Source organism: Uloborus diversus, chromosome 6 (assembly GCF_026930045.1).
Source record: "Uloborus diversus isolate 005 chromosome 6, Udiv.v.3.1, whole genome shotgun sequence".
Classification (NCBI taxonomy): Eukaryota; Metazoa; Arthropoda; class Arachnida; order Araneae; family Uloboridae; genus Uloborus; species Uloborus diversus.
The window spans coordinates 104,937,144-105,009,232 of NC_072736.1; the positions used below are offsets into that span (position 1 = coordinate 104,937,144).

Consider the following 72,089-nt stretch of genomic DNA (forward strand, 5'->3'; position numbering starts at 1 on the left):
AACAAAAAGCAACCTTACCCATGTTTTCGACCATGTTCTTTCAGAAAAAAAATATTTTAAAAAAGGGAAGCGACCCAATAAAGATAAATAAATCTGCACGTTTATTGGATCGACATACAAATGCAAATAGCTTTGCTCACAAAAGCATGAGCACGGACTCGATAAAAGTGAGTGCAAATGAAAAATTGTTTGTCATTAACCAATTAGTACTCCAACTTCCGTTCAGACTTTCTTTAAAGGTCATATTTACTGACAGCAATAGATTTTGTTTGAATGAGTCATATAGATTGCAGACCTATTGGGCATGGATATGAACATTTTTATGTATAATACGTCGGTAGCGATTTCATGTGGGGGGGGGGATGTTTTACTCAGAGGGAATAAGAAGAAGTCCAGTTCAGAACAAAACAAGCCCTTTTTCCCGCATACCAACATCGACTTTCTAGTATCTAATCAATATTCTCTTTATTTGCTGAAACAGCAAATTATGTCAAAAGTACTTTTCTCAACATTTCAAGCTGACTTCTAGAATCAAAATATGCCTCGCTCATCTGATGAAACAGATGCGTAAAAAATAAACGAACACATAAAGAAGTAACACCTTTTAAACAATGCAGCTAATATATTCATTTCGATATATTAGATATATTTCGATAAAATATCTTTAATAGCTTTGAAAAAGAAAAAAAGAATAATTAAAAATAAAAAGCCTATGAAAAGGACATAGCCAAACTTCGCCTGCTCGGTCAAAGTTTAAAAATTTAAGTATCCGCAATATTTTAACAAATTTTTGTGTTATAAAGCAAAAGTTTTCGATACATTTGCAACGAAATACGAAGGACCGTTCAGTTGCAGAGAGCAGATTTTGCTTTAGTGCAAAGCGAGAAAGAAGAAAAATGTGAATATTTAAATGTACACGAGACATTTAGACTCCATAAAGCTTTCAAACAATTGTAGTGAGTTAATTAATTATAACTTCTGATTCCATCCTAGACTCACTCCGAAAACTAATCGATGTATTTATTGAATATCAAGAATATATATTTTCGAGTTTTTAAACAAAATTATTTGAAATTTTTTTGAATTTAAAATTTAGCGGAAAAACATGTTTTGCTACTCTACCCATAAACGGTGCGCCATATGGTGCATTTTAAATCGGTTTGATTATTTTTTACTTTTTTTATTGCCTCCATCATTTTTCCATAGATGCTATATATATATATATATATATATATATATATATATATATATATATATATATATATATATATATATATATATATATATGTATATATATATATATATATATATATATATATATATATATATATATATATATATATATATATATATATATATATATATGTATATATATATATATATATATATATATATATATATATATATATATATATATGTGTGTTGTGTAGATAATTTAAAGCACAACCAGGAATAAAATGCTTTCCATTAAAATCTGCTATAATCTCATTTAAATCACAATCATTTAGTTGAATATGCGTTGGATATAACCATAAACTTTCTGCTTTTAATCATGCAAAGTGTTTTACTTGAGATATTGTAATGAAACGGTCCTCGTATGCAAATGGTTTAAGCTCACAATTTCAGATAAATCTCGCATAATTCAGTTCTATGTTGTTGTTTTTTTAACTTGAACTGTTAGAAAAACAATCATTTAACCTTTTTAACTTTTTCAGGAAGTACATTTATTTTATAAAAAAGTAATAGAAAGGGAAGTATTTTCGCATTTTCTAGTCAAAATATAATGCAAATTGGGACTGCACGCTTGCTTATGAAGCACGCTACTTTCCCATTATTTCTAATCAAAATGTTCGTTCAATGTTTAATCATTGCACTTGGCAAAAATGCAAAAATTAATGCCATTATTATATTAAAATTAAAATTTGATTATAGCTAATAACTTGAATGATAAAAGTATAAAAACGTCAATGACTTTCATCAACGACAACTTCGGATACACAAACAAGTACAAATGTTAACGCTGAATAATTAAAACAAAACTCAATAAAGGATTTAACGAATGAATTAAACCAAAGTTGTTTCAGTCAACATCTGGTTTATGATTCCAAACATTTTCCCGAAAACGCACTGTTAGACGGCTGCTATCAATGTTTTCAGGAGACGAAATGCCACAGCTAAAGAATGCCTGATTTACGTTGTCAATTTTGATGTCATATAGTATTTCTCAGTTAATGCTGTTTCTGTAATCTCCATCTGCACTCAAACCACTCAAACGGATGCGATTTTGAACGAAGGAGAAACAATTAAGTTTAAGTGGATATAATCAGGGATCGAGAAAAAGTGCATCAGTATTTTTTAACTAATAATGTAAGCGAAAATAGGTTAACGTTCTCTTGAAAATGAGAAATATTTTTAAATACTTACTTTGAAATTCTGGCTCATGAATAGATATTTGACTTTCATCTGGCATTGTTCCACCAGATTACTTTTCTTGAATCTCGTAAAATTGACGAAAGATTGGTAGTGGGTGATGCATTACAGACATTAGTACTTTCCTTCTCTTGTGTTGTTATGAAAATTCAAGAAAATTTGGATTTTGAGTCGCTTATAAGAAATATTCTCAAAACGCATGCAAAAACTTACTGCATGCAGTTAAGACACTTTTCAAGTAAAAAAAAAAATAAATAAACATTACACCATCTCAAAATGCAAATCATATTTATAAGGGAGACAATGGAGTGATAAAATTTATAAGAAAATGATTTGTCCTTGAAGTTTCATTTCAGTTTTTTCCTGAATAATAAAATCAACTTCAATGCTTTTATAAAGAAAATGATCTTGAAAAGAAAACTTTTTTCGAGAAAAATAGTATCGCTAAATCGTAAAGACGGCTATGACAAAACCATTTTTCTTAAGAATTTCATGCGTAAATCTCGATTTCTAAAGATGTTGGTCTATTCCTAAGAAATACCACTAATACACCAGTCTCTGCATTTTGATTAAAACAATGCTTTGCAGAAATGATATGTAAAATACATCTCTAGTTTAGATGCTACGCATCACTGTTTACTTGCTAAATTGGAGTTAATTCAGGTGAATCTTTAAAACATTATCATTGAGAAGTTTGTACTAAAAGTATAGTAATTCGTGCTTTCCATCAATCACTCTGATGATTTGCAATAAGTTTTTGCGTTTAGCCATACACCCGTCAAAACACGGACTGCAGTTTAACCAGACTAATTCAGAAGAAGTACTAGGAGGATTTCAAGGAGACTTCGTAAATATAATCCTCAGATATTTTGCACCGCGACATAAAATACTCGTTCGGAATGGTCATGAATGGGGTAGACTGTTGAAAACCGGGACTTGGACAGGTCTTATTGGAATGCTACAACGAAATGAGGCTGATTTTGCCATTTCTACTCTTTCTATAACTGAGGAAAGGTATCGCGTCGTTGATTTTACTGTTTCTTATGACATAGAAACAAATATTTTTATTACAAAGGCAGCAGCAGCGCTTCCAAGAGTCATTTCCTTACTTTCACCTTTTTCAGCGACCGTATGGATATCCATACTTTTAACAATTTTATTTACTGTAGTCATAGTTCTTACGTTTTTTAATAAAGATTTTTCTTTCAGGAAAATGTTAAAAATGAAATTCTCAGATATAAACTTATTCGTATATGATAGCATAAGTAAAAGATGTTTATATGGTTCGATGTTAATTGCTTGCATTGTTTTAACTTTTGCGTATAAGGCAGTTTTACTTACTATGCTTACAATACCAAAGCGAGAAACTGGAATTCATACCATTGCTCAACTTGCCAAAGCAGTGCAAATGAAATCTTATAAATGTTACGCAGCAGAAGGAACGTCTTTGTTTGAAATGTTCAAAAGAACTGACGATGTCTCAGTACAAAACCTCGGGAAAACTATTCAAGAAAACAGATGGTTCGTTCCAACTGGAACGACAGGAATGCGAAATGAAATATTCATTGAAAAAGCGGCTGTAATTATTACAAATAAATTGATACACTTTTTTCCTCCTCAGAGCATACTAATATCGGATGAAAGTTTTAGTATGAATCCTATTAGTGTAGCCATGGCGAAAAAATTTCCATGTGTCAGACAACTAAACCAAATTATTTATAGACTAATTGAAAGCGGAATTTATCAAAAATCTTTTGCAAATTACTTTTTTAAGAATGCAAAAAAAGCCACTGGTTATCAGACAAATATCAATTTCTCATTAACCACAACCGACTTCTATGAAGTTTTCCTAATATTATGTTATGGCTACATTTTGTCAATTGCAGTATTTTTCTGGGAAATAATGCAGAGAAATCTTGGAATATTTACTGTACAAAAAATCAAAAAATTTGCCGCAACATTGTTATATATCGTATGAAACATATTAATAAAAGATAAAGAACGTCAGATTAAAAATTGACATTCCTTTTTAGTACCTTTTACATAGCAAAGTGAGTAGTGTGATCTCGAAAAAAAATCACTCAAATTTCGTTCAAAATTTCCATTTTACTCACACCCGAATTAATAATTGGCAGATTTTTTGGATCATCTGCCTGTGCAAATATGCCTGCTAATAAACAGATGGTTGAATTATCATTTTTAAGGATCCACGAGTTTATTATTGCTAGTTTTCTCCTGACGTGGTAGTGTAGGTATATATCTTGCAAAACTCAAAAACGGTATGCTGTAGATTGTAGAAGGTTGAATTTTCTTTTGCAGGGTGTATCGGATATGATTCAAAAAACTTAGAGGGAACAATTTTGTTCGTAAGTAAATGGTTTTTGAGATATGAGACGAAAACTGGAAAAACACACACACACACGCACACACACACACACACATATATATATATATATATATATATATATATATATATATATATATATATATATATATATATATATATATATATATATATATATATATATATATTCTAGGTAGCGCTGCGAGCTCCCCCCCCCCCACCACAGGGACTTTTGTTATGTTCATCAGGGGCTCTTCCTGTACGTGTGTGCCAATTTGCAAAACTTCATGTTTTTTTTTTCTTTTTTTTCTTTTTGGTTTTTGTTTTTGTTTTTTCCACCCTTATTTTGGCTTTTTCTTACTAGACTATTTGTGTAACCTTACTCCATAAAATCGGTGGCAGCATAACTGCCTTTGCTCTCTGCTCTGAAGAAACTTAACGCATTTTAACGGCGTAAAATTGCACATCGCTTGTGGAAGGTTATATCATGGTGATCATGGTGTGGTAATGTAACTATAGCGTAACGTCTCGCTCTTTTGTGCGTAAGGTTACACCAGAATGATCTGTAAGCTTACAGAAACTTTGCTTGATAGGTTACACATTAGCAAAATTTAAGTTTTCATCTACTTTTCTTGGTCGGGTTCTCATTTTTAATTGTACTCGTAAAAAGACTTATATTTTAAGCTAACTAGTTGATGGTTTAAATTATCTAGAAATATCAAACGGTCAAATAATAATTTCTTTTTAATCATTTTCTTTTGAATTTACGAAAATAAATTAGTATCTTACAAAACTTGAAACTTTGTTATAACAGTATTAAAACGAGCTGATGTGTGCCTCACATGACTTCCTTTTACTCCAATTTAATGTCATTTTTCCATTATTGGTCATTTTAATGTGATTCAATAGTTTACTCTCTAAACATGAATAAGTTATGATTAGATGAGCCATGTGGATTGAGGAGCAATTGAAATTTGCTTTCGATAAGAAAACTTCAATCATCGATGGATAATATGGAAAGTACCGGTGTCTTGGTACTGGGAGCGTTTTATTGAGGGAACAAAACATAGAATTAAGGGGCTTAGGTGCTCTCCGAACTTGAACATTGTTAGAAATCTGTGGCGTTTCGTAGTTGTTATTCATAAAATTAATAGGAAAATTCAATCGCAGCTCAAAATTGATATTTCCGAAGAAAGGAAAAATATTAATTTTGAGTAGTTTAATATTTCAGATAAAAATCCCAATTTCTTTGAGCAATTACGATTGCTTATTGCTTTTATTTGACTGTTTTGATATGCTATCATTTTATTTTCCCGCCAGCCCCCTCTGCAGCATCACCGTCGACCGGCTCCTCACGTGCTGCTCCTATAGCGAAAACCGTCTCCAGGTTGCGCCAATATCCTACACTTACACGCATACATATACGCACGTACACATACACAAACACATACACACACATACATACATGCACACACATACACAAACACATACACACACACACGCATACATCCAGACACCTACACACACACACACCTACCCACGCACTTTTGTCTGCACACAGACACAAACACATATGCCTACACACACATACACCCCCCCCCACACACAAACACTCATACACACAACTACCCACACACACACACACACATACACCCCTACACACAAACACACATACCCTTCCACACACACAAAAACACACACGCCTACATACACACACACACACTCGTGATTGCGAAAAACATAATTTGAATTCAAGAAGTCAAAATTCATTTTTTTTTTTTTTTTTGAGCAATCACAATTGCTAATTGTTTTCACTTGATCGTCCTTGATGTTTGGTTCCTTTTTCAACCTCACCGTCCTCTGCAGGCACGACTCCTCTCGGTAGCCGCTTCTCCTTGTCTGTGGCGTCCATGTCCTACACACACACATGCTGATACACTCACTCACACGCACGCCAACATGCATACACAGAGATCAACACACACACAAGCCTACACATACACAACTGTACACACGTAACCGCCTAAAAGAAGGGACAGGAACCGTTTTTAGAAACAAGTGAGTAGGGAAGTAACCAATAAGTAGGGTTTTTTTTTTCTTGCCACTAATATCTTATTTAAAAAAAACAGATAATCTTACGTATATAAGTTGAACCAATACAAAGGATGAAATGCTTTCAAAAAAAGTTGCATCAATCAAATTTAAATCACAAATATTAAGTTGAGGTAAAGATTGTGCATACTCAATGCAAATTGTATCAAAAAATAACAAAAACCACACCCCCGTCCTTCTAAATACATCAATTTCTGAAGGCTACGAGGGCATTTGATCCACCTAAATAACGGGGCCTGGTTCGATGTTCTGATTTAATTGCATCGACGCCCTACGCCTAGTTTTCATTTTCATTAATACTTAGTTAATTAATTTTGTTATGATTTTTTATGTTTAGTTTTAATTATTTTTATTTTTTAAGTATGAAATATACTCAAATACTCATGCAATATAAAAATGAAAGCAATAATCGATGAAAACCTTGTGTGGCCCGAGAAATACGAAAGAATAAGAGAAGGAACATTAATTATTTTTTTTATTTTGAGAAAGTTAAATTTATCTTAATACATAAATGGCTACTTCTGTATGGATGTATGTCAGGGTTATCTTTAAAACTACTGGACCGATTTTAACCATTTTTTCACCATAGATATCTACATCATCCGGGAGCAACATACGCTACACTTCATTACTAAAAACTTAGTTTAAAAACGTTATGATGGAAAACAGTAAATGTCATGTAATTACCCCATTAAATGATTACATATAAAACCCATTGTTACGAAAATACGTTATCAAACAACAGCAATATTAAAAGTAATCATAATGAAAATTTTGAATCAAGGCTTCTCTGGAGCAAGTATGACATTTATTGCTTTCTTAGGATTTGTATCCTTATCTTTATACATAAATGGCTACTTCTGTCTGTATGTATGTATGTCCGGGGTAATCTTTAAAACTACTGGAGCGATTTTAACCATTTTTTCACCATAGATAACTACTTTATCAGGGAGCAACTTGGGCTATACTTTATTACTAAAAACTTAGTTCAAAAAAGTTATGATGGAAAACAGTGAATGTCATGTAATTACCCCACTAAATGATTAAACATAAAACACATTGTTATATACAAAAATTCGTTGCCTAGCAACATAGTAGAGAGTTTTTTTTTTTTCTTTTCGTGTGTGTGTACTATTTAATTAAATAAAGCGCACGGTTTTTTTTAGTGATCTTTGTTTTTGTTATTTCATATTTTGGAAATTATTCAAAGATTTATATTGCTCAATTCGTGCTTTCGTATCTAAATGAATACTCGTTCGTTCTTTCTACTTACTGCTATTTTACTTTTATGGGTAAGGAAGAAGCTTGATTTTTAATCACGTCAAAGCGGTGTGTTTTAAGTTCTTTCAGTTAAAACAGAAAACGAAGGAAAATAGCAATTGTTTCTCACAATTACTACTGGCCCATTCAACGCCAGGTATTTTTGCTAGTTAATTTAATAAATTCAAACTTTTTATAGTAAAAGATTATTTAAATACGTGAGTCACACATAATCTGAAACGCAAAGATTATTCATAAGAGGAGACATTGAGCACACCAGCGTTCTTATAGCATTAGTTGCTCAAAACATTGTATTTACAAAATAATAAAAAAAATGTGCATGCCAAAATGTAGAGTATAAGACACACGGGAAGAATGCAAATGGTATTCGCAAATACTTGCTAATATACTAGCGAATATGCACACTGTAAAAATCAAACTCACAATGGAGTTGTTTCCTTCAGTCAAAAGTAGTACTTTTAGTGACTGAAATTGATAAAATAAGCTAAAAAAAATAACATGGACCCAGAAAATACTTTCGTTTTTAACCGACTTCAAAAAAGGAGGTTTTGATTTCGTCATGCAGCTTTTTATGTATGTTTTCGGATTCTTTCAAGCCTACTGGTCCGATTTGAAAAAATTCTTTTTAGCCTACTTTCCCAGTAAAAGTCAGAAAAAGAAGAAAAAAGCATGAAAGAAGGCTTAATGCATCTTAAAAATATCGTGAAAAACAAAAAAAAGTCAAAAATAAATAAAATAATTAAATAAATATTGAAAAATTAAAAATTGGAAAGTAGGGTATTGAGATGGGGAAAAATGTCTGTCGGTCTGTCTGTCTGTCGGTCTGTCTGTCTGTCGGTCTGTCTGTCTGTCGGTCTGTCTGTCTGTCTGTCGGTCTGTCTGTCTGTCCCCCCCTAATAACTTTTGAATGAATAGTCCGATTCGAGCAAACTTTTTTTTGTTCGAAAGATCTCGGCGAGGACACCTCATTCCCATATTTCACTTTTTGATTTGAACTATTTTTTGTTCAATTTTGAACAGTTCAAAAAAACTTAACATTAGCGCCTACGGGGAAATTCAAAGCAATTCCGAACTGTGACGCGAATTTGCTTCAAACAAACTTTGTAGGAAAAAGCTTTTGATAAAAAACTTGTATATAAGATATCTTTTTGATTTGAACAATTTTCCGTTCAATTTTGAACAGTTCAAATCCCTTAGCATTAGCGCCTACGGGGAAACTGAAAGTCGATGTAGATTCCGTACTTGAAGGCGGATTTACTTCAAACAAACTTTGTTGGAAATAGCTCTTGACGACCTACTCCCGACTCCGACTCCGAGAATTTAGGGGGACCTGACACCGACTCTGACTCCTGTTCCCGACAATTAATCGGACTCCGACTCCCCGACTTCAACTCTGACTTCGTAGCTTTGGCAAACATTTATACACGGAGGACAAATGACTGACTCCGATTCTTGGATATTCGACTCCGACTCTTTTATCCCAAAATGAGATTGACTCCGACTCCGACTCCGCTGCTGTGGTTTTAACTGTGAAATAATTATTGTTGATATGATTTGTTTTTATTTTCACGCTAAAGTTTTAATTTAGGTATTTAGTTTTCGGTGAATAAACTCGAAAAATATGCGCAGACGATTTTTTTTTTTTTGACAATGAAAATTATTTCTTTAAGTTGACATTTTATTGTTTTTTTTTTATTTTGGTAAGTGCATTAATTCGTTTAAAAAATTATTTTCGGCAACAGGGGAAAAAGAAACGATTTTTTTTATATGATGTATTTATTTTAATGAACTTATTATTATTTTTCGCTTTGAAAGCTGTTAAAAAAATTTTTTAATGGAAAGAAGTGTATTAGCTGCTTTGTTTAAAAGGTGCTGCTATTTTATTTGTTCGTTTTTTTGAAGAAAAGTAAGGAATATTTTATTCCTAGAAATCAGCTTAAAATATTTAAAAAAATATGTTTGAAAAAATTTGCGATTTTAGCTATTTTTGAGAATATTGATCAGGTACTAGAAAGTAGTATGGGTATACGGAAAAGTAGGCTCGTCTAGTTCTAGACGGAACTTCTTGTTTTGTTTGCAAGGGTATACTTCCCAGATGGTCCCATAGTGATTTGGTCTAGATCTGATAAAGGGTCTCGGAGAAATCCAAGAATTTCACACGTTGTGGATACGTAATCCAGGATTACGTCAGCGTGCGGAATACGTCACAGGTCACGTGGATTGTCCGTGACCGGTGTATTTTCACAGCAAAGGCTTTGTCTTGAGCGAGAATTCTCGCGGCATATGGATGATTAATTTTCGCCGGCTGTTAGTTTTTACTTATAGATGTTGCCATTGTTTTACTACGTAGCAAAGCAGTAAATTAAATATATTTTGCTACTTTAATAGCCGAATCAATTACCTTAGTATTATTTTTAACTAAAATAACTTAATTTATTCACTAAAATATCTTTTTTTTTTTTCTTTTTTTTTAGAATTCATTTTTTAAACATATTTAGTGTTCAATCCATGATAAATTGAATACAGAACACCACTCTTCCGATGATTTTACTTATATTCTTTAACAATAAGTTGTAACTGGTGTATAATTTCTGAAGTTTGACCAGGGGCCTGGGCCTGAGAATAAAGGGGGTCCAATATTTTTAAAACTAGGGGTAAACAATATGAAGTGGGGCCCGGAAAAGTCATTTGTGGCAGGCCCCAAAATTTCTGTGTGCGACCCTGCCTGGTACCGGTTACGAAAATTCCTTTTATTTTTTTTGGTTAAAACGGTATGCTTCCCCGGCGGTCTAGAAATTGAAGGAACTCATGAATTATCGTACTCAGATTTAAAGCGATTTGTACTTTATTAACTTTGTACATCGTCTCAATTAGTGAACCGGTTTTTATTATTCTTTTTTGTTTAATGGATAGGTGATGGTCTAATTTTACTCTAAGGTTCCAAATCCTTGATTTGCCCTATTTGATCTTTAAAAAAAGTTATGGGTAAAAAACAATAAACTTCATGTAATTTCCCTCTATAACGATTAAATATAAAACCCATTGTTAAATAAATGTCATAAAACAAAGGTTTGTGTTTTCCTTACCCACAGTTAAAGAAAGTTCTAAAAAACATTATTATTAAGGGTAATAATAATGAAAGTTTTGAATCAAGGATTCTCTGAAGCAAACATAAAATTCATTTTGTTGGAATTTTTTATCTTCATTTATAATGGGAGAATTTGAAGAACCATGCGACTTTTATCACGAGTATTACATGACACGTATTCTTGTGCAACATAAATTACAATTTACAATTTTACGACTTGTAACTTACAGTTTATTTGTAGTTTGGGAAACCGTAAACATTTAAATATTTCTAACTAAATACTGAATCCTGTCTATACGTTTCATCTCAAAAATGAGATGTATCAATTATTGCATTTCTGCTAATGCTCGTTCATCGTAAGATTTAGTTAAAAGTTTAAAGGGTTCAAAATCGATTGAGCTATTACTTCCAGTCTTGACTATGCTGAGAGCTATGTATACTCGTCCTTCCGCGACTTCGAAGTTCTATTTTATTAAATCAATGACAGCTTTGTCGAGGGTTGTGTGATACAGTATTGTTGTGAAGTATTATTTACAATTTACAAATTTACATTTTACAATTTTAAATTTAAAGCGATTTTTGTTGTTGTTTTAGTGACTTGTGCATTTGCTTTCGGAAAGCAAACTTTGATAAAGTCGAACTAATAATGAAGACAAAAAAGTTTTGTAGATAGTTACACATTTGAAAAAGCCTTTCTGCACAGTCGTAACTCTCCGAAAAATTGTGGTCTATTTCTTTTACTATCGTGATCATCTTAGTTGTTTTCAGTCTCATGTGCTAGACGTTTTCTTACTCGACATGAGTGTAAGAAAGGTCTCAACATCATGTACCACACACTCTACCCTACAAACTTATTTTATATTTACAGCACTAAAAAGCAAAAAAAAAAAATTACTTTTAAATTTAAAAATAAACGCCTTCAGAAAACACCAAGGAACTAAAAAGCAAAAAATAACCGATTACACTTACATACTATTTCCTGCTCAAAACTAAAAATGGAATTTATTTTACGATTCCAGTACAAAAATCAATTAAACTAAACACCCAATTATGAAATAAACACTGATTTTAATTACTATACGATGAATTATTTTAAATATATAACTAATTATACACGATATCTTAATTTTTAATAACCTTTTGAAGTCGGGGCCTCCTATAAACTACTGCCTAACGTAACTGAATAGGTTTAGTTTTAAAGACTAATTTCGTGTTTAGTTAAATTAATTCAGGATTCGGTTAGTTGTCAGTTACGTTAGCTAGTAGTTTATAGGAGGCCCTGACTTCAAAAGGTTATTAAAAATTAAGAGATCGTATATAATTAGTTAGATATTTAAAATATAGTCGAACCTCCATATATCGAACTTCCACATATCGAAATTTTCTATACATCGAAATCCCAGCAAATTTCTATGTTCATTACATAGAAAAATTGTTTCTATACATCGAAAAAGTCTCTATATATCGAAATTTTTTTCGAGACATTCGTAGATTTTTTTTCCACTTTTAACTGTTTGTCTCATGAAAACTGAAGGTTACGGGAAAAAATTATGTTCAAAGGTTGCTACGAAACTCAGAAGGAATCTGGGGTTGAGGGGTGTGTATATTGGTCGTTGTTCCGTTCTGGAGTTCTTAAATTTCCTTAACTTTATTTCAAATCTTATTTTTAACCAGTAGCACTGTAATATCGGTTTCAAGTTATCCCTTTTCTCTGTTGATTATCATTCCTAGTCTTTCTAGTTTCAGTAAAAATCATTCAAGTTAGGTAGAATGATTTTTTTACTTTTCTCTCGATTACATTGTCAAAATGAAAATCTCCTTTATGTAGCGGATCAAGCTAAATTGCCGAAGAATGAAAATGTATGAAAGCCAAAAATGTAATTTCTGTTAATTTTTTAAATATTAATTTTCATTTAATCCGAAGCTCGTATAAATTAGAAATAGGGTTTCATACACAAACATTAGCTTTAATTTTAATGTTTTAGGAGATTTTTATGATAAAATAAGATAATTTCCATATATCGAAATTTCTATATATCGAATTTTTTTCCAGCAATTTTCTACTTCGATATATAGAGGTCCGACTGTAATTCATCGTATAGTAATTAAAATCAGCGTTTATTTCATAATTGGGTGTTTAGTTTAGTTGATTTTTGTACTGGAATTGTAAAATAAATTGCATTTTTAGTTTTGGGCATGAAATAGTATGTAAGTGTATTTTATTTTTTGCTTTTTTTCCTTGGTGTTTTTTGAAGGCGTTTTTTTTAATTTAAAAGTAATCCCAATAGTTATTTTCTAATTTTTTTTTTTTAAATGTCCGATTTTTCAAACAAGGCGTGGTCTTGAAGACGTCACAATTCATGCTCTTTGGCGCATCTTTCTATCGCGTTTCCACGTTATGATAACCAAGAAGCGAATTAAAATTGCGCTCTACGCTTGCTATCAACCATATTGTTGCCAATACGCGTCAGAAGAAATGCGAATTAAATATTTTGCTTTCTGAATGCAACACTGAATGGAATTTCATCATTTGTGACGTAAGCGGACAGAAGCGTAAACGATGAAAGCGCATCGATTTAATTTTTTTTTCTAAATATTAAACTTAAACAAATTATTTAAAAAATGGTCAGGTCCTTTGTCTTTAAACATGCTCTTTTAGAAAAAAATACTTTTAAAGTTCTGGAAAACGACCCCATTTCCGTTTGTATATAAATCTAATAAAGGACGGAAAAATTGTTTAAAAAAAAGAGCAGAACATCTTTACTAACAATAAAGCTAATAATCTGGATCTCTAGATGTCTGTTACGCGCATAGGACCTAGACCGTTCGGCCGATTTTCATGAAATTTGGCACAAAATTAGATCGTAGCATAGGGGCTGAGCATCTCGAAGCGATTTTTCGAAAATTCGATTTTGTTGTCTTTTAATTCCAATTTTAAGAACATTCTAACGAGCAAATCATCATAACGTGGACCAGCAAATTACCATAACGCGGACGAGTAAACTACCTTAACATGGGCGAGAAAATTAACATTGCCATATTGGTTCGTATCAGACGCTGAAATTCATTATCCATTATTTGTAAATATACAAGAGAACCACATGACCTTCTAATTTTCTACTACGGGCAAAGCCGTGCGGGCACCACTAGTATGACATAAATGTGCAGTTAAAGATCGTAAGATGTGCTTCAATTAATAATGCATGAACTGAAAAATTATCAGAAAGAAATATCTTGGTTTTTCTTGAAAAGCAAGCAAAAATGAGGTTTTCATATTGGAAATACATACAAAGCGACCCTAGAAGGTCGCTTGCGAGATTTCAATGTTTTTGTAAGTTATGCGATTTTTACCCTGTAATAGTCCGTGGTGTTTGTCTTGATGCGTAATTATCATCCATCTTACTACTATTATATATGTGGAAGTTTGTATGGAGGTATGGATGTATGGATGTTTGTTACTCTTTCACGCAAAAACTATTGAACAGATTTTGATGAAACTTTACAATAATATAGTTTATGCATCAGAATAACACATAGGGTAGTAAACCCCCCTAGGAGGGCGATAAAACCCAATTTTCGTATAAATTCTCTAACATGAGGATGAAAAAATACTTGCACATATTAACATTATATGTCCATCGAAAGCTCTGATTTTCTGCTGAAGATGGCGCCTGTTCGAAATTTCTAAGTAGAACAAAAAACGAGTTATGATCTTTTTAGTTCCATGTTCGAAATCTTTCCTCAACACAATATAGTATTTAGGGTATCATCTCATCTCCCTGTCGATAGCGACAATTGTTGTATTGTTGACTATTTTTGCTTTTCGTCTGACTGTTTAAGGCTTTTCTCAAGTCAAATTTTAAAGTAAGATTTTCTGCAAGATAGGCAAATAATACATGGATTTGGCTGATTATTTTCCAGTTTTACGCAACTTTGAGGAAATTAATGTTTTTTTTTTTTTTTTTTTTTTTTTTAATTTTTTGTGCTGACTGGGTGCTTGATCGACTAGCAGGAATCTCGCCAAACTTTTTTTGCGGAATCATTTCAATAGTTAAGGCAGGTGGCAATTTTTTCAATTGTCGCTGTTTTTGAAGCTAAAAACTACGCAAATACTGTTTCTCGGTTTTCCCCATGTAACCAAAATATCGCCATTTCTTTTAATATTTCTTTCTTTATATCATTTGTTAACATGTAAAATGATCCGCCAACTAAATTAATCAAATCCATAAACAGCACAAGTTTGCGCACAATTTCAAACACAATTGCCAAACTTTACTTATTTTGGAAACTTTTTGGATGGCATCATTTCATGGTCACTGGAAGTTAATCAGTATTTGGGCACACTATCTCTTCGATAAAATTAGTAACACACGGTTTTACAAAGTAGGGAGGGGAAGACTTATCCAAGATATCCCAAAACGATTACCGCAAATTCCGTAACATTTTAAATCGCATTAAGGGATTACGGACGGCTACATTTTTTTAAAAGTTTGTACTTCAATAGCAATATAGAGACGATTTTAGAATATGTAAAAAAAAAAGGCAAATCGTTTTAAACAAGTGAAATTTAAATTTACATTTTGGAAATTCCTCAAATTTGTATATACTTAAATGTCGTTTTTTCATTTCTAAAAGAGTTCTATTTTGTCCTTCGTATTTATTGCCATTTTACTTCTATGGGTATGGAAAAAGCTCAATTTTTATTCACGTCAAAGCAGCGTGTTTTGAGTTATTTCAGTTACAGAAGAAAACGAATAAACATAACTATATATATTGTTTCTCACAATTATTACACACCCAGGCAACGTTTTAAAGCATTTTAAAGGTTTGATGTTCTCATTCTAAAGGGACATTATTAGAATCTGGATTTGTAGTGACTATTAATCCTATTTTGGGACGATTTCTCCGGTAAGAAGCTATACAATAATTTAGATGGCAGGTGTAGCGCTGGACACCATTTGATGGGGATGGGGGTTATAAGGGAAATGGTTGACTTTATTTAAGAATTGTTGACCTCACTCGAATTGGAATTTTTGAGAAATACCCAAACTAACTTCTTTACAACTCCTGAATGTTTTCCTGATTTATGTTGTGTGATTTTTTGGGTTCTTCCCAGTTTCGCCGACATTTCATACCCCCCCCCCCCTTGATTTTCAGTTTTCATCACATCTTTTGATATATTAAAGGGGGGAGGCCATTTTAAATGGAGGCGAAACAGGAGAGAAACCATTTTTTTTTGTAACTATTTTGGTATATCCCTATGTTGACCATTTACTTGAATCGATTGAAAAAAACTACATCAAAGTGAGCGAAGCCGCGGGTAAAAGCTAGTTGGTCATATCTCGTCAAATCGCTTGAGGCCATGTGCCATCATGCCTCAGATTTTGTCTATTATTTTTTTAAATATCTGTAAGACAAGCTTTTTTTTTCAGCAATCACGATTGTTTATTGTTCTCATTTGACCGAATTTTTTTCCGGTTCTTTTTTTAACTGGGACCAGGGGCCTCTGCAGCACCACCGTCTCCGGTTTCTGCAGGCGCGGCTCCTCCGGTCCTGAGCAATCGCCTTCTCCTAGTCCATGTCCTACACAAGCACGCTCACACACTCACACACTCACACACATACACACACACACACACACACACGCCTTCACACACATACACTCACTCACGCCTACGTGCATACACACAGGTCTAGGCACACACACAACTATAAACACATAACCGCCCACGAGAAGGAGCAGGCTTGAGGGGGGTGACAGGAGCCGTCTCTAGAAACAATAACTCCAATCAGTAGGGGTCTGTCGCAGCTTGTGATTGCGAAAAAACATAATTTAAATTCAAAATTTCAGAATTCAAATTTTTTTTTTTTTTTTCTGAATGAAAATAAGGTAAACATTGGAGATTTTTTTTTTCAAAAATTCAATTTTTGGTCACTTTTTGGAGTTACCTTTTTAGTAAGAATGTAGAAAAATCTCTTGAATTTCTTTATTTTTCAATCAGTTAAATGGAACAAGGTATCAATTTTAAGCTAATATTTTTTTCTTTCAGTACAATTAACAGAAAGTACTCTATTAATAGTAGAGTAGCTAGAGTCAGTTTTTATGCTTTTTCAACTGCAAAATTTAATTAGTTATATCTCCAGAGTAAAACTAATATCTGCATTTTTTTTTTTTTTTTTTTGGTATGATTAAATCATTACCTTGCTACGTCAAAAAATTATGAGACTGTTTCTCGTTGTTTTTAAATAAAATAATAAAGTTTGTTTTGCAGAAAGTTTACTTCAAACACACGCTTTCTATAACTTTAAAGCCCTTTCGAGCTTAAAAAGGCCAAAAAACTTTTTAAAACAGTTAATACTGAGGTGTCAAATAATAAAAAATTGATTTGTATCAATCGTAAATCGTTAAAAAATTGTTCTCTTTGGAAAAGAATTGTGCAAAAACCTCCGTTTCAGATGTGACAAAAAAAAAAAAAAACCCCTTTGATTTAAAATATACTAAATATTAAGAAGAATAATAAGAAAAATAGTTTAAAACACATTTCTACTAGCCATATTTTGCATTTATTTCGACATTAAAAAACATTTAAAGTACTTATGAAAAGTGTTCACAACGTGAACTTGTTTGGATTACGTATTAACTCACACACAATGATCTTCTCTGTCTGAACTTAAAACTGTTCTATTCAAATCAATAGAAGAAAAAATTATTTTAAATAGATTAATATTTCAGTAAAAGATCTCAAGTTTTTATTGCCACTAATGTTTTATTTAAAAAACAGATAATTTTTGCACATATAAGCTAAACGACTACAAGAAATGAAATGCTTTAAAAAAATCTGAATTAATCTAAGTTAAATCACAAATATTAAGTTAAATATGCGTTGGATTTAACCATAAACTTTCTGCTGTAAGTCACGCAAAGTGTTTTACTTGAGATGTTGTAATGATGTTATCTTGTGTGCAAACGATTTAAGCAAACCTATGTAAAAGATGAATTCGGGTCGATTCCGTTCCATTTTTTTTTTTTTTAACTTGGATTATTTCAAAAATAATCATTAAACCTTTTTCGGGTTTTTAAAAAAATAATACAAAAGAAAGTACTTCTGCATTTACCATTAAAATATATAGCAAATTGTGCTTCACTCTTATTTATGGTGCACGCTACTTTCCCATTATTTATAACCAAAATTTTCGTTCAATTTTTTATAACTACACTTGTCAAAAAAAGGAAAAATTAATGACATTATTATATTAAATTTAAAATGCTACGATAGCGAATAACTTGGGTGATGTGAGTCTCAGAACATAGCGACTTTTATCAACGGCAGCTTCTGATACGAATACAAGTATAAATGTTAACGCTAAAGGATTAAATGAATGAAGTTAAAGAAAATGTGTTTTTTCCGGTCAACATATGCTTTATGATTCCAAGCATTTTTTTTTTAAATTTGTTGTCCAAATATTGGTATTAAAAAAGCATTTAAGGAAAAAAGAGCTACAGCTGAAAAATAGCTGATTTACTATGTCAATATTATTATAATATAGTATTTGTTGAAAAATAAAATAAAAAACTTTTCTGTGTAATCGACAGATGTACTACATTGGATGCGCTTTTGGAAAAAAACAAACAATTTATTTTAAATGGATATTATCAATAATCGATAAAAAGTACAGCAGTATTCTTTAACTAAAGCATAAGCTAAATTCCTTTAAAATCCTATTCAAAATGAGAGAAATATTTTAAAAGTATTTTTTAAATGAATTACTGGCTCATAAATAGCTTTTTGACTTTCATCTGGCAATTGTTTTCACTTAATTTCTTTTAATCGAGTAAAATTGACAAAAGATGGATTTTGGGTATTGCAGTGTTGCATTACAGGAATAAATTATTTTCTTTTCTTGTGACTTTAAGAAAGTTCATTAAAATTTGGATTTTGAATTGTTAAGAAGAAATATTTCTTGAAACGTTCAAACTTACTGCATGCAGTTCCGCTGATTTTCAAGTTATACGTAAATGAAATTTTACACCATCATGAACTCGAAAACCACACCAGATTGCAGATATAGTAGTTAAAAGGTATACTTTGTGGTTATTAAAAGTAAAAGAAAATTATGTGTGCTTGCAGTCTCGTTTGATTTTATCTTTGAATGATAAATTTAAATTCAATGCTCTTATAAAGATGATGCAAATGTTTGGTCTGACAAAGATTTTTCTCCAATCCTAAAAAAAAATACCTCTTACATACCCGTCTTTGCATTTCGATTATAACAACATTTTACAGAAACTACTTTAAAATCCCTCTCTGTTTTAAAAGTCACGCATCGCTGTTGAATTGCTAATTTGGATTCAATTTACATGAACTTTTTTTTTTTTTGCTACAAGTATAATAATTCGTGGTTTCCATCAATTGCTCTGACGATTTGCGATAATTTTTTGCGTTTAGCAATAAACCCGACAACACATGGACTGCAAATAAACCAGTCTAATTCAGGAATAGAGTTGCTGGAAGGAATTGAAAAAGACTTTGTAAACACTATCCTCAGATATTTTGCTCCGCGACATAAAATACTCGCTCGGGATGATCATGAATGGGGTAGATTGATGGAAAATGGGACTTGGACAGGTCTGATTGGAATGCTACAATGAAATGAGGCGGACTTTGCCATTTCTACTCTTTCTATAACTGAGGAAAGGTATCACGTCGTTGATTTTACCGTTTCATATGACATAGAAACAAATATTTTTATTACACAGGCACCTGCAGCACTTCCAAGATTCATTTCCTTACTTTCTCCTTTTTCTGCTACCGTATGGATAACCATACTTTTTTCAATTTTACTAACTGCAATCATACTTCGTGCGTTTTGTATTGAAGGTAATTCATTCAGCAAAATAATTATGAATTTTGATAAACTAAAATTATTCGTATATGATAGTTTAAGTAAAAGATGTTTATATGCTTCGATTTTAATTCCTTGTATTGTTCTAATTTTTGTGTATAAGGCAGTTCTACTAACTATGCTAACAATACCAAAGCGAGAAACTGGAATTCACACCATTTCTGAACTTGCAAACGCAGTGCAAATGAAATCTTATAAATGTTACTTAGCTGAAGGCACGGCTTTGTTTGAAATGTTTAAACGAACTGACAACGTGTTACTTCAAAACCTCGAAAAAACTATCCGAGAAAACGGATGGTTTATTCCATACAGTACCTCCCTAATCAGAACAAAAATATATCAAGAAAAAGCTGCTCTAGTTGTCACAAAACAATTTGCAAACTGTTTTCCCCTCCACAAAGTTTTAATATCTGATGAGAATTTTGACATGAGTCCTATTAGCGTAGCTATGGTGAAAAACTTTCCTTGTGCCACACAGCTAAACCAAGTTATTTATAGACTGATTGAAAGTGGAATTTATCAAAAATCTGTGAAACATTGTTTTTTCAACACAGTAAAAGAAACTGTCGATGAGACAAATATCAACTTGTCATTAAACACTACAGATTTCTATGAAGTTTTCCGAATCTTATGTGCTGGTTACATTTTGTCGATTGCTGTATTTATCTTGGAAATAATACAGAAAAAGCTTGGGATGCTTACTCCACGAAAATTTAGAAAATTAATTGCAACAATGTTAAATATTTTGTGAAACATATTTAAACGTAAAAATTTCAGATTTCCTCTTTACCACATTTCACGTAGCAAAGTAAGTAGTGTGATCTGGAAAAAAAATCTCAAATTTCATATAAAACTTACATTTTACTCACACCCGAATGAATATTTCTGAGATTTTTCGGACTGTCTGCATATGCAAATGTACCTACTTATGTACGGACGGTCGAAATATTCTTTTTGAAGAACTGCGAATTTATTATTACTAGTTTTCTCTTGACGTTTTAAGCGGGGTATAGATCTTGCAAAGCTCACTGTGTGCTATTGAAGGTTTAATTTTCTTATACAGAGTGTATTTAAAATGATTAAACAATTTAAGAGGGATGACAGTAGTAATCAAGATGCACAAAAGATGCAATTCACTAATACCACGGGGACGCAAATGACGTTTAAATTTGCGTTTATTGGTCTGTTTCTAAGAATATGGAATATTTGCATGGGTGATATCATGCTCAGGGACAAAGGAAACGATACACAACGGCAGCAGCTGGAAACAAAATGTTCCACGAGAAAGCAACTGTTATCTTTGTAGAAGAGTGGCTTAAGCTCTTTCATTCTGCGAGACTTTCAGTATCTAATGTTTTTTTTTTTTTTTTTTTGTTATCACTATTCTTAGCGTGACATTGAAAAAGCGATTTTCTTTTGCTTAAAAGCTAAAAAAAGCGGTTTGTTGACTTTTTAAGTGTAAAATTTTTCAAAAGTTCAAAACCCAATATTTTTAAAATACCGTAAACGCGGGTTACTTGGGCCCGTCTCCAACCCAAATTGAGAAAAGGGTAGAATGTTCTGTGTCAACCTTTAGGAAGTAATGTATTCAAAGCATTTCCATTGCTTTGGTCAAGAAGCAACACTAGTGGTTCTTAATTCCTTGTGCTAACACGCATCTTTATAACATTTTAAACGTTTTACATGCAGAAGCAGTTCTACATCAGCTAAGAGTTTGTTAAATACATATATGTGAACACTATTTGATACTTTATGTAGTAGTATAGTTATAATTCTCATTTCCGTCGAGGATATTTCAACAACACATCTTATTAACTAAAAATTACGACGTTCTTTGGTCTAGCATAAAAACTTGAAAAAAAATCCATCAATGAGCTTTGGAAATAGGAAGCAAAAGCTAAAAGTGAAACTCTAAGCAGGAAAAGCACGAGAAAAACGAAGAATTCTCAGCAGCGGCTGAAGAGAGCGATTACAAATTGAATTCATCAGAGTTTTTATTATGGAAATGAAAAAGATTTGAAAATTGTAGAAGGTTTAGAAAAATTTGACTCAGTTGCACCTACTTCTTGCAAATTCTGTTGAATTGGTTGGGAAGTTTATGGATTTTTTTTTTTTTTTTTTGATGAATGTGTGTGGAATGGGTTCAGGTGTTCAGGGACATCTATCAATGAGAGAAGAAGCTAATGTTGAGAACATGGAAATCACCAGCAAATTTTAGCTGTGGCTGTAACCAACATATTTGGATCCTTTATTTTACAAATGGAGTTCTGTTTAAAAAAAAAAATATTCGTGAAAAGATGATTGTTCTCTTTCCACTATTTCTGAAACAATAACTAGGTATGCACACACAGTTTTAAAATTTTTCTTAAACAAATATGTTTCTTAAACAAATATGTTGTTTAAAATGCATTTTTCGTTCAAATAAATAATTTTTCGTAAAAACGCTATGTCTTTTCTTGACTCTAGGTAGTTCTACAATGACTTTAAAGAGGGAAAACCACTTTAGGACAAAGTAACTCAAACGCAAGGGAGAGTAACATTGGTCGAAATAAAAAAGAGTAAAAAAGGGGTAGCAAAACTTTTTTAAAAAATATTACTATTTAAAAACGTATTTGAGAGTACTCTAGATGCGTCAAAAAAGTTTCCGCTGCTTGGAAGTATGAATTGTGTTGACCGTGAGACAAACACAAAATTGCCAATTTTATTTGTAGTCAATTACAAGGAGGTTATCTTTAAGAGCCTAAGAGAGGCCATGTCAGCTTTGTCAGAAATTAGGGGCGCAGTCCTTGAAAGCGCCCCGCTCTGAATGGTAGTAGCATAAGTTTTGAAATCGTTATAGGGGATCCGGAGAGCAAACTAACAAATGAGCCTACATTTACTTTCGGAGGCCGTGTTAATTTTTCCCTTTTACCATAATTCAAACTTAAATACTAAATAACTGTTTGAAGAATGTAAATATTATCTTGGACTTTCAAACACTCACCCATCACACAGAGCTATGAAAGATTATGTATTTTTAAGTCAGTATTTTAATTCCTCCGTAACTAAGTCCCGTAATGTCTTTTCAAACGGTATATCGGACGGATAGAAATCTAAATATCGTTACCGTGGTAGTAGATACATATCGATATGTGAAGGTTTATCGGTATATCGCCCAGCCCTATTGGTGAGTCATAAATCTTCAGATCAAGTGAGAAAACCTTTTTTTTATTTCTAAAATGTTTTCCAAAGCTAGTGAAGCAAATGGCGCTGATTTTTCCGCTGTGTGTTTTCCAGAAAAACGATAACACGAGAAATAGGGGAGAGTGTTGTACCTTGGGACACTACTAATTTCTAAGAATCTATTTTTAGCAGTCATGTTTTTTTAGCCTCTATTAGTAACCTTCACCACTAAATGGTGCCGTAGTAAAAATGAGCATCAAATGAGCAAAATTGAAAATTTTTTGCGAGAAAGAATCTTTAATAACTCAAAAGTAAATATTTTCTTTATTTTTGTTTTATTTTCTGTCTTCGTATTTTTAAAACTAATCAACTGAATTTCATTTTGTTATAAAAGAGAAGTACTGTAAATAATTTGCATATGAGAAAGTAATTATAGTGCATCTAGATTGGCCACCATTTTGGTTTTTCTTAAACCACGTGGGGATCGTACCCTGGGACAGCCAAATATTTTGCACATTAGGACACGTTCCAAGGTACAACACACATATGGTTCTTAATAATTAAGATATGTTAAGGAACATGGAACAATGTTCTATTCTTATGCAGTCTTTTAAACACATTTAACGTTTGATAATAATTTATAATTCATAATTCATTACTGAATATTCATGATATAATTCACTACCATGATTTTTTTTCTGGTGCAAAATTGTTTTAAGTATATGGCTTGACTTATAGTATATGGCTTGTAATTGTTTTAAGTTAAGCTGAGTCTCATTCAAATGAGCGTAATACACGCATAAAATTTTTATTTTTCCCCTCATTCAGATGGAATCGCCTTAACTGGATGTTTGCCAATTCCATACAATCCATGGTCAAACAGTAGTTTAAATACTACGCATCACTGTTTACTTGCAAATTAGGTTTGCAAAGGTTATGTAAATTGAATACTATCTCCAAGAAGTTTGCGCAACAACAAAAGTAATCTATGTTTTTTATCAATTACTCAGATGATTTGCAATAAGTTTTTGCGCTTAACAATAAACCCGACAGTGCATGGATTGCAAATAAACCGGTCTGATTCAGATATAGAAGTACTGAGAGGATTTGAAAGAGACTTTATAAATACCATCCTCAGATATTTTTGCACCGCGGCATAAAATACTCGCTCCGGATGATCAAGAATTGAGTAGGTTGCTTAAAAACGGGACTTAGACAGGTCTGATTGGAATGCTAGAACGAAATGAGGCGGACTTTTGCCATTTCTACTCTTTCTATTACTGAGGAAAGGTATCACGTCGTTTATTTTACTGTTCCTTATGACATAGAATCCATCATTTTTATTACAAAAGCACCTGCAGCACTTCCAAGAGTGATTTCCTTACTTTCACCTTTTTCAGCGACCGTATGGATAACCATACTTTTAGCAGTTTTACTAACTGCAATCATAGTTGGAGTGTTTTTTTATTAAAGATTATTCATTCAATAAAATGTTCAAAATGAGTTTCGCAGATGTAAAACTATTCGCAAATGACAGCATTAGTAAACGGTTTTTATGTGGTTCCATTTTAATTGCTGGTATGGTTTTAACTTTTGCGTATAAGGCAGTTCTACTTACTATGCTAACAATACCAAAGCGAGAAACTGGAATTCATACCATTTTTGAACTTGCAAAAGCAGTGCAAACGAAATCTTATAAGTGTTACTTAACTGGCGGTACGGCTTTGCTTGAAATGTTCAAAACAACTGACGATAATTTACTTGGAAACCTCGGAAAAACGATCCAAGAAAATGAATGGTTTATTCGAGCGACAACAACTCGCATTGGAAACAAAATATTCAGCGAAAAGTCTGCTCTAATCGTCTCAAAACAATTTACAAACTTTTTTCGCCATCAGAGCATATTAATATCTGATGAAAAATTTAGTATTAATCCTATTAGTGTAGCTATGGCGAAACACTTTCCCTGTGTCAGACAACTAAACCAAGTTATTTATAGACTAATTGAAAGCGGAATTTATCAAAAGTCTTTGGAAAATTTCTTTTCTGAAAATAAAATAAGAGACACTGGTGATCAGACAAATATCAATTTTTCATTAACCACAGTAGACTTTTATGAAGTTTTTCTAATCTTGTGTTATGGTTACATGTTTTCAATTGCTGTGTTTCTCTGGGAAATAATACGGGGAAATGTTTGGATATTTACTTACTGTAGAAAAATTTAAAAATATGTCAAAACAAAAAAATGTCGTCTGCACGTGCAGCTGTACTTACGAAAATACAGACATTCGACTTATCCTTTTTGAGATTCCATAAGTTTATTACTACTAGTTTTCTCTTGACGTTTTAATGTGGGTATATATCTTGCAAAACTCAAAAACTAAAGTTGTAGTTTTCTGAAAATTACTCAGCACTACTAAAATACCATTTTCTGTAGTAAAATTTGTTTAATATAACTGTACAAAATGATTTCATTATAGAATTTGTGGCACCATATGTGCTATTTGTTAGTCATAAATTAAAGTAAAAAGTATCAACAGCATTAAAATAATTGAGACCGGTCCAATAGACACCATATCCCATGCATTTTGAATTTAAAATTTCGAAAACAAATTTCATAATTTTCTCATTATAATGTATTATTATAATGTTCTTAAAATAGTGGAACCATAATATAAATGCTTTTTACTGGGTCTATTTTTGTTTATTGCATGTTCGAGCTCTAAGGGCTACCAACCACTATTATCGACCACTATTGTCATTAACGGAGAGTGGTGGCGTCAAATAAGTTTTACTGTGTTTCAAAAACAAGCATTTAAACTTTATTTGATTTTTCAACAAATATATTTATTTTATCAAAAATTAGCAGAAAAGAAAAAAATTCTGCTCTTACCATTCATAATGTAAGGCAAATTGTGCTTGCACCCTTACAAATGATAATCGTTACTTTCTCATTGTTAAAATCAAAAAACTTCTGTCTATGCTTTATTACTACACTTGACAGAAAAACATTAATTACTGAAATTATCATATTAAAATTAAAATTGGATGATAGCTAACAATTTAGATGACAGAAGTATCAGAACAACACTGACTTTCAATAACTTCTAGTACGCAAGAAAGTAAAATTGTTAACGCCGTATAACTTAACAAAAACCCAGTAATGGTATACATAAAATTAATCAAAATTTAGTTTCCAGTATACACATGTGCTTTATGATAGCAAACGTTTTCTGAAAAACGCGTTGTTAAAGTACTGGTGTGAATCTTTCCAGACACATATGCTACATCTACAGAAGGCCGGATTCACAATCTCAATTTTAATGTAATTTATTATTTATAAAAAAAATAAAATCCGTAATTGTTTTAGGAACTGCTCTGCAACGGATGAGCTTTTGGATAAAAGACAAATAATTTAATTCAAGTGTATATAATTAATCAAGGCGAAAGCTTGCGCATGCATTTTTACACTAATAACATAAGACAAAATGTGTCCTTGTATTTTGAAAATGAAAGAAATGTTTTTTGAGAGATTTTTTTTTTTTTTTTTTAAATTTCTAGCTCTTATTCTTGATAAAAAGCTCTCAGATTTTCATCTGGAATTGTTCTCCCTTGATTTCTGTTTTTGAAGCTAGTGAAGTTGAAGACAGAAGTGTTTTCAGGCATTTCATTTCAAGCATAATTGTTTTCCTTTCTTTTGCTTCTAAGAAATGTCATGAGAATTTGGAATTTGCATCGCTCAGAATAAATAATTTCCCAAACCGCTCAAACTTGCTTCCTGAAATTAGATTCTGACTGCCATGGATTTTTAAGCTAAAGCCAAACGGATCACCGTTGTGAACTGCCAAACCAGACCAAATCAGAAGTCACCTTTTTAAAAGGTACGATGAGATGATAAAACTTATAAGAAAATAATATGTGCTTGCGTTTTCGCTTGAGTTTGTTTTTGAGTGAAAAAATTGAATTTCAATGCTTTTATAAAGAAGATGATCTGGTAAAGATAACGCTAGACTCTCTAAATTATAAAAACAGCAGTAACAGAATCTTGATCGTTCGAGCCTCGTGCGAATCTTTGGACTCATAAAGATTTTGCTCTATTGCTAAGCAATAACACTAATACACCTTCCCTGCCCTTTTATTAAAAAAAAAGTTTTAAAGAAACTATTTGTAATCAGTTTAAATATTACGCATCACTGCTCAGTTGTTAATTTGGATTGAATTCACATGAACCTTTGAGAAACTATCTCCGAGAAAGTTGCGCAACAAGTAAAGTACTAAATTGTGTTTTCCATGATTTTCTCTAATGATTTGCGACAACACATGGATTAAAAGTAAAACGGTATACCTTAGGAGTAAACGTGCTGAAAGAATTTAAAAGAGACGTTGTAAAAACCATCCTCAAACATTCTTGCACCGTGGCGTAAAATACTCGATCGGGATGATCAAGAATGGGGTAGATTGCTTAAAAATGGGACTTGGACAGGTTTGATTGGCATACTACAACGAAATGAGGCGGACTTTGCCATTTCGAGTCTTTCTATATCTGAGGAAAGATATCACGTCTTCGATTTTACTGTTTCTTATGACATAGAAACAAATATTTTTATTACAAAGGCACCAGCACTTCCATGAGTCATTTCCTTACATTAACCTTTTTCTGTGACCGTATGGATAACCATACTTTTAACATTTCAATAACTGTAATAATACTTTGTGCGTTTTTATTGAAGGTTATTCATTCAGCAAAATGTTCAAAATGAAATTCTGAGACCGAAAACTACTCGTATATGATAGTATAAGTAAAATATGTAAAATATGCAACAATGTTAAATATTGAATAAAAAATTTTATTAAAATAAAATCCTCAGATTAGCATGACAAAAAAAATAGAAACCTCAGAAATTCATTCTTTTTTTACAACCTTTTGCATAGCAAAGGAAGTTGTGGGATCTCGAAAAGAATGTTACTTAACTTTCGTACAAAATGTCCATTTTATTCACTTTCGAAGGAATGATTAGCAGATATTTTTGACCGTCTACACGTGCAAAGGTAATACCTACGAATGTATGGACGGTCGGAATGTCCTTTTTCAGGATCCACGAGTTAATCATTTATCCACTAGTTTTCTCTTGAAGTTTTAATGTGGGTGCAAAACTCAAAAACGGTATGCTGTAAAAGGTTGAATTTTCTTATTCAGAGTGTATGTGAAATGATTCAACAAACTCAGGATGACAGTAGTCATCATGACGGGGGTCGTAAATGACGTTTGAATTTGCGTTTATTGGTCTCTCCGTAAGAAGGTGGAAGATTTGAATACGTGGATTAATACTCACTGACAAAGTGATCGTGTTGCTTGGACCAGTTTCGTGTTACTGGCCGGCTCGAGCGGAAAGCAGCTTGCGAGATTTTGATGTTTTTTAATGTTTTGCGCCCTTTAATTGTCCATGGTTCAGCTCAAAAATGTGTTTAGAAATGAAATTTTACGATTTTAACAGTACAAAATCTGATTTTTCTGTTAAATAATGAATGGCGAGGAAAAATATCTTGATTGAATTTTTGTATATTTATGCGAAAATAGAGACTAAAATAAAGAACTATTTCATGTAACCGCATTCGAATGAGGTCTTAACTTGTGAAGTTGGTGTTTTTAAATCAACAATTTTACGACTTTTAAAAAGAAGTAATATCACTCCTACAATATAGGTGAATAAAGTGCCACGTTAATTCGATCGATATTAGAAATGGGATTAGTGTTTTCTCACATAGCATGCGCACGAATTAGAAGAAAGTAAGAGCAAATAAGAAAATGTTTGTCATAAGAAAATTTGTGAACTTCTGTTTACATTTACGTCCACAGGTCATCTTTACTGACAAGATTAGGCTTTGTTTAGATGAGCCATATGGATTGTGGAGCTATTTTAATGACCTTCGATAAGAAAAATTCAGCTCATCGATGTATGTATAATATGAAAGGTAGCGGTGTCGTGGTACGTGGAGTGTTTAATTCAGTGGTAACAAAACATCGATCTACGACACCTACGTGCTCTCCAGACTTGAACCCTGCGAAAAATCTGTGGTGTTTCATTGTTGTATTCATTAGAACAATAACTGGTTTCAATCAGAACTCAAAACTACAATTTCCGAAGCATAGTAAAATATTAATTGTGAATAAATTAATAATTCAATAAAAAATTCTTAGTTTCTATTGCCACAAATTTTTCTTTTGAAATGCAGATAATCTTGCATTTAAAAACTACACTACAAAAATGAAATGATTTCACAAATTAATCTCAGTTACGTCACTAATATAAGTTGGTATAAGTTAAATGTAAACATAATTTTTCTGTTTTAAATCCCATAAATTGTTTTACTTGAGATATTGTGATGGTGTTGTCATGTGTTCAACGATTGAAACAATCAAATGTTTAGATAAAGTCGACACAGTTCAACTTTAAGTTGTTGCTTTTTTTACTTGGTACTACAGTATTAACTTTTATGAGTGACTACCCCTATGCAGCGGCAACCTCCATTAACGACCAATTTTCTAAAGCAGCAATTTCTTCCCTATCTACTCGATGTCAAAAATTCTCTAGAAAGGATAATCGACAACGACCGACAAATCATTTCACACAATGCCAATAAATGCGGGAATTTTCAGTTAGAGAAAAGCAAAAGAGATAAAGAAAGAAAATAAACGCACCAGTCTACTCTTGCCTATAAAAGTGCAAAGGAACCAGACAAATGAGGTAAATTTTTCAAACGAATTCCTTTCTCACTCTTTGCCCCCTCAGTTTCGAATCCCAAAATTCTAAAAAGGAGGACGTAGTTTTTCGCACTCTTTTGAATCTATTTAAGGTGACAAACGTAAGTCTATAGGTGGCCGGTAGGCCGGTGCACAAAATAAGGAGGAATAGTCGAAAGATGTGTGAAAAGTTATGAGGGGCCACAAAATTGGACTGTTTTATTTATTTTTTTTTTTTTTTTTTGTTTCTCTTTAAAAATAAAATTTGGCTGTGTAACTGAATTTTAACATTACTCATTAAATGACCTCTCAAAATAAAATTTGACGTTAAATATCAGGACTGATGGCCACCATCGACTCCCTTTTCTAACTATAAATTCCATTTTGTTTTCAAAATAACGTGAGAAAAGTCCATTTATTTGGATTTTTTCGTTTTCATTTTCGTGAAATAAATCATTCCACCGAGTAAAAAATCATTTTTAAATTGGTCGCAGATTTTAAATTCTAAAACATATGAGAGCAAGGCCCTTATTATTTTTTTTTTTTTTTTTTGAAAAGAACAGGAAGTTGGCCCCCTGCCCCCTCCCTCCCCCTCTACGAGCTGCCTAAGCGTATATCTTGCTATCTAAAAATCTTTTTAGCTTAATTCAAGAGTTGAGAAATAGATAGGCTCAAGCATGGAATCCAAAAGGACTCGTGGTCAAACTGAGATTGCACTAAGGAGAATGACATGAATAAACTACTTTGCGGCTAAAAGATAATCAAAAGCAAAATATTTTTAAAAAAATGTTTTTTTTTTTTAATTCTAAGGTATATTTCAATAAGCTTAGTTCACATTTAAAAGTATAAAATACAATAAATATATTATTTCTTGATTAAAACACTTTTAAAAAAACGGAGTTGATCTCAATGTGTTTATATTTAGGGTAATTTTGCAGAAGTTAATAAAATTTAAATTAAAAATTGAGAGAAAAAAAAACCTATATACAGCTTTTTACGAATAGCTTTTACTATACCGCCTCTATTTTTTCTTCTCTCAATTTTTAATTTAAATTGTATCGGCTGCTGTAGAAGTGCACTAAACATAAAGACATTGAGATCAACTCCATTTTTTAGTGTTTTAATCAAGAAATCATATACAGTGATTAAAAGTTATTTTTTTTTAAATCAAAAACCAAAAATTGCCGGAAATTTATCTCACAAAAGTCTTTGTACGCTTTAAAAAAATGTCAAAAAATTAGCAAGTAATCTAACTTTTTACTAAGTTATTATTTGGTAGAATATCATGCAATAACAAAAATAGCTTTTAAACGTCTGGGAATAGATTTCATTGTTTTTTTTTTTTTCTTTTTTTGTGCAATTTCTGAGTAAGTGTTCAGCCGCAATGCGAGTCTCACTGTTTCTATTTCGCTTTTCGTTTCAATGGTGTATTTTCGTAATCTAGCCACCAGATATCTCCAAATATTTTCCATTAAGTTTAAATCTGGCGATTGAGGAGATATTTCTAAGCTCAAGGACAAATTTTGAGGCACCAAGCGCGAACGTGTGCTTCTTATCGTTATCTTGATAAAAAACAAAGTTGTTTCCGATTACCAAATTTTTGGCTAATAGTTTAAAATTATTTTTTAAAATATTTAAATGAACAGCACACCACATTATTTCACCAAAAAATTCCAAATTTCCAAGTCCTGATGCTGAGATGCACCCTCACACAAGAACACCTTCACCGTCCTGATTAACTGATCTAAGTTCTTAAGATTGAATTCCTCATTTTTTTTCTTCCATTTACAATTATACAACAATTTAACCCAAAATGTTGAATTTATTTTCATCTATAAGTAAGACGTTGTTCCAAAACATTTTGAGCTTATTTATCATTGATTTTACGACGGAAAGCGTAAGTTTTCTGTTTTTTGCACGGAACAAGAAAATTTCTGCGGGATGAGGTCTCATTTAATATAGCTAATCAGATAACTTGGCGAACAATTTTAGGGGTAAATTAAACGTAAAATGTTTCATTCAATTCTGCAGAAACTTTTTCAGCACTCAAATGTGTATTTTTCATAATTTTTTTAACTGTAAATCTCCGATCATGCTTTGTTAACTTTGCCAGTTGACCTCTTCATACCTTGTTTTCGTTCCGATTCTTGTCTTTAAAGCATTTATCAAGCACTTCATCATAGAATGGAATAAATTAACCAATTTAGAGACATTTCAAACCAATTTACGGCTATTGGGAGGGAAAAAATCAAATTTCAAATCGTGTTTGTTGTTTTCCACGCATACCTGCCATTTAAAAATAATAAGCAGAAAATTAGGTAATAAATACACAAAAAAATAAAGGCAAATAACTTTATAGTATCATTACAATGCAAAAATAATAAAAAAACCACATTTGATAATTTTAATTATGAATTTATCCGAAAATATTTCAATGTACGATGATTTTTGTGGCGTATATTTTCTCTATCTCTTCATTTTTTGACAAATTTCAAAAATAAAATCTGGCAATATTTTGAAAAAACTACTGGGTTTTATTCAGAATGGCATAGGAATGGTGTGAAAAAAAATTGGACTTCATATTCGAATTCAGTTTTGCGTTATTTTGGTTTTACTACAAAATTTCAAGGTATACGAACACTTTTGGGAGCTACTGTAATTATTTCATTTCATGCCTTTTAATGCGAACCAAGGTTACAAAGAAATAGTGTTTAGAATTGAAAAAACTATATTTATATTTTATTTTAAAATTTTTATTTTGAAATTTGAGTGAAAATCTTTTAAAATATGAAACATATTTACCTGTTACCTATCTTTATTAAAACAAAAAAAAAACGATATTGACTTTCTGTTTAATATAAATATATTTCGCATAAAAAGGATAGCTTATATTTATCATTAATTTCTTTTCAATACTGATGCTTGTATGTCCGAATTTAAAAGGCAATTTTGAATAAGTATAGCGTAAAATAAAACAATTGTAAATATTTAATTAACTTCGAGCATTAAAACAAATTTTATCTGATACAGAAATATCAGGGGCTTCTTTCGATATTTAATTCTAACTTTTGAGCACATTTTTCGTCCTCATAATAATGGCATCAAGCAAAAATATTGATCAAAATTGGAATAATTGATAGTTAATTAATTGATTTGATTATAGAATATTGCATTGTCATCGGGTCTGAGGTCACGTGCCAAATTTCAAAAGAATTAGATCTCAGGAAGTGAGCGAAATTTGAGTTGCAAGATTCCATTACAAGATACAAACATACGTACAGGTGAAGCTAATAAAAGCGTGTTAATAATTTAAAAAAAAGCTTTTGAAAACGCCTACAAATATATGCTTGCTTAATTTTAGACTTGAAATTTCTTTGCTAAATTTATTAACTTTTTATCTATTAATTTTTTGCGCTGTTTTTTGGCAACAATTGAAAAAAGCCAAAGTATTTTAACTTTTTAATTACTATTATTTTTCATTGTTTTCGGGAACAATTAAAACCTGGAAGCAAAACGCAGGGATTATGACAGACAATGTAACCTAAGAAAGTCTTTAGCAAAATTTGTCAGAAAAAATCAAAAGCTGACTCAAGCAAATCTCCTCTTGTATTTTAGAGTGAATTAGTTTCTAATTTAAAAAGTGACGATAGAAGTATATATTGAATTTGAAACTTCAAAAAGAAGCTTCTTAATTTCATCATTTAAATTTATTCTCACCATAATTTTCTTAATGTAACCAGATTATAAATGCTCTTTATTGGTGCTATTATTGTTTATTGCATGTTTGAAAATGACCTCTAAGAGCGACCAACCTCCATTATCGACTACAGTTTTCATTAAAGGAGAGTGGTCGCTTCAGAGAAGTTTTACTGTATTTCAAACACAAGCATTAAAACTTTATTTGGTTTTTCCACAAGTACATTTATTTCTTCAAAAATTAGTAGAACAGAAAAAAAATTTTTTTTTGCTTTTACCAGTCAAAATAATAATGCAAATTGCGCTTGCACTCTTAACAATGATGCACGCTACTTTCCTATTAAGAAAATCAGAATTTCCAGCCAGCATGTTCTTTATGATACCAAACATTTTCTCAAAAAAACATTGTTAGAATGCTGGTATGAGTGTTTACAGGGACGAATGCTACATCTAAATAATGCCTAATCCACAATGTCAATTTCAATGTAATATATTGTTTATTAAAAAATAAAAATCGTGGTTCTTTAGAAGCTGCAGCACAACGAATGAACTTATGGCTGAAAGACAAGTACTTCAGCTCAGTGGATATACCCAATCGTGAAGATAACTTTCAGACGATATTTTTAAACTAATAAACATAACCAAAAAATTAATATTGTCGTGTTGAAAACGAGGGAAATATTTTTAAATTGTTATTTTGAATTTCTGGCTCATAATTTATAGATAGCTCTGTGATTTTCATTTGGATATTTTTTCACTTGCTTTCTGTGTTTGAAGCTTGTAAAATTGACGAAAGAAGTGTTTTTTTTTTTTTTTTTTGGACATTTCATTTCGGTTCATAATTTTTTTCCTGCTCTTTTGCTTTTAAGAAAAGTCATGAAAATTTGGATTTTGCATTTTTTAGAAGAAATAATTCTCCAATTCGCTCAAATGTTCTTCATGCTTAGTTAGATTCTGCGTGCCTTAGATTTTGAAGCTAAAACCAAAGGAACACCGTCATGAACTGCTAAACCGCACCAAAACGCAATACTGTGAGTGATAAAACTTATAAGAAAATGATATGTGCTTGCATTTCTTTATGAATTTATTTTGAATAATAAATTGCTCTTATAAAAAAATAATCCAATAAGGAAACTTCAGTGGAAACATAGTCTCTAAGTCATAAAAACGTTTTACAGAAACTATTTCTAAAATCCCACTTTGGTTTAAATACTACGCATCACTGTTTGGTTGCTAATGTAGATGCAATTCACATGAACCTTAGAAAATGTATCTCCAAAGAAGCTTGCATAATCATTGAAGTAATTCGAGTTTTCATCAATTGTTCCGATGATTTGCAATAAGTTTTTGCGTTTAGCAATTAACCCGACAGCACATGGATTGCGAATAAAACGGTCTAATTCAGAAATAGAATTGCTGGGTGGAATTGAGAGAGACTTTGTAGATACTATTCTCAGATATTTTGCACCGCGACATATAATACTCACTCGAGAGGATAAAGAATGGGGTAGGTTGATGGAAAATGGGACTTGGACAGGTCTGATTGGAATGCTACAACGAAACGAGGCGGACTTTGCCATTTCTAGTCTTTCTATCACTGAGGAAAGGTATCACGTAGTTGATTTTACTGTTTCTTATGACATAGAAACAAATGTTTTTATTACAAAGGCACCATCACTTCCAAAAGTTATTTCCGTACTTTCACCTTTTTCAGCGACCGTATGGATAACCATACTTTTAGCAGTTTTACTAACTGTAATCATAGTTCGAGTGTTTTTCATTAAAGATTATTCATTCAATAAAATGTTCAAAATGAGTTTCGCAGACTTAAAACTATTCGCAAATGACAGCATTAGTAAACGATTTTTATGTGGTTCTATTTTAATTGCTGGTATGGTTTTAACTTTTGCGTATAAGGCAGTTTTACTTACTATGCTTGCAATACCAAAACGAGAATGTGAAATTCATACCATTTCTGAGCTTTTTGATGCAGTGAAAATGAGATCTTATAAATGTTACACGTTTGAAGGCACGGCTTTATTTGAAATGTTCGAAAATAATGGCGATGTCTTACTTCAAAATCTGGGAAGAGCAATCCGAAAAAAAAGATGGTTTATTCCATCTACAACTGCAGGTATCAGAAAAAAAATATTCTATGAAAAAGCTGCTTTAATAGTCACAACACAAGTAATAAACTTTTTTCCCACTCTGAGCATAGTAATATCTGATGAGAATTTTAGCATGAGTCCTATTAGTGTAGCTATGAGGAAAAAATTTCCCTGTGCCAAACAACTAAACCAAGTTATTTATAGAATATTTGAAAGTGGAATTTATCAAAAGTGCTTGGCAAATTACTTTTTTAATGATAAAATATTAGATCAGACAAATATCAATTTTTCATTAACCACAACTGATTTCTTTGAAGTTTTCCAAACCTTATGTTATGGTTACATAATTTCTGTTGCTGCATTTATCTGGGAAATAAAATACAAAAATATTAGGAAATTTATAGTAAGGAAATTCAGAAAGAAAGCATACTGCTACGCATTTTGTGAAACGAATTTATTACAAAATAAACTTTGAAAAATGCCCCAGACAAAAAAAATGATCTTCCGTTTTACTTTGTTTCACATAGTAAAAGAAGTATTGTGACCGTGAAAATTTTTTAAATCAAATTTCGGCCGAATTTTCAATTTTGCGGATGAATGTTGAGCAGTTTTTTTTTTTTTTCAAACCGTCCACAAGTGAAAATGTACCTGCGAATGTATGATGAGCCAAAATACCCTTTTTGTTTATCCACAAGTTTTCTCGTGACGTCTGTATGTGCGTATGTAGTGATTGCAATACCGGACCGAAAATGCAATACCAGTATTCTGTATTTTTTAAAACACGCTAACAAAAAACCTGTATTAATACTGGTATTAGGAATTTCCCAAAAAATTATCAAAAAGTATTGTTTTGATTTTTGTTACTATAGTTCTTAATTTTATGAAAAAAAGTGCACTAGTTATGAACACTTACTGCAAACAAATAAAATGAAGGACCAACTGTTATATCAAGAAATCAATAATAGTAAGAAACATAGTGCATCTATTGAATTTGCAGCCTTGAGTCATTTTAGCGCACAAATTACTTGTAAATTAAAATACTCTTTCTTATTCACCCAGGTCGGTGGTACTGTTAATAATTCGCGATACACCATATTTAGTTGCTTCAAAGTCCTTTATCGTCAAATAATTCAATCTCTTTCGTGCTGGTTTTATATAAATCGTATTTTTGCGTGTGTTACTTTTGTGCTGTGAGAACTAGTATTTTCTTTTTATCTTTTAATTACACTGAGAGGCAAAAAAAAAAAAACCTTCAAAATGCTTCTGACATATTTCCTGCTGGTTCTTATGTAAAATGACCCCCTGATTATAAATATGACCAATATTTTTCCCATTACGTCCCACTTTTTGTAAATGACGGTCCTCAATTTTTTTGAATTTTTGATAGTTTCGTAGCTATTATTTTTCTTAGGAGGAAAAAGGAGCATCATATTAGCCATTAAACCCTTCTGAGTGGCTAGAGAGGAGCAAAGTTTGAAAGCACGATTATTTGGAGCAGATTGGGTGATTCATGGGGGGTAATCTGGGCTAAAATATCGTAAAAATCATCTAAACCGACCTTTTTCTCTATGGGCTTGTTTTACAATTTTTTTACTTGTTTTTTTGGCATGAAATCACTCACTCTTATGTGCCCCATATCCGAAAATATTTTCACGTTGCAAAAAAAAAAAAATATTGGCAGCATCGCATTTTGCATTGTCAAAGTCGCATCTTAGATCTTTAGTAAAGAAACTTCCCATAATATTCTGCTTACATTCACAAATATAATTAAGGTTAAAATGAACTTAAGAATGTTTACAATATAGCACTAATGTATATTTATATTTCTAGGGATGCACTGCTTCTACTTTTTTTCACTATTTCTAGAAGATGCAAACAATGAAGCCGATGCATCACCAGAAATATAAATAATGCATTAATGCTAACCCTTAAGCATACCTAAGTTCATTTTTAAGCGTAACTATGAACTGGAATGTAAATTAAATAATACAGAAAAGTTCTTTATTAAAGATCTGCAATAAGACTGTCATATGCAATACTTCCAACATTTTTATTTATTTATTAATTTTACAACGCAAATTGTTTTTCGTACATGGAGCTCATAATGAGTAAGTCCAATATTCTGGTTTTCTGCAGAGAAAAAAAAGTGAAAAAATTAAAACAATTACGCCTATAGTGCCTAGATCGTTTGGCCGATTTTCACGAAATTTGGCACAAAATTAGTTCGTAGCATAGAGATGTGCACCTCGAGACGATTTTTCGAAAATTCAATTTTGTTCTTTTTCTATTCCAATTTTAAGCCCATTTTTGACATAAATTTTCTAATACGGAGGATAAATATTTCATTCACTGTTTTAGGTCATTTGATAACTTGTAATTAATAAAATACATGGATGCTGTAGTATATAAACAACCCTTCAAGTGAAATATGTTCAACATGGGATTATATCAAATGAAATGAAACACAAGTACGTCATTCATAACCTTTATTAGTTCATTCATCTCTGTCATGGAGTTTCGTAAATCACAATAAAGTTTCTTTTTACTAAAAACACCTTAAATGCAATAGCCTGCATTTCATTTTTGCATTATAACAATTGCTTACTTCGTTCACAAGCAAAACTAAAATTACGTTACTAGAGTTCTCTTTGTGTTGAAGACTTTCTAGCTGGGGGTTGAATTCCCAATCTAATCCTTAAACTTGACGGATCAATTATTTCCCCAATCCTTTTTTGACGCTGCGGGGAATAAGAACTCGCATATTCTGATAATCCTGAATTTACCCGAGTCGAATCTGAATATTTATCAGAAAGCCTAGCAGCTGTCAATATGTTAGTGCAACTACTGATTTGCCACAGGGAAATGATCTAATTCATATTGATTCATAACCCGGAATCCTTAAAATAAATCCAAATGGATTATGAGTGGATATTTTAAGAATTCAAAACTCTAAACCCTCATTGTAGACTTCCTTGACACTTATTATGTCATGCTGTTGTACTCTGTTTTTGCAAAATTATGTGTTAGGTCAACCGATTACAAGATATAGAGAAAAAAAAAATTGCGTCGAAGAGTATGTTCACGTGCAGCAACTGGTTAACTGAGGTTACTCGATGACTAACCAGGAGCGTTCTAATAGAGCTACCGTTTAGCAGATGGTACATAAAAGCATTGTAGGGACACTCACCGAACCAACCACTAACGTCATCAAATCCACCAACCGTTGCAACTGGTTCCTCTCTTCGAACATATCCTAACAAACAGTACGATCTTGTGGTTCCACGACAATATTCAAGAGCCATGACAAAACTTTTATTAAAAAATATATATAATGCATTTTTTGTGTGCAAGTTGGATACTTTCTAATTTTTATTAACTATGCGGTACGTAAATTAATTTAGCAAATTAATTGATTATCCTCAGACCTATATCAAAAATCGTGAAGAGATAGATTTAGACAATTATTAAATTAAAAAGTCATTTGGTACGCCTGTATGTTTACAGTTAACGTCTGCTGTGCCCTAAGTACTTTTTTTTTCCTCAAGATTTCTTCATATTTTTGCAAATTTGAAAACAAAATATGTAGCTTAAAAGAAAGCAGCAGAAGCCTTAGAATTATTTTAAAAGATGAAAGGATTTCCCTTCCTAGCTTAAAACACAAAATAAAGCATTTTTTTAAAATTAAACACTATAGAAAGATCGTAGTAATAGCAATCTATATAAATTAAACAAAGAATATGTGTGTGTGTGTGTGTATATATATATATATATATATATACAGGGTGTTCCGTTTTAACCTGCAAGACATCTATTTTCGCAACCGTTAGTCCTATGATGCATATTTCCAATTGCAAAAGTGCTCAAAACCAGATGCAGAGTTAAGATGTTGAAAATTAACGAAAGTAAAGTAAAGTAAAGAAAAAAAAAACAAAAATAGAGTCAAAAAATACAAAATTTAACTTTTTATAAGGTGTCCAAGGTCCCCTAACTTATATTTAGGTAAATAATCTCCATTGAAAGATATTACTAACACAAAAAATTTGACATTTGTGCGACCAAAACTCTAGGAGATATTCGAGTTCAAAAATTTAAGGGACCATATATAAGATGCTCTTTCGCTCTTTCAGAAGAATGAAAGGTTGAAGTAAAAAAGCAAAACATTTATATTTTTCATAGTTATTCAAAAATAAATGCAAACGTTATGCCATGATACACAAAAACAAACTACAAAATCCCAATCAATTTGAAAAACCACACTCTATGCACACGTATAATTTTAGATCCTTGTTAACTGCTATATTTTCCCCCAAAAAGTGGTATTGACGGCGAGTGTAAAGTGGTGTAAGTCGCAAAACACTGCGTTTCATATTTCGGTGAATATTGGTCGTACCAATGTCAAACTTTTTGTGTTGGAAATTTTTTTAATGGAGATTATTTCTCTGAATATAAGTTAGGGGATCTAGGGCCGTATAAAAAGTTACATTTTGTATTTTTTGACTCATTTTTATTTTTGCTTCAAACTTTAAATATATCTGAACCCTGCATCTGATTTATGTAAGCTGTGTATGTTTCCTATACAAATCCACAGTTTATGTCGGATCAAGACGAAATTTGTAAGAGAGGTACTCAGCATCTGAGAAGGAACGTGGGGGGGGGGGGGGGGGGGGGATCGAACGCCAAAAAAAAGTACCGAACTGTTCCAATTTTAATTTTAGGTGCCGAAAATGGCATTAAATGGCTCTTTCTACTCAAAATAATTATCCGATTTTCTTGATTCAAGTCCCATTCGAAAGTCTGCGAAAAATACCTCTGGTGTACATTAACATCATTCGAATTTCAAAAAAAAAAGTTTTAAAATCACCAGAATAACATTTATAAGCATTTTTAAGCCCTAATAGAACGGCCTTTTCATATCGGGAAATTATCGTTTGCGCGATCTCATTTTAAATCAGCGTGAATAAAACCATCCAGAAGGTTGCCACTTTTTTTTCTCGACTGTGATTTTTTTTTTTTTTTTTTTTGAGCAATCACGATTGCTTATTGTTTTCATTTGACTGATTTGATGTACTATGATTTTATTTTCCCACCAGCATCCTCTACAGCACCACCGTCCGTCGGCAGGTCGCCTCACGATGCTGCTCCTCTAGCGAAAACCGTCTCCAGGTTGCGTCAATATCCTACACTTACACGCATACATACACGCACGTACACAGACACACAAACACATACACACCCACAAACACATACACACGCATACATACTCCTACATACATACACAAACACACACACCACCACATACACACACATACATACACCTACACACATACACACCAGTGGCGTGCCGCCCATGTACCAGAGGGACTAGGCTGGTCCCTTAAATATTTGCCCCTTCAAAAAAATTACCTTGCAGAATAATTTATTAAGAAAAAACATGAGCAGAAAAACCAAGTTTATTAGAAAGCGCTACTTCTTTTACTGCCCCTCCCTCCCTTTCTCCCCTGTGTGCGACGTCTTAAATGGACTTGTCCGAGGGACTAGCTCTTAAGAACCTGTTCCCCAGATCTCATATAGCTTTGTTAGATCCTTGGCGTTCGCTCGAAAGCTGATTTGATTATTTCATGCATTTTTTAAACCAACGGATAAATTTTTGTTTCCGTACCTAGTGTACAGGTTTCTATGTGAGCTTCAGGAAACAACAAATTCACTAGTCAAAGTTATTTTCCTGCGTCCATTGTGTTTTACTTTTGTAATGGAAGGGGACTCGGTCGAAAAAACAAGTCCCCAACTGAACGTAGTTGAGGAGCATGCGCAACAGCACAGACTGCCCCGGAGCTCGGAAGAGAATTGCTGCCTGCTGGACGTTCTCGCAAACCGTTCGTTCGGAGCTTTGACTTGACCAAGAGAAAGCTCAAATACTTTCACAGAGCAGGCCTACTCCTGACCTAGCAATATCTGCGAAGCTAAAAAATTACAATCGGCATTTTAAGAAAGATTATTTTGAGACTGTTAAATGGCTGACTGCTTGTAAGTCAAGAAAAAAATCATTTTGCTGGCACTGCGTCCTTTTTGAAAAGGAAAAAGGCGCCTGGAATTGTCGTGGAACTCCCAAGGTGAGGGGGGAAATTAATTGGAAAGGCAACCGTATCGTATAGTGGGTGCATTGAACCCAAGCCCGAGTCTTGCAACCACGACAATCGCAAGAACCCCTTGACCAATGAAGCGAAACTCGTAAGTGTGAGAATAATATGGCGGGGACAATCAGACTCAAATGACATCATCATACTGGTCAAGCACCTTTAAAGATAACTAAAGTTGGCACTTTTAATTACGTAATTACAGAAATAAAATGGAAGTGTCTCACCCATCATGTGATCTCGCCTCGCAAGCCTGCTGAAATCCAAACATGAAAAGTCCACACAAAAGTTTAGAATGGTAAATAAGGAAGTTTATTTTCACCAAGTTGAATGAGGTCACAAAAATTGGCACACAAGCCGTGCGACGCCCGGTCGGCAGCACTGGGACGAAACATCATCAGCACACAATGATAATACATTATCAATTCCAATTTAGGCCATCATAATATGCGAACTAACATCCAGAAACATCAAGCACACACATGCAGGCAGGTTGGGGACATAATGAACATCCCCGGCTCAAAATCGGGATGTTTGGCCAGACATAGCGGGAAACGGCACATCCGCTAAAAAAAAAAAAAAAAACAAGCCCCGCGCACGTCAACACAGCACGGAGGAAAATTATGAACTCCCGAAATATGCGAGCAAATTACGTGGCAAGCGAAAAAGTCCGTTACACCGATAACAAAACGGGTGATCGAAATGCACAAATCAAAACTCTTAAACAAAACATTACCATATACGGCAGCCTATGAACACGGGGAAAAAGACACTGGCGCCACATACGAAATAACCGTCTGTTCTGACGTCATCACTTTTCTAAAATCACAGACCGGGTTAGATCAAAAGTTCGCTCTGAGGAAATCTGCGCGAAATCGAAACAAACGAAAAAATAAGGGAATCCAATGTGGATTACACCACATTTCCCCCTTTCGACAAAGTTTTGAAAAAAAAAAAAAAAAAGGTCAAATAGGAGCGAAAAAAAAAAAAAAAAAGTCTGGTACAACTAGTACAAATAGGCCCAGGCACACAGCAGAAGCTGTAAAGTAGCCTTACACAACATGTGTTATCACAAAAAAAATGTTCAAGAGGTTGTCAGAAAAAAAAAATTGTGCATCGAAATTCTACTCAAACCACGTAATCATCAAAATGCTCAAAGAATGCACAACACAGGGCAAACAATTATGTACAAAAGCTCTAATTTGCAAACAAAAAAAAAAAAAAAAAATTGGCACGTGCTGCTCAAAATTTTAACACTTCCGATTGAGCCTCAAAAACTTCCCAAAAGAGCATCAACAAAAAAAACTTTTTTTTTTTTTCTTAAAATTGCCAAAATTTTCAAAATCAACTATATACAATGGCATCAAGCATGGCCAACAATTCAAATTTTCAAATGCCAAAACAAAAGAGAGCGAAGTGGCCAAAAATTTTCAATTTCAAAAAAAATCTCTCTTTTAAAGGTTTCTCAAAAGGGCCAAAACATGCCAAATGTATCCTGATCAACAAAATATTTTTTCACTTTCATTCATCTCCATATATACAAGGATACTCAAACTTTTCAAATTGGCATTTCACAACAAATATTTGATGCATTAAATTTTTTTACATGTCATTTCACAATATCAAATTCAAAACCTTTCATTTTCAAAAAAAAAACCTTGCATCAAATTGAAAGAGTTTGGCATTGCATCAATTGAAACTTTTCTTCAATTTTTTTCACAAACTTTACACATTATACAATCAAATTATTCAAATGCAATTCTCTTTATACATACAGTGTTTCAGCTAACACAGAACATGGGTGCATTAAAAATTTCAATCAAAAAAAAAATTTCACTTCTCAAAATACACTAAAACTATTCATTGGTACCAAAAAATATACAAAATGGCCATATATCAAATTCTGCAATATATACAATCACTAGTGAATCCGAAAATCAAAAATGTGTACGCATGGCAACTGCAGCATTCATTCAAACGAAAAAAAACACACATGAATTAGCTCTGATCAGAGGAGATGTTAAATTTTCAGTCATCTCAAAAAAAAAATTGCATGCTCTCAAATTCACTTCACAAAACATGGAATTCCACAAAGAAACAAAGAAAAATATTTACATGTTGACACAGAATGCCCTTCATTCAAATCATTCATTTCAAGTTGTCACACATCCTTTCAATTGGTACTCCAAGAAGGTTACAATTTCGAATGAGGTACGAAGGAAGATTTTTCCTTCACATTACAACAACTCATTTTTGTAAAAAAAAATTCCAAATGTGAGAAATTTTGAGGTCGAAATGAAAAGAGGAATCAGATCTGAACAAATTTAGATAGCCAAAAATGTACCTCTACAACAAACCAAAATGGGGAAAACAGGGCAAAAGAAGTAGGTGATCACCAATTTCAACAGGGCTCAACCCAACCAAGAAGTACCATCAAATGAATCTTTCACAGTGAGCAAATCATTCCAATCAGTCAACCTGCAAAAAGGGCAAACAAACGTGACAACAAAGGAACTAATATTTACAACAAGAGGTATTTCACATATACAATATCAAGAGCAGGTATCAAAATTTTTCATTTTAAATTCACTTTTCCATTATTTTGATGCTTTCAAAGACATGTGACCAATAATTCAAGAGCATACCAAAATATATTTCAAATTCAAAAAAAATTGCTCCAAAATTTTGCTTTTAAAAGGTAATGCACAGAAAAAAAATCTTTTGCAAAAATCTGCCATTACTTTCAACAACATGTCACATGGGTCACAAACAAACAAAAAAAAAAAAAAAAAACAAAGCAGTATGCAAGTTGAGTGAGATCAAATGCCTTTCAAGTGAATTTTTAACTTCAATAGACAATCATCAAAAAAAATTTGGCTATTCATTCACAAGCATATTTTATGTTATGCATCAAACTCAAAAAAAATTCACTTTTCATCACTCAACATTTACTTTTGTCAAAAGAGAAAAACTAGAATTGTGTGACAAAGACAATTCCAAATTTCAACCACAAGCCAAAGGGAACGCATATGCACAACATCCATCATCATTAAAAAAAAATTCAAAAGCAAACATCAAAATTTTCAATCAAAAATTTGTCAAGAAAGAAAAATATATACAAGATACTTGACAGCATTTCATCTTGGAAGAAGCACCCCAAGGTCCATGTTTCTTGTAGAAGACAACTTCTTCATGCGCGTTACTTGCAAAAAGTTCCAGTCGCCATTGCACATACACTAAAAAAAAATATTTAAACACGTATCACTGAATTTCTGGAGGCACTACCACCTATTGATGAGATCACTTCATCATCAGGAACACTTGCACAAATCAGAGGTCCCTTCATGGCACTCGGTAGATAGAGACAGGATCATTAAGCACTATTATTTCAGAGGCCCAATCACTATCGCGGTCAGCAGAAGGAGCCACAGGGACACAGCGGCGGCAGCGCACATCCAGCCACTCAATGTCGCCGAAGCTGGTATGGGGATCTGGTCTGTTGCACCGGTACAGGATCATGCTTGGGAACAGGAGCTCCGACATCATTCTGGATGTCAGGCACAGGAACGGCGTCAGGACCCGAAGACGGTCCGGCGGAAGCATCAGGGCTCTGGGGTCTCACAGCAGGAACCACATCAGCATTCACAGGTACCTGAAATGGGATAGGAGATTCCGGTCTCCCAACATCATTGTTCTTATTCCCAAATTGTTCACCACCAAAATGTGATCGTCTTTTCTGGAACTTCACTAAACGGTTCACATGTATTTTCTTCAATGGTGCCTGCTTGTTATTCAATTCCTGAATAAGACGCAATACGGGTGAGATCACTTTTTTTACAAAATATGGGCCATCATATGAAGGTTTGTACATGTTTTTTGACTTCAAGTACACAAGATGACCAGCTTGAATATTACGAGGTTTACAATTTTCATTATGACTTTGATTTTGTGCCAACTTTTTAGTTACAGAATTCCGGTAGACTTCACGATACACAAATTGAAGTTGCTCTAAGAGCTTGTGCAATTCAAAAGCCGAATCCAAAGATGGATTAATATTGAAATTAACAATGTCTGTTATCAAAGACAACTCCCGACCGAAGTGAACAAGATTAGGAGAGAATTCAGTAGTTGAATGTGTGGACGCGTTATAACAGGCTTTATGAACATCAACAGCATAATCAAAATCAAGACCAGAAGCTAGCAAAGCTTTAATTGAAGTTTTAATGGACAAGTTCACCCTTTCACTCAGAGTGTTAGCCTGGGCATTTGCCGACGTTGTATGCCTTAATTGTATATTAAAAAGCTGATTAAATTTAGCAAACAGTTCACAATTGAACTGACGACCAAGATCTGTCAAAACTAATTCAGGTCTGCCAAACAAAGTGACGTATTAAAAGAAAGATTTAGCAACTGACACAGCAGTTATATTATTCAAAATATACAACTCTAAGTGTCTCGAAAAGGCATCAATGACAGTTAAGATATATTTGTTATTGCCAAGAGGTCCAACAATGTCGAGTGTCACTAGTTGATTACATTTAACAGGTGAAAAGGTTTCCTGAAAGGGTGCTTTGTTTATCCGATGAGGCTTTGCCTGAATGCACTTAGTACAACTAGCACAGTAATTTAAGCAGTCAACATACATTCTCTCCCAATAAACATTTTTAGTTAAAAATGCATACGTCTTATTTATGCCAAGATGTGAATGATGAGCAATACTTAAAACTTTAGCTTTTAAAGAGTCAGGAATGACAATTTTCAAATTTTCCTGATCATCATTAGATGAAATACTTTTGCACATCATTAAAACCAAAGTTTCAGGATGAATACAAAATTTGTTATGTTTTTCAAGAGCAACTCTATTAAGAATATTATTATAAATGACAGATAATTTGGGATCTTTTAATTGCTCTTTTAAAATAGTCGACTGAGTTACTTGCAACAAAGGATCTTTCTCCTTTTCTCCAACATCAATTAAACTCAACACATTAACACAATGTTGTAAAAGTGTACCAGAATTCTGTACATTATCAACAAAATTAACATTTTGATCAGAACCATCAGTGTTTACACAATTCCCAGTATTATCCTCATACACTTCAACAATTTCCGGTAAAACTTCCCCCTTATCGAAAGTTGTGTCAACCACAGGGTTAATTCGATTATCACGTAACAAAGAAGGATCTGATACTATATCAACTTGATGATTTGTAAGGTCTGTGCGAGAGAGCATGTCAGCAAATAAATTTTTTCACCAGCCAAATGTAAGAAGGAATAATTGTATTCAGATAAAGTCATTAGCCACCGAGTAGTTAAAGATGCAGGAGACGAGTTTTTACTGTAAAATTTCAGACTTTTGGCATCACACAATAAAAAGATGTGGCGATTAAATATGTATGACTTGAATGCTTCGAGAGTCTTCACAATTGCCATCAATTCTAGCTTTATAGCAGGATACCTTGTTTCAGCTGGAGAAAGCAATTTCGAGAAGAAAGAGATGGGGATAAACAAACCATTCCTCTTTTGCAAGAGCACACCACTTATTGCCAGTCCACTTGCATCTGTGTTCACATAGAATTTCTCATTCCAATTCGGTTGAACAATATATGGATTCTTAAAAAACACTTCTTGCAATTTTTGAAAACACTCATTTACTTCATCTGTCCATTTAAAAACTGCTTTAGGATGGGTCAACTGATTCAGTGGATGAATCAAATCAGAAAATTTGTATATGAGTGTTCTGTAATATGAGCAAATACCAATGAAACGCTTCAGCTGCTTCTTTGTTTTTGGCGGAGGAAAGGAAGTAATTTTCACAATATTTGACGAGATTGGCAAGACTTTATGTTGGGAAATCTGGAATCCCAGGTAATCTATTTTGTCCATGAAAAAATGACATTTCTTTGGTGACAGAGTCAAGTTAAAGTCTTTAAGGACTGAAAACAGTTTCTGAAGCTTAGCCTTCATCTCATCAAAGGTTCTGGAACCTACGATCAAATCATCTTGATAGGAATACACTCCGTCCATGTTTGTTTGTTCACAAACAGTGTCAGAATAATGTTGTTGTATGCTCGCTCCACTGGCCACGCCAAAAGGAATTCTGTGAAAAGCATAAGTACCCCAAGGGGTAGTGAAGGAAAATTTGTCTCTGTATTCTTCTGGTAAATCAATTTGATGATAGGCAGCATGTAAGTCCAAAGTTGAAAAATATTTGTATTCTGACAATGTTGATCAGGGAATGGATCTTCGGAAGCGGGTAAGATGAATGAACAATTATGGCATTTAAAAGTCTTAAGTCTAAGGCCAATCTGTACTTTTGTACACCTGATCCGTCATCTTTTTTCTTCACCAGGAGACAGGGGCAACCATAGTTAGATAAATTCCTAGAAATCACGCCAGCCTCTTGTAATTGATTAAATTGATTTTTAGCTTCTTCTTGAAGACTCTGAGGTATGGGGAAAGGAAGCGCCTTAATTGGATAATCATGAGTAAATTGAAAATCAACTCTGATTCTGTCTGAATGACCGAGAGAGTTCAAAGAACTTGAAAAACACTGTGTATTTTCTTTCAACAATTTTTGCATGTCAGACAGTTGATTATCCTTTAAATGAGCCAAATTAAAATTTTCCAAGTTAAATTCTTTTTCCCTGAGTTGCACAACTTCATTAGACGCCTGAATAAAGTTCAGTGAATGCTCATTATTTTTATTCTCAATCTCCTGAATATGGTCAATTTGACTCAAATGCCCCAAAGTCATGTTTTTATTGAGATGGACTTTTTGAGAAGAACTGTTCTCAACGTATAGATAAAAGGAATTTTTCTTGCACAGCTGCCCATACGGGTCCTCATCAATAGCAATTATTGAGTCTTCAATTTTAACTGAATTTACCGAATCACAAATTGTAAACAAAAAATGTGATTTCTTGTCTAACTTCCCATGAGCAAAAACTTTAATGAGAGCAGTTTGTTTTGGTTCAACAAACTGTTTAGAAAAAACCTGAACTCTATTCATTGCTTCCAAACTGGGAGATGTGTAAGCACTACAATTATTACACAAGTTCACATTGTTGTCAAGTTCATGAGGGCTCCTCAACAAAGGAAATTTGTTACCGTCATAAAATAATACATTCTCTTTAGGGAGAATATACATGTTATGTTTAGTTAAGAAATCATAACCAAGAATTCCCACAAATGGAGAATTATCTCTGATATTCATAGTGTAGAAAGAATGACGAAAGAAATTACTTTGAATTTTAAATGAGAATTCTACACATGAAATAAAATCTACACTGGAATTCACAGTGGATACAGTTATTCTTCTTCCTAAATTTTTGATTTTGACAATTTCTTTAATTTTCTGGACAACATCATCACTCAAAATGCTAAGACTAGCTCCAGAATCAATTAAAAAAGGAAAAAACAAATTAGAAATTTGAACTTTGACCAATGGTAACTTATTTGACAAGTCCTCATGATGTGAACTTTGTAATCTTACATTTACCAGAGCAGCAGGAATAAATTCCTGAGCTTCAACTGACAATGAGGAATTATTTTTCACAGGAGAAGTTTCAGTTGCAAGAGTTTTACCCAATTTAATGACACCGGTAGACTTTCTAACAGGTTTCGAGCAACTATAACCACTAGAGCGAGTCACATCAGATACAAAAGCACTACGATTAACAGGATTATTGCCCATCACATTTAAATTTTGATGAAAAGGCATTAAATTGTCGAAAACAGGTGGTTGTGACATCACAGCATTATTTGCAGGCAAAAATGACAAGTTAAAACCAGGAGGAGGTGGAAAAACCTGATTGTGTACATTGTAACCAGCATTATTACCATTATGGACATTTTGTGTATTTTCATTAGAGTTCAAAAAATTTTGTCCATTAACAACATTTTGGTTAGCAAAATTTGCTCTGTGTTCAACAACTGGTTGAAGTAATGAAGAATTACCTCCACCTGAATATGAATTATTAACCATGGGAATATTGTTAGGTATGAAATTACAATTGTAATTTGGTAACAATTCAACAGTGTTATGAATAGGTTGTGGGAACTGAAATCTGGGCTCTGGATTTTGTACCGACAGACTTCTATTTGGAACATGATGTTCAAAATTTACCATTGGTGTCTGATTTTGCATTTGGCACGAATTCTCTGATGTCAGTGGGACAGAATTTTGAATTGTGTCAACGCGAACAGTCTGCGAACACTGAACACTTTTAATTGGAGAAAATTGAGTTCCCACATCATTATATGTCACCTTATTTTTAAGAATTTCTGAATAACTCAAAAAATTAACCTGACTATTCTCCTTATTTTCATGCAATGGAAAACGTTCATTTCTTCTCCGATACAAATTATCAAATCTAGCATTTGCATTATTAAAATTTCTCGACAACGACTTATTTTGAAATCTCACATTGTTATTAAGTTGTTTCAAAAATTGAAAACACTTTGATTGAACATGCCCCAATTTACCACAAAAATTACAAATGATTTTAGCACTTTCTCTATCATTGCAAAATTTTTGTTTCCCATGAAACACACCCTTTTGATCAGAACGCTTTAAAGGAATTTCATCATCATCAGACAAATCATCCATAGAAGTAAACAACTTTTTTCTAGGTAAACAATCATCAGAGTTCATTTGTGAATTTACATTGAGATTTTCAGCATTTTTTAACTGCTCTTCTAAAAACACAATTTTTTTGTTAAGAGCTACTACCTGTTCATCAGAAAATTGAGGTTGGTCATAAGACTGAACATCTCGTTCTAATTGTTGCAATTGTTCAATTTTGTTTACAGCTGAATCAAAAGACTTTATGTTCAACTCCAAAATTTTGGATCTAAAGTCTGAAGGGATAGTGGATAGCAATTTCTGCAACATTATCTCATTCTGGAATTCTGGATTTTTAATTTTGAAAACATTAGTGGTAATTAATTTTATTCTATGAGCCAAATTCAAAATTGACTCTGATTCTTCCATGCAAAGGCCATGAAAATCTTTCATAGAATAAATATTTGTGACCGGCTTGAAAAATGTCAACAAAGCATCAGTTATTTTTTCTACTGAATCAGAATAGCGTAAATCAGGTGTTTCCAAAATATATTTGAGTGCGGTTCCTGTCAATTTACTTTTTAAATATAGCACTCCCTTCTTATTTTGCCAAGAATTAACTTCAATTATATCTTTTACTTGCTCTACAAAATATTCAACCTGAGTGGAATCACCACTAAAATTGTTTACATGCAACATAAAAGGCGATTTGTTTACATTAGGAGACCTTGAAACGTTTTGAGGGGTTTGTGTAACATTTGTGTTTACATTTGAATTCACGTTATTTGTACCGTTAGAAATAACAGCACGAGGTGCACTATTTCTGCGAATATGATTTCTGTTTTTCATGATTATCACTTCCGAGAATTTTTCTTTTTTTTTTACAATATTCACAAATCAAATATTTTTAGTCATGTCAACATATCAAAATGCATATTGAACATATCAAAAAAATTTGCACCTCTAGACCCCCAAAACACATTTTGAGTCTGATTAACCCAGCAAAATTCTTCACACAAATTATTCATTTTGATTAGAAAAAAAAATTGTCACACCCCAAGATGGGACTGGTCACGCACCAAAAATGTCGTGGAACTCCCAAGGTGAGGGGGGAAATTAATTGGAAAGGCAACCGTATCGTATAGTGGGTGCATTGAACCCAAGCCGGAGTCTTGCAACCACGACAATCGCAAGAACCCCTTGACCAATGAAGCGAAACTCGTAAGTGTGAGAATAATATGGCGGGGACAATCAGACTCAAATGACATCATCATACTGGTCAAGCACCTTTAAAGATAACTAAAGTTGGCACTTTTAATTACGTAATTACAGAAATAAAATGGAAGTGTCTCACCCATCATGTGATCTCGCCTCGCAAGCCTGCTGAAATCCAAACATGAAAAGTCCACACAAAAGTTTAGAATGGTAAATAAGGAAGTTTATTTTCACCAAGTTGAATGAGGTCACAAAAATTGGCACACAAGCCGTGCGACGCCCGGTCGGCAGCACTGGGACGAAACATCATCAGCACACAATGATAATACATTATCAATTCCAATTTAGGCCATCATAATATGCGAACTAACATCCAGAAACATCAAGCACACACATGCAGGCAGGTTGGGGACATAATGAACATCCCCGGCTCAAAATCGGAATGTTTGGCCAGACATAGCGGGAAACGGCACATCCGCTAAAAAAAACAAACAAGCCCCGCGCACGTCAACACAGTACGGAGGAAAATTATGAACTCCCGAAATATGCGAGCAAATAACGTGGCAAGCGAAAAAGTCCGTTACACCGATAACAAAACGGGTGATCGAAATGCACAAATCAAAACTCTTAAACAAAACATTACCATATACGGCAGCCTATGAACACGGGGAAAAAGACACTGGCGCCACATACGAAATAACCGTCTGTTCTGACGTCATCACTTTTCTAAAATCACAGACCGGGTTAGATCAAAAGTTCGCTCTGAGGAAATCTGCGCGAAATCGAAACAAACGAAAAAATAAGGGAATCCAATGTGGATTACACCACAGGAATGCCAATGGATTTTCAGATATGAGCAATTTCCACAAGACAACGATTCGTCACGAGAAAACCCAATTACACTACCAAGCCATTACTCAGTTGAAAACTTTTGGTAAAACTCGAATAGATTTTCATCTTAGTGAGCAATGTTGCTCATCAATGTTGAAGCATAGCACTGAAGTTGATAATAATAGGGAAGATAATATATCTATAAATATTTTTACTTTTGTGTATCGTAATTTACCGTAACCAACTAGTCCCTAAAAAATATTGATCTGCACGCCACTGATACACACGCATACGTACAGACACCTACACACCTACACACAACTACCCACACACTCTTGCCTACACACAAACACTTATGCCTACACACACATACACATCCCCCCGCACAAACACGCATACACACAACTACCCACACACTCATACCCCCTACACAGAAACACACATACCCCCCCCCACACACACACAAAAACACACGCCTGCATACTTACACACACTCGTGATTGCGAAACACCTACTTTGAATTCAAGAGGTCAAAATTCAAACTAATTTTTCTTTTTTTGAGCAGTCACGATTGCTTATCGCTTTCATTTGACTGTTTTGATGTCCTATGATTTTATTTTCCCTCCAGCACCCTCTGTAGCACCACCGTCGACCGGCCGCCTCACGATGCTGCTCCTATAGCGAAAACCGTCTACAAGTTGCATCAATATCCTACACTTACACGCATGCATACAAGCACCTACACACACAGACACACACACACACACACACATACGTATATGCATACATACATACATACACACAAACACATACACACATGCATACATGCACACAAACACATACACACAAATAGATACCCACACTAAAACACATACACACACACGCATACATACAGATACCTGCACATACACACAACTACTCACACATTCATGCCTGCACACAGACACAAACACGCATGCCTACACACACATACACATACCCCCCTACACACAAACACACATACTCCCACACACGTAAACACACACGCCTACACACACACTCGTGATTGCGAAAAACATAATTTGAATTTAAGAGGTCAAAATTCTTTTTTTTTTTTTTTTTTTTGAGGTTAAAAAGTTTTTTTTTTAATTATTATTTGGCAATTTATCTTCTTCCTTTTTTTGTACTGCCAGCAGAAGATAATCAAGGATTTTAGTTGTATTTATGGAGTGTTGCGGGTTTTTTGTACTACCAGCAGAAGGTAATCAAGAATTTTAGTTGTGTTTATGGAGTGTTGCGTTTTATTTATTCCGAACTTTTTGATTTACCGTTTTCTTTCTTTAAAAATGATTATTTTGACGGGAAATTTTACAGTATTTTTTTTTCTCAAATAAAAGCCTGATTGTTAAACAATGAACATGCGTCACTTGACATAACTTTTATTTTTGAGGAACACCGTTCAAAGCCGGGCAACGCAGCTGGTATTTTTATAATTTACTGAACGTAATTCCATGAAAAATAAGAAAAGAAAAGCAGACTAATTTTTTAACAGTTAAAATTTTAATTTAAATCCTTTTCGATAAAAGATAAGAACCGATCGCAAAATAAACATGCTTTTACAATTGTTACAAAAAAATTTAAAAAAAAGAAGGTAACGAGCAATAAAAAAAGAAGTAAAAGAAGTAACCATATGGTAACACACAAAAGTTAATTTCCGCATTAAAATAATTGCCGTCATTTATCTTTAATTTATGATTTTATTCTCGAGCTTGATCATTTAGAATCGTTTGGCTTGCTTAAGATGAGGCTAGGATTATGGTTTCTCTAAACGATTCTTACAGCTCTTTTAGTGCTCGTAGAAACTTCAAACAAACTTCATCTGAAGCAGAAAATTCTAAGCTTTCGAATGACATGACACTTAAATATGTGAATAAAATATTTTTCCCCATCTTATCAAATTTATGTGAAAAATAGGCTTAAAACTGGAATAGAAAAAGAATAAAATCGAATTAAAAAAAATCGCTTCAAGGTGCACACCTCTACGCTACAAACTAAATTTGTGCCAATATTCACGAAAATTGGCCGGGCGTAATTTACTGAATATACCATGCCTTGCCTTCAATATTCGAGTTGAACCGAACCATTGTTTCGGTCACTCGTCTGGTCTGCGCTAATTCTATATTAGCTACCAGTTTGTTTGGCACTCTTGGCTTCCTTAAGAGGTTTTCCATCTCCAGCTCGGTCACTTTCCTATGCCGGGCTGATGAGTGCTAATAAGCACGAAACTGCCGTCCTCGGCTGGAAATGACTGAGCTGGCGGTGTATTTCATGAATTTCTGCTTTAGCCCTGGCTATTGGGCGTAATTTACTGAATATACCATGCCTTGCCTTCAATATTCGAGTTGAACCGAACCATTGTTTCGGTCACTCGTCTGGTCTGCGCTAATTCTATATTAGCTACCAGTTTGTTTGGCACTCTTGGCTTCCTTAAGAGGTTTTCCATCTCCAGCTCGGTCACTTTCCTATGCCGGGCTGATGAGTGCTAATAAGCACGAAACTGCAGTCCTCGGCTGGAAATGACTGAGCTGGCGGTGTATTTCATGAATTTCTGCTTTAGCCCTGGCTATTGAGCGTAATTTACTGAATATACCATGCCTTGCCTTCAATATTCGAGTTGAACCGAACCATTGTTTCGGTCACTCTTCTGGTCTGCGCTAATTCTATATTAGCTACCAGTTTGTTTGGCACTCTTGGCTTCCCTAAGAGGTTTTCCATCTCCAGCTCGGTCACTTTCCTATGCCGGGCTGATGAGTGCTAATAAGCACGAAACGGCAGTCCTCGGCTGGAAATGACTGAGCTGGCGGTGTATTTCATGAATTTCTGCTTTAGCCCTGGCTATTGGGCGTAATTTACTGAATATACCATGCCTTGCCTTCAATATTCGAGTTGAACCGAACCATTGTTTCGGTCACTCGTCTGGTCTGCGCTAATTCTATATTAGCTACCAGTTTGTTTGGCACTCTTGGCTTCCTTAAGAGGTTTTCCATCTCCAGCTCGGTCACTTTCCTATGCCGGGCTGATGAGTGCTAATAAGCACGAAACTGCAGTCCTCGGCTGGAAATGACTGAGCTGGCGGTGTATTTCATGAATTTCTGCTTTAGCCCTGGCTATTGGGCGTAATTTACTGAATATACCATGCCTTGCCTTCAATATTCGAGTTGAACCGAACCATTGTTTCGGTCACTCGTCTGGTCTGCGCTAATTCTATATTAGCTACCAGTTTGTTTGGCACTCTTGGCTTCCTTAAGAGGTTTTCCATCTCCAGCTCGGTCACTTTCCTATGCCGGGCTGATGAGTGCTAATAAGCACGAAACTGCAGTCCTCGGCTGGAAATGACTGAGCTGGCGGTGTATTTCATGAATTTCTGCTTTAGCCCTGGCTATTGGGCGTAATTTACTGAATATACCATGCCTTGCCTTCAATATTCGAGTTGAACCGAACCATTGTTTCGGTCACTCGTCTGGTCTGCGCTAATTCTATATTAGCTACCAGTTTGTTTGGCACTCTTGGCTTCCTTAAGAGGTTTTCCATCTCCAGCTCGGTCACTTTCCTATGCCGGGCTGATGAGTGCTAATAAGCACGAAACTGCAGTCCTCGGCTGGAAATGACTGAGCTGGCGGTGTATTTCATGAATTTCTGCTTTAGCCCTGGCTATTGGGCGTAATTTACTGAATATACCATGCCTTGCCTTCAATATTCGAGTTGAACCGAACCATTGTTTCGGTCACTCGTCTGGTCTGCGCTAATTCTATATTAGCTACCAGTTTGTTTGGCACTCTTGGCTTCCTTAAGAGGTTTTCCATCTCCAGCTCGGTCACTTTCCTATGCCGGGCTGATGAGTGCTAATAAGCACGAAACTGCAGTCCTCGGCTGGAAATGACTGAGCTGGCGGTGTATTTCATGAATTTCTGCTTTAGCCCTGGCTATTGGGCGTAATTTACTGAATATACCATGCCTTGCCTTCAATATTCGAGTTGAACCGAACCATTGTTTCGGTCACTCGTCTGGTCTGCGCTAATTCTATATTAGCTACCAGTTTGTTTGGCACTCTTGGCTTCCTTAAGAGGTTTTCCATCTCCAGCTCGGTCACTTTCCTATGCCGGGCTGATGAGTGCTAATAAGCACGAAACTGCAGTCCTCGGCTGGAAATGACTGAGCTGGCGGTGTATTTCATGAGGTAGGTTATTGTTCATGCACCAAAACAATTCTTTAGTTTTGTTTTTTAGAGTAGCTCATATTTTCGAAATTTGGTTTTGCACAAATTAACTTTGCATTTTAATTTATCGTTCAAAAATGTATTGCATGGCATCGAAACAAGCAAGTTAGGTAATTCTGAATACTTTCTGATGAGAACCAAAATAATTTACAAAAATGGCGATGATATCTGCTTTTTATTGGATGTCAATTCATCGACTTATTTACACCGACTCATGACGCTACGCAGCATGAAACATGCCAAGTAATAAACAGTGAAGTCGGTGCATCAACAGAAATATAAATATGTACATTAATGCTAGTTTATAAGCATATTTAAGTTTATTTTTAATCGTAATTATGTCTCATAATGTAAGTTAAATAATACAGAAAGGTTTTTTAATGAAGATCGGCCATAAGGCTGAGTAATGTGCAATACTTCCAAGATGAATGATTTATTTATTTATTTATTTTACTTCATTTTGCAACGTAAAATTAAAAAGTTTTTTGGACATGGAACTCGTAATGAATGAGTCCAATATTCTGGTTTTCTGCAGAGAAAAAACGTGAAAAAATTAAATCAAATGTCTAGAGAAAATAAAATCGGTTTTCACGATTTAAAAAATACTTTTGGAGGGAATATCCCCCCCCCCCTAAATCTCCCAATTTGTGCCAAATGTTCATGTTGAGCCTTTTAGGCTACTCAGAACAGTGTTAATGGCTGATATAATGTTTCATTTCGCTCCAAATAAAAATAATAGGTACGAAAACAAAGTGATCTCCAAAATTTCCAAAACGTTTGGCGTGATGATGAAAATATGAGTCTCTTGTATATTTTTGACTAAAAGTAACGAATGTGTAATTATTTCTTATTTACCATGCACAAGTTGTTAATCCGCAATATGCCTGTCATCCACTATTGCACATTAAACGCAATATGAAGAAAACATTGGCAAAAGTGCAGGGAAAGAAGGAAGGGCATTTTTGCTTCTGAAGAATCTATCTAAAAACTTAAATGAGGCATAGTAAAAAGCAGGGATTATTATGGGTCCACAAATTTAAGCAGTCTTCTATCATGAAGAATTTGAAATAAAAGTGTGAGAAGCAAGGGGGAAAAAAGCCTGGTTGGTATTCAAAGAAATCAAGACGGACCATTTTGATTTTTATATGTGAATTAAGCATGTTTTACTGGTTAAACAGGTTTGCCTAGTTATATCTGAAAGACAAAAAAGTGGTTCAAATTCGTAGGACAATATTAAATATGTTTTTCAGCGGAAACCAAACGAGCTAGCTTGTACAATAAAGCTAAAGAACAATTGAAGATAAAAATGCAGAGGAAGAAAAATGAAAACTTTGCAGTTACTACCCTTTATCTTCCCACGACAGTATGAGTTTGGGAATGCACGAAGATTATAGACAGTTTGAAATTTCTTACATTGTAGCTCTGATGAGTTAAGCCACGGGCTCCCCAACTTTTTCGATTCGGAGCACCCTTTAAAGAATTTCAATTTTCTCTCTGCACTCTAGCCTATCTCTGTTATATTACATGTATTAATACTGTGTACATTTCGCTGCACCCTTCACCCTTCTCTGCAGCTCCCACTTTGAGAACCCCTGAGTTAAGCCATGCTTTTGAAAATAATTACTTCTTTTGAGGGTAACAGGGAATTCAAATTGGCATTAAATGAAGTTACTTTTGTAGTAAGTAGTTTTGCTAAAATATTCTAACACGAATATATGCGCCAATAACACATCCTTTTGCCACTGAAATACTTGAAAAACGAGCTGATGTGTGCATCACATGACTTCCTTTTACTCCAATTTAATGTCATTTTCCCATTATTGGCAGTTTTAATGTGATTCAATAGTTTATTCTCTAAATATCACCACCAGTGGCCAAATTAAAACCAGATTTTAAATCAAATCGCCAAATTTGTCGCTAACATGGTGACAAAACTTGGCAACCAAAAGACTGGCAATACATCGCCAAGTGTCCGCCAAATTATAGCACCACTTGAGTATACATCGAAATTAACAATGATTTCCCCTCGAAATCCCCCCAAAAAGGGGTAAAAGACCCCTTTAAAAACACCCGAATACAACTAAAAGGAGAGGTGCACAACTACACCCTACTAGGAGTCTACGTATCAAATTTCAACTTTCTAGGACATACCCTTCTTGATTTATGCGACATACATACGCACATCCGCACATACGCACATAGTCACGTACATACATACGTACATACGGACGTCAGGAGAAAAGTCGTTGTAATTAACTCGGGGAATGTCAAAATGGATATTTCGGGTGTTTATACGTTCTTAGGCACTTATCCGCGTGTGGTCAGAATGAAAAAAAAACTCAACATTAATTCGCGGGTGAGCAAAATGGAAAATAAGGCCGAATTTCGCGAATACAGTACTTCCTGTTTTGTAAAAGGAAGTAAAAAGTGCACATTGTAAATGACATAGCTCAACCTATAAGATCCACACTATATCTTGGCAATTCTCTTAATAATAAAACTGCTTTCAACTTCCGAAAAATGTACAACACTTAATAATATATTTTTCTAAATAAAAGCACATCCTCTTGAATAATAATAATTACACTTTCCAAACAACTGAGACAAAAATAAAACCAAACCTTCTTTCGTGAGTTCTGAATACGTTTTTGACATTTTGAAATTTCTTCTGACAGCTTCTACGTGGAAGCATCTTGTGTCTTGTCTTGTGGTAATGGATTTCTCTTTCCATCTTAGCATTTTATTGTTGAAGGAAAGAGAAAGTGCAGCGAAGATAATAGGTTCTGATTTTAATTCCGAATCATTTAAAATCCGTTTCAGTCTTCGAGTTCCTGGATTAAAGTGACATTTAAGCTATAACAACACTTTGTTATTTCTTCCAAGTGTAATTTGGGGAATTCGTTTTAATTTTGGATTAATGGAACCGAGAATAATTGTTAAAATTTAATTCATATTAAAGCTTAAATCAAAATACCTTGAGTTTAATATTGCATAATTTAACACAGAGAAATATGTAGGTAAAGAATGGTTTGGAATACCATTAAAAGTTTTAATGGCTAAGCTGTATAAAGTATTGTGAGTAATGTTTCTATTGAAGAAAAATACTTTTTTTTATTCGTTTGGTTTCATTTGAAAACGTCTATTTATGCTTAAGTGATAAGAGAAATCAACCTCTCACTTGGAAAAATGTCTGTTCATTTGCTGAGCTCTTCGAACGAAGTCTCTCAAAGTTAACCCCACTCACAAGTTTCCTTCACACTGCAGACTTCTCACCTTCGACACTCTGAGTACTAAGAACAATCCTCTCCCTAACCCGCAGCTTGCCCATGAAGATCTTTTTCCCCCCTAGTGGCCTTTCTGGGTTTCTTCCTTGTATTTCGACATGAAACGAACAAAAAATGAAATTAAAAATCGATAAACTAAAAAAACATTCAAAAAAAATTATAAAATCGAAATGGACAAAAAAAAATTATAAAACACTTTGAAAATGAAACGGGAAAAAAATTATAAAATTCTGTAAAACTACAAAAAAATAATAAAACGGTTTCTCATATTCGAAGAAATGTTTCCCCATTAAGGCAACTAGTGCTTCATCATTTTACTTGTACTTTAAATGTTTTTTTTATTTTTGTGTTTTTTATTTTTTTTCTTTTTATATACTGTGTGTGGCCCTGACGACGGTTTTTTTTTTTTCCAAATATTGTAAACGAAAGCTAGTTAATTCTTCTCCTACTCACTACCACGAAGTCAGGTAAATGGAGGTTATCCCCCAGTCCTGCCCAAAATTTAATGAGATGAGATGAGTCTCTCAAAAAAAAAAAAAAAAAAGGAAGAAAGAAAAAGACTCAAAAAGTTATGTACCCTACACGCTGGTCTAGAGCTTCTTCTAACATTGTTTGAGCAAAATCCCCTTATATTTTTGCTTAAATTTCCCCATGGGCGCTGTTACGTTTTTTTATAACTGCTCAAAATTGAACGAAATATTGTTCAATTGTAAAAGTGAAAAATGAGAGAAAATGAGGTGTCCTCGCTGAGGGATTTTTTTATTTTTTTTTTCTAAATAAAAAAAATTGTTTTTATGCATGCTCTCCATCAAGAGTTTTTTCTAACAAAGTTTGTTAAAAACAAATCCACCTTGAAATTTGTTATCTATATTGACCCTAAGTTTCTCCGTAAGCGCTAATTTTGAGGTTTTTTGAATTGTTCAAAACTAAACGAAAAAAATTTTCACATCAGAGATATTTTCTCTTCATGGTTCTTCGTCTAGAGCAGTGTTTCTTAAATTGTGTTCCGTGGAACCCAGGGGTTTCATGGAGATTAATCAAGGGTTCCATGAAACTCATTCTTTATTTTGATTTCTTTTAAAAAAAACTTAAAAAAGAGGTAAAAAAAAATACATTTTCAAAACACAAACATAATTTTTAAAGTTTTGTTTGTGTCTATCAAATTTTGTTTTCAAAGTTGCTTTCAGATTTATTTTTCGTTAATTTTTGAAATTACGTTTTGAAACTAAAAAATTTTGTTTGAAATAATTTTCACTTTGACTGTAAATAAAACATTTCAAGAATGTTGATTCAAACTATACTACTTGCGAAAAAAACAGGGGTTCCACGAAAAAACTGGTCAATTAAAAGGGTTCCACTCATTAAAAAAATTAAGAAACGCTGTGCCTACAGGGACATGTCCTCCTCGTCGTCTTGGGAGAATACAGAACTTTTATCATATTCCAATCTTCATGCAATAGCCGGTGTAACTCTTATAGATGTAACAATCCATCGTCTCAGTTATAGAAGGTAGACATTTCAGCCACATTACTGTCTCAATTTCGCATCATTTTCTGAACCGTGACCATTTTGAAAAAGAAAAAAAAAAGAAAGAAAAATATACAGATTGGCAAAATAGCCACTCTGCAGCAATGCCTCTTTTCTAATGTATCAACGCAACAAAACATCTCGCTTTAAGACCTCAAAGACCAGGAAATAAATAAGGAAAGCTTTAAAAAAAGTGGGCATATTAACAAGTATAGTCAAAGAATATACAAGATAACATGGAAAATTTTATTTTCAGTAAGTTACCGCCCTATAGCCACGGCTAAGGCAGAAGTACTAGAAATACACCGTCCGCTCAGTCATTTCAGCCGAGAACTGCTGTTTTGTTCTTATTAGCACTCATCAGTCTGCCATAGGAAGTGACTGAGCTGGAGATGGAAAACCTCTTAAAGGAGCCAAGAGAGCCAAACAAACTGGTGAATTTCTAATACTTCTGAGTTAGCCCTGGCTATAGGGCGACAACTAACTGAAAATACTATGCCTTGCCTTCATTCTTCGAGTTGAACCGAGCCATTGCTTCGGTCACTCGTCTGGTCTGCGCTAATTCTATTTTAGCTACCAGTTTCTTTGGCTCTCTTGACTCCCTTAAGAGGTTTTCCACCTCCAGTTCAGTCACTTCCTATGCCGGGCTGGTGAGTGCTAATAAGCACGAAACTGCAGCCTCGGCTGGAATGTCTGAGCTGGCGGTGTATTTCTAGTATGGAGAATTTTAGTTTGAAATATTGTCTAAAATATTAATATTAAAAGAGCTATTCTATAAATGCGTTTTCTGAAAAACCAATATTGGGCCATTCCACGAAAAAGTCAACTCCTTGTCCCGCACGTGACAATTCATATATTTCCTTAAAAAGTAATCATTTTAAAAGGTAATGAAGAAAATCTTTGCTTAAGATATCACACATAAGTTTGTAATTTGTTAAACAGAAAAAAAAATTGCTCATTAAATATTTTAAAGTAATATTTTTAATGACATGTATGAGGCGTCACGTGCGGGTCAAAATGACCGTTTTCCGTGGGGTGGCCTTATTTTGACATTTTTATTTACAACTGACCTCATAGCTTGAAAAGTTTTATACCGATTACATATTTCTTCCCAATAATATTTTTTGCATTGCTAGTTATGTTTTGAACTCGAATCTAATTGCTACGTCATTATTTAAAAAAATTTCATGCTTTTAACCGTGAAATATTGAGGGTTGTGGTATTTGTGGAAAATCTGTGAGTTTCAATAAAATCAACGGATTTTTTTCTTAATTTTGGAACTTTTATGAACTTTATAGTTCAAAACACGGGTAAGTAGTATAGTAGCTTACAATATATAGGATTTTTAAATATATTGATTTGAAATATGTGTCTAGAAAGTTTGGCGCGAACTGCAATTTTTTTTTTTTTTTTTTGCTTCAATTTTTACTTTTTTAAAAACTTTTATGAGAAAGTTTTTTTTTTTAACATAATTTTTCTACTTTGTAATCAGCATTTAATCTAAAAAATATGCAATGAATCAATATTTGTCTCTGCCACACGGAGCAAGATGACGAAGTCGGCATTTATTGCAAAGAAAATTATATTGCCACGGTAATACTTCTGGAGCACATCACTCATCAACTACAAACATTGGATTTTGCATTTTTCGGAACCACTTAAAACTTTTTTTTTTAAAGTTATGCCCTTTCTAAGGCTTTTGTTTCTCATCTAAATGAAACAGTTAGGGAAAAACACATTTCTCAGCTCCTTATTATTAGGTATACTCAAAAATTGTAAGTATGCATGCTAAATTTTCTAAGATTACACATATATTTGTTTCATATTACTTTAAACGAAATCGTCCCGTATTAGGGGCAAGATGACGAATAATTTCATTTTCCAAAAAATGACTCTATAGGTCATGAAATTTTAAAACCATTCTCATGTTAATCATGTACTCGTAGCTTTAAAAAGAAAGATTCGTCTCAAAAATTTCTGAAAACAAAATATGATTTGACTGATTTCTGATTTTTTTAAAAAATATTTTTATTTATATTTACTCAATTCAGAAACTTTTAGCATGTCTCCTTTTAAAATTGTAATGGAAAAGGAAAGTATAAACAAAATAAGTGAAAAACAAGAAACGAGCTCTTCACCTAAGTAAGTTAATTATCTAGCGGATAGTAATTACGCTTTCTGAACATTTTTTTTTTCTTCTCATTTTGAAAAAAGCTTTATACAACCTTATTTCTTTTGTTCGACTTTAATTTCTACTGTCATTAGAGTTATCCTATGAGATCTACAGTTTTCGAAACGACACTTATATAATTAATGCTATCCTGTAACTTAATCAACAGTTTTTTAGTTACAAACTTCAGCTAGAAAACCAGGAATCCATGTAACCATTTGTTAATCTTATTGTTGACAACGTTGATCCAATACTGAAAGAGAAGCTACCTATTCGCAATGGTGTTTCTCTCACGGATGTCAGGTTTTTTGCAATGTCGCTCTTTTAAGTACACCTACAGTTCATACAATTTTTAGAAACTTTTTTTTTTAATTTTTGTTAAAGAAAGTTTAAGTTAATAGAGTTAATACATTAAATGACAAATGTAACTAATGCATGCGTTCTATGTAAAACTTTTGCCTGATGACCATGTGTGGTTCATTTTCGTTAAGAACAATTTTCCCATTGCTTTTCTTTTTTTTTAATTTAAAGAGTTCTGTCGTAGTAATTGTGTGATGAACGAATAATAAAATATGAAATAGGCAACGTGTGACAGATTGAGTACATTTCAAGATAATTCCCAATCAATTTGCATGAGTGGGACATTTTTATGCATATATTTGCACGCTATACCCAGAATTTTTAATACCCTGACTTTCAATTTTTATATATTTGAGTAGAAGGAACCATTATATATTGTAACTAGTGGTACCCGCAAGGCTTTGCTTGTAATAGAAAATTAAAAGGTCTTTTGGATCGCCTGTATATTTACAAATAATGTAGGTGAATTTTCTTGCCAATTGACTTGTGCCCATGTCACGGTTCCACGTTATGATGATTTCGTAATTTACTCGTCCATCTTATGATAATTTTGTTCTTAAAATTGGAATAGGAAAAGAACCACATCAAATTTTCGAAAAATTGCTTCGAGGTGCACACCCCATGCTACAAACTAACTTTGTGCCACATTTCATGAGAATCTGCAGAACGGTCTAGGCGCTATGCGCCTCAGAGATCCGGACAGCGAGAGATCCTGACAGGCAGACTTTCAGCTTTATTATTAGTAAAGATAAAGATACCTGGTATATTAACTTTCTATAAAATGTGAAGGTAAAAAGTTATGATTTCTGCCCGTTGTGGGTGAGAATTGTGTACGGTTAGCGTTAGTTGTTAAGAGTCGTAAAACTTAGTAAAAGCAATGTCAGAAACGGGAAAGGTGTGTTATTTATCTTTTTTAGAAATAATTTTAACCCGGGAGAACGCGCGCTTTTTGAGCAAACGTTAAGACGCGTCCCAGATCAAAATCCAGTCCTACATTATTTATCCACTTTTTTATCGTTAAAACCATAACGATTTATTATTTTTGACAGTAAAATTTACTTTCACTCCTGAGTGAAATTCATAAATTGACTTCATGTAGCTCTTATAGTGAAAGCAGTTCTACATTTCTACTCTTAACGCGTTCATTGACACACTGCAGATAATAGCGCTTTATTAGAGTTTTACAAACTTTAAAACAAATATGCTCTTACTGATATTTTTGATGCTAAAACGTGTATAGTTAAGGCTAAAAAATTTTCATTTTTTATTATAACTAAAAAAAGAAAAAATCGTTACAATCAAGACAATCTCGACTCACTTTACATGTCGACTTTTGCAATTAAAAAAATAAAAGTTATTCACTTTATTTAAATAATCATCATCTTCTTTCAACTCTATATCATATTTGCTGAAATTATTTTGATTTAAGAAATTATTTTCTGAAAAATATTGAGCTTAATTTTCTTCATTGATAAAATAAACATCTGAGTCAATTTTAGCAACAAATGCACTTAAATTACCTACAGTCGAGTCCCGACTTATGCGAGGGATGCGTTCCAAGACACCTCGCGTAAGTCGAAATTTCGCGTTGTGGAAAAATGTAGGCATATAAATTTTTTAGAAACAAGCCGAATTCTTTTAGACACTTATACCCCACCCCCCTCAAACTGCTTTAAAGCATTCCCAAACTGTGCATTACAGTTTCTTACATAAAGACCTGAACTTTTATGGCAATTGAAAAGTAAAAATAGCTGTTTTATTTAACATGAAATGTTTTAAGATGCCTAAAATAAATGATCAAAGACTTAAATAAAACTGCACGTTACGCACAGTGTGTAGTAATATTAAAATGCTGCACTATAACAGTACTGTACAGTAGAAAAAGTAATAATATTTATGAGTTAAAAAATGAAGATGAGATGATGATTTATGATCTATGATCAAATAGTTACCTAATACATTTTTAAATAAGGTTGCTAGCCTCTCTTCCTTATCTCTTTAATTGCCAATACAAGAGCAACATCCATTTTCATAGTACACATTGCTCAGACATTACTCTGCAAGCTTCAATATTGAAACTAAGTTCTAAACTTTTACGGAAATCTTTTGGTTCTAATTTTTTAACTGTAGATATGATAGATTCATTCATACTTGTGTCATGCTACCGTCGACGTTTGATAGTTGTTCAAGCATATCGAGAATCTTAACCCTTTTTTTTTTGGTCAGAAACTTTCCTTTTTCTCCCATCTTCACAAACTTTAGATGAAACTATGCGCTAAGATGCCACTATATTTCCTCAACTTTAATTTATAGAATTTTAAAAAAAAGATAAATGAAAGATAGAGTGGTTATTTGATGCACTAATAGCGCGATGTGTACACTAGTTTGATGAGGGAACTTGCACTGTCAGTGATGCTAAAGCGATGTATTAACATTCAACGAAATAAGTATTTAGTAGCCAATAACGAAGCCGATACTTCCTTTAAGAACAACTCGTGTTGTGAACGAGGAGTTCGCTTTAGCTATAAATTCGTTACTCGTGAAAAATTCGCGTTATAGCAATTTCGCGTAAGTTGAATCGCGTTGTAGCGGGAGTTGACTGTATTTCTTATTCTAATGTATTTGGCATTGCTATTCACATTGAAAATCTTCACTGTAGCACTGATAGAAACAAGCGAACCGTATAAGCCGCGCAAAAAATATTTGGTCAATTGAACAAACGGAAGGACGCGCGGGGATATTCTATGACACCAGTAACTGACTAAACGTGCATTCGTAGAGCACAAATGCCTGAAATACCTTCAAACTACTAACAAAAAGTAGATGGAGGGACCAAACTCAGCTACTAATTAGGAAAGAATGAACTGGCGGCTAGTTTTTCGACAATTATAATTTGCAAAAGGCATGGGATCGTAAAATGACCACCGCGCTTCCTTCCGGGTTAATATCGAAATTAGACAATAACTGTGTAGCATTGAAACTAGTAAGGACCTTGAATAAAAGCAAGTACCCAAACTTTACCATGATCTCTTAGAAAGATTCTTATTTTAGGTACTTTTCAGATAGCCATGAATTTCCTAATCACATCAATAAGATTTCTGCTAGATGAAATCAATAGACATAACCGATTCCATGAGAGAATCCTTATATATCCACAAGCCAGCTTAATATCCACTGAATATCTGCTCCCAGACAACCTAATGAGCTAAATCGTAGCTTAAGTAGCGACAAGTCCGCCATCTTTGGGGCTGAATTCCGCTTTCTTCTTATGTCTTCTCTAACGAAGTAACGTGTTTTGCTTCTTGATTGTGGCGCCTATTGTTAAGAAACTACAATCAAGGTGCAAACCACGCTACTTTACCATAGCAGATATAAGACGAAAGCATCGTTTAGCCCCAATACGGCGTACGTGTCGCTACTTTATTCTTTAATTCAGGGCTTTAGGACTGCCATGAGTGACCGCGATATCACATAAGATGTGTATTATAAATCTCATGAATATTTGATATTCTGTGGATATCGTGGGGATAGTTGATAGATATTTCACGCATATCAGCGGTATTATTAGATTATCAAAGATATATCAATCTTCAAATTCCAAAAGAAATCTCGACATGTCTGAGATTTATTCGAACAACCGTGAAGAATAAGGGGCAGTGTGAGTTTTGCCTATTTTCTTACGTAAATGTATGTTGTAAATATTAGAGTACTCATCTATAGATTTTAACACTACTTTAAATATTAATTAACTAAATTTCAAACAGTAAAATCTATCCAATTTAAGATTTCGAGAGAGCTATTTCATAAATATTTATAAGTTTCTAACAATCACTAAAAGGAAGTTATGTTTATTAATTTAAGGCTCTCAAAAAGGAGTTTTGAAGTACGCAACAGTAAATAGACTTATGTTAGTTTTTTGAAATACAATTCTATGAAATATTTATCCTAATATCCATGCTGATTTGGGACAAAATAATGTAAGGGTTTATATTTTAAGTCATATTTCTAAAATCAAGAGAAATTCTAGCACAATTAGGGTTTAACAATTGTAAGAAAAATATAATTACTTCCGCAATTTCGGGAAAAATTATCAAAATTGATTTATGTATCCACTTTGTATAGTAACTTATAAATTGAAATTCTTGAAGTGAAATAATTTTTTCTCAGTTGTTGTGGTTCCTGAGCATGACAGGATTTCCATTACTTTTATGATTAAATTGAAAATGATTTTTAAAATTAGATCATCTGCCGCCAGAGGTGTTCTTACTTTTTCATAAGACAAAATTTTTTTGTCAATTATCTTATTCAAAAAGTATTACCAAGTCTCAAGAAACAATTTCTTCGAAATATAAAATGAAATTCAACTTAGTTTCTAATTTTTAACGATTCTTTTGCTTCTGAGTTGAATTAAAAAGTCGCAATTTAAATTTTTTACAGTTTGAAACGATGTTAATTATGTTGTTACATAAGCTTGTTTAGTATAATAATCATAGAATTGATATTAGTAAAAACTCTAACAGTAGGCAGTATATAGAAACAGTTCAAATGTTTAACACTGAATCACATAAAGAAAACCTAATACAGACAAGTGTCCATACTTTTGACACTTTTGAATTTTTACTTTAGTAGCATATTAATCATATATTTCCATTTGAACAAAGTATTCTATTGTTAGGAAGAGCTTTAGTACTTAACCTTAGGACAAGGACATACTATGTTTAGATGTGTCACTTATTTACTAATAATAAAGTTGAAAGTCTCCCTGTCTGGAGGATGTCTGATCTCTGTGACGCGCATAGCGCCTAGATCGTTCGGCCGATTTTCATGAAATTTGGAACAGAGTTAGTCTGTAGTATGGGGGTGTGCACCTCGAAGCGATTTTTCGAAAATTCGATTTTGTTCTTTTTCTATTCCAATTTTAAGAACATTTTCCGGAGCAAAATTATCATAAGATGGACGAGTAAATTACCAAGTTATCATAACGTGGAACCGTAACATGGGCAAGTCAATTGGCGAGAAATTTACCATACATATTTTGTAAATGTACAGGCGAACCAAAAGACCTTTTAATTTTCTACGACGGGTAAAGCCGTGCGGGTACCACACACTAATAAAAACATAAAACAAAAATATTCACTGTCCTAATTTAGGGATTCTGCTTCCTAATTTGAGGCACTTAACAGTTTGATTTTCTTTTACATATGAAGGAATTGATTATAGCTTGAGACACCAATTATCAATTTAAAAAGGTTTGTTTTACGACTAAATAAAAAAAACTGCATTAACTCTATAAATAGTTCAGTCTTTTAAACTTTCACAGATTTTTGAATATACCCTTGCCTCTTTTAAATATTGTCTCCCCAGCATTATTATTTGGATGTAATATTTCTGCGTTCCCTTCCGCATTTGGATGCATAAAAGTATAATTTAAGCTCAATTATTTCCTTATGCAGCTAATCCTTAGCTCTCGGAGTTTCCTATTTTACTTTCATTTACATTGCTTCATAATACATGAAAAACAACAAATGAACGGATCTGCTTCATACTTTGAGTCTCATTTTAATTAGAAGAACTAACTTTTTATGATACTTTTGCAAAACGTCTTTTGTTCATCGATAGATTAAAAAAAATTTCAAATGACTCATTTATTTGTCATCAGAACAGTCAATCCTTTAAGTATTTTTTTTCAGTGCAGTTATTCAATTTATTTACTCAATATTCCTCGTAGATACTTTTTCTGTCTGATTACTCAAGCTTAGAACAGTGTCCCAAGTTAGGAGCTTATTTGCAATTTCTCAAATTTATTAATAAGCACGTAAAACTGAATTAGTAAGGTGGAAACGAAAATTCACAATTAAAGCACAAGTACATAGCCGAGATGAATATCAAAATAAAAATAATTCAAACTGATGCTGCTCAGTTAACGTAGGCAACCAATGTTTCCTTCATGATTAAAAATCGCATATTTGATCGAACTAATTAAACTTACATATAAAGCTCGGTTTGTCATTTAATTTTATAAAAAATATCGCGCATAATATATGCATTAAAATGGTAGTTCCTGCTGAGACAAATAAAATCGTCGAACCTCTTCACTAAATATTGAATACATAATAGTAATAGCACATTTCAATTTGCTTAGAGATATATTTCTATATGTTCTTACCTCTAGGTAAGATTATCTTTTTCTATTAGCTGGTTTCTTGCGGTTGGCTCTACTCTGCAACCCAACACAACACAATCATTGAACTACAACAAAAGTGGACTGTATAACTTTTATTATGATTAATTTCATACACTTGAGAGCAGCATTCTTTCAGCCGCTCTGACCTTAAACTCCCTGAATTGGTTGCAGCCAGAGGTTTTTAACTAAACATAGGTGGCGCTTTAACATACCGGGCCACGTTGAAACATATATGGTTTCAAAAATTATATGATAAACTATAGAAAAAAAAACAATTCAGAACTAACTACTATCAAGTATACATTACTGGCAACAAATATGAAATACACATTGTTAAAGTTTGTAGAATAATAAAACAGATGTAAAGAAGCCTTTTTACAAAACATAATTATTTACCAATTCATTAGTAACAGTCACCTAAAGTTCATCAGTCCATATTAGGCAAAACTGCTAATTTATGAATTGGTCGGCGAAAAAATCCAGTATCTGTCTTTATGTTAACAACTCGCACATTCTGATCCGAACCAGGGAAAACTTCCATCACTCTACCTAACCTCCACCTTAGAGGAGGAACGTTGTCCTCTTTAATTAAAACTAAATCATTTACTTTAATATTTGGTTGTTCTCGTACCCATTTGGATCGCTGTTGCAACGCGGAAACATATTCATTTAACCATCGGTTCCAGAAACTCTGAAAAATCTGTTGAGTTAATTTCCAGCGATAAGAAGGGGGAATTTTTTCGTTGAGAAGATTTTTTTCTGGTAATGAAGAAAGCGATGTACCAACCAAGAAATGCCCAGGAGTAAGAGCAGACATTTCGGATGGATCCTCTGACAAAGGGCTCAACGGTCGGGAATTTAAACAAGATTCAATTTGTGTCGTTAGCGTTGAAAATTCTTCCAAAGTCAATTTTTGGTCTCCTATTGTACGTTTTAGGAGAGATTTAGCGGATTTGACAGCTGCCTCCCAAATTCCTCCAAAATAAGGGGCGGAAGGTGGATTAAAGTTCCATTTAATTCCCTCGTTGGCGAAATAATTATGAACGGGTTCTTCCTTCTGGAGAAGTGCAATAACTCTATTCAATTCTTTATTTGCAGCTACAAAATTTGACCCACAATCCGAAAATACCTCACTTGGTTTTCCTCGTCTCGCCACAAATCGTTTTAGTGCAGCTATAAAACAGTCTGCAGATAAGTTGCCAACAATTTCAATGTGCACAGCCTTTACGGCTAAACACACAAAAATACAAATGTAAACTTGTAAGGTTCTAACCCCGCGGCCAGATCGCGGTTTTACTAGAAAGGGTCCTGCAAAGTCTAGACCGGTTTTTGAAAACACTCGTGATGGCATTACTCTAGCACGCGGCAAATCAGCCATCACCTGGGTTGCTGTTTTTCCCTTGAGTTTGAAACACTTAATGCATTTCCAAATTTCCTTTTTAATGGCCGACTTAGCGTTACTTATCCAAAACTCCTTACGTATAACAGATAACAAAAGAATAGTACCCGCATGTAAATATGTTTCATGATAGGAGCGAATGATAATGGTAGTTAAGTGGTGATTCTTTGGCAGGAGAATGGGATGTTTTCTTTCATTTGAAAAAGGAGCATTTTCCAGTCTACCACCAACACGTATTACACCATCTTCATTTATAAATGGCTTTAAGGAAAGTAATTTACTATTGGCAGGAAGTGG

General features: G+C 33.3%; 1 pseudogene; it reads left to right on the forward strand.

Annotated features, from left to right (window-relative positions):
* Nucleotides 1-15,931: 15,931 nt before the first annotated feature.
* On the forward strand, nucleotides 15,932-47,576 carry LOC129224906 (glutamate receptor ionotropic, delta-2-like; annotated as a pseudogene).
* Nucleotides 47,577-72,089: the final 24,513 nt, after the last annotated feature.